The sequence below is a fragment of the Pithys albifrons genome, chromosome 6 (assembly GCF_047495875.1).
Source record: "Pithys albifrons albifrons isolate INPA30051 chromosome 6, PitAlb_v1, whole genome shotgun sequence".
NCBI classification, from domain to species: Eukaryota; Metazoa; Chordata; class Aves; order Passeriformes; family Thamnophilidae; genus Pithys; species Pithys albifrons.
In genome coordinates this window covers 57,926,806-57,998,894 of record NC_092463.1, presented here as the reverse complement: position 1 = coordinate 57,998,894, position 72,089 = coordinate 57,926,806, and the positions used below count along the sequence as shown (strand labels likewise).

The 72,089-nt window shown below is 43.9% G+C and overlaps 1 protein-coding gene and 1 long non-coding RNA gene across 7 annotated transcripts; one reads left to right on the top strand and one right to left on the bottom strand.

The window, feature by feature from the left end:
• Positions 1–27,623: 27,623 nt before the first annotated feature.
• Positions 27,624–66,439, bottom strand: WT1 (WT1 transcription factor). 6 transcript variants are annotated; one of them, XM_071559061.1, is made up of 10 exons: positions 66,293–66,439; positions 65,309–65,445; positions 58,911–59,033; positions 58,590–58,692; positions 52,603–52,680; positions 43,864–43,966; positions 42,360–42,510; positions 35,149–35,238; positions 33,378–33,470; positions 28,587–30,031 (listed from the first exon to the last, which is right to left on the bottom strand). In XM_071559061.1, the coding sequence occupies exons 2-10, from the start codon at positions 65,382–65,384 to the stop codon at positions 29,910–29,912; spliced, it is 939 nt and encodes a 312-aa protein (XP_071415162.1). In that variant the 5' UTR covers positions 65,385–65,445; positions 66,293–66,439; the 3' UTR covers positions 28,587–29,909. The 6 variants fall into 6 exon arrangements, with proteins under 6 accessions (XP_071415160.1, XP_071415161.1, XP_071415158.1 ...); XM_071559059.1 differs by lacking the exons at positions 28,587–30,031; positions 65,309–65,445; positions 66,293–66,439 and adding exons at positions 27,624–28,572; positions 63,175–63,941; XM_071559060.1 differs by lacking the exons at positions 28,587–30,031; positions 65,309–65,445; positions 66,293–66,439 and adding exons at positions 27,624–28,572; positions 63,175–63,941 and having other exon boundaries at positions 33,387–33,470.
• LOC139673426 (uncharacterized) lies at positions 64,145–65,902 on the top strand. The gene is made up of 3 exons (XR_011698110.1): positions 64,145–64,267; positions 64,871–65,069; positions 65,318–65,902. It is a non-coding gene; the product is annotated as an uncharacterized lncRNA (long non-coding RNA).
• Positions 66,440–72,089: the final 5,650 nt, after the last annotated feature.

The following is a 72,089-nucleotide window of genomic DNA, read 5'->3' as shown; positions in this document are numbered from 1 at the left end:
ATGAAAACAATCTAGTTACAGCTATTACTTTGCAGATTGTAGCCTAATGGAGACAAGCTGGAAATCTCGGTGGATGGAATTGCTCTGAGGGTTTCTCCCCAGGGCTGGGAAAGGCTCCCTCTGCGCCATGAAGGAAGGATGGCTGGAGACCAGGAGGTTCAGCAGCAGAAAAAGCAAAGTTTATTTGAGTGCCTCGTTTATATAATCTCAGGCAGGGAAGGTTCTGGAAGGGTGGGCGGTACGAGGCTTCCTATTGGTCAAGGGACATGCAAATGAGGGATCAAAAATGGACCAATAGGGTAAAGGGATGGGGCATTACAACAACCAATGATAGAACAAGGATACCAACCAATCAGAGAACAGGGATAAGAACCAATGAGGATTCAGAACTTCAACCAATGGAGAGAAATGGTGGGAAAGAAACCCCAAAGGATTATGGGAAGAAGAAACTTGGATAGGGGATGACTAAGGGAAAATACAATAAGGAAGACATGGTTGTGACACACTTTTTATTACACCACATCCTTGCAGACCCAGTGTAAAATATCATTATTAGGGGCATTGAGATTTGTAGAGTTTACATCCTCGTCGACCCAACGTTTGTAATACTCTTGCCATTTCACAAAACCTGGGTATTCTCCCACAGGAAACATGTACAACCCTACTGAAAACAAGCTGGACTCACAATTCACTGCATTTTGGGGTTATGTCATGTTTTTTAGCTTACAATATTATAAGGATTTAACTAACACAAGGCTTTAATTCATCAAACAGTTTCACTAGTCAAGCACAAAGCATGCCAAGTCACCTTCTAAAAGACTGACAGAACATGATGATTGGGAAGGTTTAGTTTACAAAAGTTTTATTACTGAATGCTACTTTGGGGGAGGCAGGAAATTGAGCTAATTATGAATTTGCAGATATTCTCTCTTTTTGCACTCTAGCCTTTTCTGCTCTTACAATTTGCCCTCTTTTCATTTGAAATTACATTAAAGTGATCTAACTTGTACTACCCATGACTGGGAAGAGGAGATATCACCAAATTCTGGAATCCTCAATGCAGAGTTTTCATAGTTTGAGATTTTTGCAGGGATTTGAGACAGGGGATGTGTGATATATGAACTCAAATCAGTAACATTTCAGTAGGCTTGCTTTATTTTCTTATTCTTTGGTTGCTTTTCCAAGTGAACACAAGAGGGCACAGCTCCTGTGAAATCTCAGGCTGTGTTTGTATCCAGTATATGCCAAATTAAAATCAGTTCTTCCTATATGCAAAGCAGCCCCCTGTGGAAAGCTCACATGCTAAAATAAGGCAAAGCAACAGTCAGGAACTCTTACACACAAGTAATTTCAGCTAGTATATGAAAACTGAAGTGCTCTAAGTAAAATAACATAAGATTACCACATGGTAAATATAAATCAGGACGTCAAAAACAATGTATAGCATGCACAGGTTAAAGTCTCTATTTTGGGAAATCTGACACTGATTCAACTAACATCTGAAGATTCTGACTATAAAGCATCCTGGAAAAGGAAATACAGAATGACTCAGGAAAAGGATCAGTCTGATAAGAATGGGGAAACAAAATGAGATTATAAGATTCTTTCTTGTACTAATCCTTTGAGACCAAGTTTATCAGTCTATTTTGGACACAATGATTATTAAAAAAAATGTCAGAAGTTGGAAGACTTACTAGTTCTGTACTCTACAATGGTTAATCAGATGTTCCACTTTAAAATAATGTTCTGTGCTCTAAGATAATCCAAAGTTGTTTAAAAAAATATTTATAAAAACTCTCTAATGGTCAATAACAGAATTAGACTTGTTAGAGTCATAGAATCATTTAGGTTGAAAAAGACCTGTAAGATCACCAAGTCCAACTGTTAACCCAGCACTGCCAAGTCCACCACTAAACCATGTCCCCAACGGGCACATCTAAATGCACAAGCAACTCTTGCTTTTTGCACATATTGACAATTCACATAAGCAATGAACTGCTGTCTCCTTGATTTACAAGCACCTGTCTTCATGGGGAAGAGAAAGCCTAAGGAAATTCACTGTGAGGTCTGCATGAAAAAGATGCAGTCTGAAAAGCAGCTCACAAGAAACATCCAAATGAAAATAGGGGCTGACATCAGCTCTGCAGTGGAAATCTGCTCTAAAAATTACTATAATATACAGGTATGATTCAATACACATGCTGCAGTTTCTAGGATACATCACAAATCTGAAAACAGCTTTAGCTATAGGATTTAAAACCTCTTTTACACTGTTGATCTTTCTCTTGAATAAATATTTTGCTTTTGCTATTAAAATTTTAAAAAGCAGGAAATGGACTGGAAGGACACTCCTGTCATGGCATTACTGCCATGGTTCAAGTCTCAACAGGACTTTAGCATGGCAATGATCAGCATCTAAATACTTTACTGCAGGTGCTCAGATATGTCTCAAACTCCACCTTCCTCCGAGGTGTGACTTCCTCACATCCCAAAAACCCATCCTACAGTTCAGATGCCCAGGTTTTCTCATTGGATGTAGATGACTGATTCACTTTGCTTTGAAAGTAAGCCCAGTGAGAACAACATGCCTTATCCAACAGCAAGCAGGGTGTCCAAAACACCTCCTTAGTGAAAAAAATTCTAAACAGCTTCCACAAAAATGCCCTAACCACTGTGCTGCGGACGGCAGCACAATGAAGGAATCTTCCACCTTTTCCAGAACAGCACCCTGACTCACACACGTTGGCATCACCAGAAGCAAAACCTAACATTTTTCTCCTCCTTTTTGGGTATCTTTTTATATCAGCAAGTGCACTGTGTGTGTTCATCCTCAGTATAAAAACATAACTGGAAAATAAAATGGTTCTTCAGCTTGGGTAAAAACGACAAGCAGCAATTCTATTATGTTCAGATCTGAGAGCAAAAGGTGAGCAAGTTCAGGAAAAGAGAACAGAACACAGAGATGAAGAAATAAACACATAATCATGATAAAAGAAAAAATTGCTCCTTCCTATTATCAGCCTTAATGTATAATTTTAATCAAAATGAAACCAATTTCAAAAAGCTCAGCCCAACAAAATACAACTTTGCTTTTGCCTACTTCAATGGTATCAAATGAATTCATCATAGAAGCAGAATTAAATTTCAATTCTTTTCAGAAGGAACCATTTCAAAAGAAGTAACAGGCTTTAAAAGAAAGCAAAGAGCACATCGGTTGACATTAGTTTCTGGCTCCATTCTCTGAAATGTTATATGTTATCGTGCACATGTTTGTTTTTATCTGTCAGTGTGGTTTATTGTTAGGGAAGTGTAGTATCAGCTGTCTCTTCCCTGCCATCAAAGCTACTTCATTAAAGTTAATAGTGTTTGACTTCCAGAGGATCTTTTTCCAAGGTAACACAAAAAACCTTCTGCTCATCATTATTTTTACAGCAGTAAAGACACAAAACGGATGCAGTACCCCCTTTACCTTTAAGAAAAGAAATCCATTGCATTAATTTGTTGAAAGCATTTAAGAATTCTATTTGTCATGTATGAAATTACTTCATCTGCAAGCAACCAGAATGTTAACCACACACCATCAGATGTTGGAACACACTGAATTAATGAGTATCTGCCTTGGTTTGTGAAAAATCACTGTACCAAGGTTCCCATGCACCTGCATTGATGTTCACTGCCTTCTGTCCAATGTTACTCCTTAATGGTTGTAATTACTTGTGTTACTGACATGAAACATTCAGCAGCACCCTGACTCCAGCCCAGATGAACACAATATGATAGTTTAATTAATATTCTCTCAATCTTCTTTAATTAAGATAAATTAATTTCTGCTTGGTTTTAACTTGATTATACTTTGAGAAGTTATGATATGCTGTATAACTTTAAAAACTTTTTCTACACTTCTAAAAACACACTCCTTTTCATGATACTGTCACTGCTTTTTAGTCTCTTTACACTTATATCCTTCCTCATATCTATTTTCTGCAAGATCTGTAACTACACCTGGTTTCAAGAATATTACAAGAACTACACCTAGTTCAAGAACTACATCTGATTTCAAGAATAACTAACTCCAAATAACTGGCATTAGGGGGAGGTGAGAGGGAACTGGCAATACTTTTTATTACTTTAACTCAGAATCACCAATTCTGATAAAATCTGTTATGCTAATAAAAAGGCTGTGGGAACAAAACAAAATTATCATCAAAGTTTATGCTGAAAACTTTATTTAAAAGCTACTTATGTAAATATAATGCCTCTGCTTTAAATAAAGATCTGTTAATTTTCATAAAACAACTTATGGACAGAGTGTATGTGTCTTAATGTAATACACATGTATCCTATCAACAGTAAACACACAAACATGACACAATAATCAGGAACTTGTTCCTGTATAAAACTAATAAAAGACAGTAATCTTCAAAAGATCAGCACAGTTTCAGATATACTAGAATGGTCTGGCATATTTACAAATATTTGTTAATTCTAACAAATATTTATCAGGTCAAATACAAGAGGACCCGAGTTCAAATCAATTTTACTCCACATAAATCATGCTCTAAAAATCTTGCACACCACAATAACCTGCAGGAAATCATAAATAGAAAGTAGTATTTTATGCACTATTAAAAGGTGTCAAATCTCTTAAAAGATATTACAATAAAATATTATAGAAAGAGAAAGGATTCATCTAACATTTACAGTGGTAGAGTAAGTGTTTTATAAGTGACATAAGTGATATATATATATATATATATATATATATATATGTGTGTGTGTGTGTGTGTGTATAACAGTAAGTTTTTCCATGCAAATGCCACTTTAAACATGAGAAGGAATTTCTTCTCAGTCATTTTCCACCTGAATAATCTCAATACCATCTTTTCCATACATACCAGTACATCAAGGCTATTGAATGTATTTGGGAATGCATGAGGGCATTTAACTGCTAAACTGGCATTGCTGAGGAACAGGACACTAGGGCAGGGTTGCACACATTCAGAGAATTGTAGCCTGCTTTTAAAAATACGGTCTGTTTCAATGTGCTCTTCATCTTAATAAATATAAACATATGTGTGTGCATATAAAACTGTCCTGTCTACCAGAAAATCGCGTCAACCGAAGTGTTACAGAACCAAAGTCCAGCAACAACATTTTGTGACGGAATCTGAGGAGCATTTACTTAACGACCCCCTCCACGTGGGGAAATTATGTGAAATTATTGATAGCAATACGATAGAAAAAATAAATAACTACGTATGTTGCGTGAATCCGCTTTAAAAGCTTAAAAGTCTTAAAGATTTCCCCAAAAAAAGCACGAAAGGACGCACCTGTGAGCACGGCCAGGGAGGTAGGTGTTCGCGCAGAGCCGGTGGCAGCGCCAGAGGGAGCAGTCGGGTCACATTAGCGAGGCTTGGGACCCTCCTGGCGGGGCTCGAGAGAGGTTACAGAACCTCAGCCTGCTGCAGAGGCTTCTCTGAAACCCCCCGACATGCCTTCAGACAAATATCTACAGAAAAATTAAAGCTGCTTTCATCCAAACCCCCGCCCCAGAGCACAGCTTTGGCAATTCCACCCCGCTGCCCCACGCGGGGTGTGCAGCTCCTCCATAGCAAGGCAAGAGGAGCAGTGACAGGGCAGTCTGGGGGCTGCTTTTCCCCTCAGTTGCGACATCCAAATGTTTGTGGGGGCGAGAGAACTTCTGTGCAACTATTTCATTCTGGTAATACAGAAACACGGCAAATCAAGTGAATTACAGAACATCGGAGAGTATCTGTGTGCTCCTGCACTTTGATTCATTTCCAAAGCTACCAGAAAATGCTCAGTGTCAGCTTTCCCTCCATCCTGATGGAATTAGAAGGTTGCGGTGCACACTGAAATACTCTGAGAGGAATTTATATGTCATTGGCGCTCAGGAACTTACTTGTTTTATTGGCTAAAGCGATCCTTTTGCAGAAATTTGGAAGACCCTCAAGACAAGTTCGTTGCCACAGTTTACTGTGATGCTCTTCCAGATCAGCACAGCTGTAGCACTTCCTGTGTTTGCTGTCTGGAAACCACCTTTGCTGACACCCAGCACTGTTCCCTCTTTAGAGACTCTAAAAGCTTCATATTTGCAAAACATAGTTTTAAACACAACCACCTTCTGTTGGTGACTGGCAATCTTTGTCACTAGGCTATTTCAAAAAGAAAAACTTGAAATATAATTACCATTGTAAAAGAAGTACCTAGATGCCTAAAGAAAACTGATTTTAAAAAAAGACAAACAAAAGCAAGCAAATACATTAGAAAAAATAGATGTGAAGTAGTGAAGCAGGCAGCCAGAGTTCACTTCTTATCCAGAGTTTCAATCAATTAACTATTTTCTATGTAACAGATAAATTTCATGTAATTAATTTACACTATTATAATATTTAAGCCTTCATAACAACTTTGAGGAAGAAAACTATAAATTACCAGATGCAAAAATTCTCCACCCAGTGATTGCTCTTACTAGCACTTATTCCACTTCACAGATAACTTTATAAAATAAATTCATAAGCACAAAACCCCACCCAAATTCCACAGAAGCCAGTGTGACTCCCTCCACAGAAGCATGTGAGAATTTCACTGACTACACTGCTCACCACACCACAGACCACAATCCATCCATTAGCATTTTGAAAGCCACTAAAACACTAAAGCTTCACACTCAGGTAGGATACTATAAAATAATAATAATAATTAAAAAAGTTTTAAAAAACCCCACCTTTTTAATTCTTACAATCAGTTTTACATAAGCTTTTTCACAGATCAAAAGGATCACCACCCCAGCCAAACCTTAAAAGTACTACTTTGCAGCACCTGCAAGCAATTTTTATCTCCAAAGAATTGCTGAAGTTAAATTTTGCCAGCTGAAAAGACCATGATCATCATTAAAGGAAATGCAACAAAATCCCTTAAGTGCAGCAGCATCTGAACTGCAGGTCCAATAAATCAGCCAGTTAGTTTAATTATAAAGAGCATATTTATAGTGGAATCACTCCAAAAACATTACAGATAGGCCAATTAGTTACAGGCTTTCCTCAGAATAAAGTGAACATAAGCTGTATTCTTACTTCTGTAGGGTACATGAAGATTTTCATCTGGAAGAAAAAATTTAGTCATTTAAATTCACATTCTCCTTTTTGTTTTTCACTTACTGCACGCTGTTGCTAACCAAAGGAAAGATTTAAGGGTTTTTAACCAAAGTATCTCTTGGAAGTTCCAAGTAAAGCCTTGACAGGGCCCAGCTTGCCAGGAACTGCTTTCTACCAGTAAGGAAGGAAATCTATCCAGCTTTTTTTCTTTCTCCAAGAAAAAAAAATATGTTTCCTTTGGAATTTATTTTCTTTTCTAGCAATTCTGTGTGCTCACTGCCCAAGGCAAACACACACCTTTCCCCAGGGACAGGGAATTCTCCAAGCTCCCCGGGGGCTGTGGTGGCAGTGGAGCCCCAGCCCGGGCAGGGGTCCCTCAGCCATGTTCCCACTGAGGATACAGCCAGTACTCCAGGGCTGGGGCTGTGCCTCCACCCATGGCACTGCTCCCTACATCACCCACGGGTTGTTTCTTGGCATTTTCTGTGAGGAAGACCCCATATTTTGTTCAGAAATACCATAGCCTCCCATGGGTATGGACCTGGTGCTAGCAGAGGGAGGGGGAGCACAGGGCTCACTGCCAGAGTGGGCTGAGGAATGGCTGGGGGTAGGGAAAAGGTCTTGACCTGTGAGTGTGTGTTTTAAGGAAATGTGCAGTCTCTTCAGGCCTTGCATTTGACCTCCTTACCTCAGGAAAATGCTACAATCTGAAGACTGCCCATTTATTTTAGAGGATAATGTGTTCTAAATACATGCATCACCAGTAAAATAGAGAAATAAAATGAGCATGTTCCAAACCATCCATGGTACAGTTTCATTTCACAGCAGCCTGGATGTTACTCTGCAGCCCTGACCACTCCATGAATCCAGCTCATGTAATGATGCTGACAGCCCTGATGTGCCTACAAAGGAAAAAGACACTTGTTTTATCTCGATTAGATGGTACAAAGGAGGATTGTCTACACGCTGTCACTTGATCCAAGACTAGTTTTAGCCAACAGCGTGAAGCAGATCTGTGGTACATGGTTATCTGGAGTTTTCTTCCCTATAAACTATATTGTATCACAGTGAAGAGTTTGTACGATCTGATGAGAAACGGGCGAGTACAACAGAGCAAGCCTGGCCTTCAGGGAAGTATTAGCCCTGGGCAGGTTATTAAAAGGGTCTCTGGAGCAGAGTCACAAAAAGAGGGGTGAATTTCAAAGGTAACTCAGCCCAACAGAGAGCAGAGCAGGAATGACTTCACGTAACTGCCAAGCAGAATATGGCTGACACTCAACAATGCGAAAAAAAAAGCAGAAACATGATAAGAATAGAAAGGATGTTCATTTTCAAGCAGAAGATAAGATATGGAATAAAGTTCATTCTCAGAATAGTGCAGAGAAAGGGTTTATGGCTACAGTAAGCCCAAATCAGAAGACTCCTTACCAAGTTGTTTAAGTAACAGGGTAAACTGAGCCGCAGTGCTCACTGTACACAGTGGGTGCTGCTGGGGGTCCTGACACATCACTGGGGATTCTGGCAGCCCCTATTCTGGTGCTGTGATAGAATTCACTTCTTATATTCTTTACAGGGCCATCTGATTTTCTCTACATGGACATTTATTCCTTCCTTTATATTCTTTTACTTTAGTCATTCTGTTTTTAAGTCTCCCTCAAGAAAAGGTAAAAACCACAGAGAGGGTGGTAACTGTGTAACCTCTTACATACAAATGATGTTAATTTTTCTTCTTTTTTTCATTACATATACATGATTTCTACTCAAGTACTTCTCAGCCTAATGTTGATCATTAGTTAATACACAGGAGAAGGAGAGCTTGAGAAGGTAGAGGTGCTGAACAAGAGCCAGCTCAAGGAGAGGACTCCTCACTGATTAGTGTGGCACTCCCTACAAAATCAAGCGGAGAAGAAGGAAAATGGCTTGCCAAGGCTTCTATGACCAGCAAAACAAGGCAGGGAAAAAGGACTGGGGACCATATTATTTAGGAAGGGACAGGCAAAGTTGTACATGGTTTTCAAGCCAAGGAAAGAAAGTTGAAGTACAATAAAAGTCTACTAGAAAAATTTGTAAAATTATATTATTTCTTACAGACCTATCTGAAAGTATACAACTTTCCAAATTGATCTAGGACTCTCCCAAAGTGTATGGAGCTTGTTATCAAACCAGGAATGGATATGAATAGCTGTAAGGAAGCTGGTATTGCAATTGCAACTTCATGGAAGCATTGCATGTTCACATACTGAGTCTCAATTTCACTACCATTTCATCTTCCTTCATGTCCTTGGGCAAATCACCTAATCTTGGCAGGTCTCTTTTGTCTACTGTAATGCAAATCTATCGGTAATATTTCCCCTTGCCTATTTTTTGTCAAAGCAGACAACAAACTCTTCTGAACAAGGACAGCCTGTTGCATAAAAGTGGTACAGTAATAAAAATAATGATTCCTGACTTTGTTTTGGAGTGCAAATTCTCTGTTAAGGAGAAATATCCAGGTTTGAAAGACTTGGTGACATTTGCTGAAGCATTATTATCTATGGGGATACACCAGAAATGACCAGAAGTTCATTAGTCACCTTTTCAGGCTGTGAAGATGTGTTTGATTAGTTACACGTGGAAAGGAACAACAGACTTTTCCAGTGCCCCTCTGTCCTACTGGTCCTTTCATATTTTTCTCCCACTCTCAGCTTTGTTTCTTTTTCCATGTTGCCTCTTATAGTTTGAATAACTTCCCATCTGCCACATGCCAAATCTCCTTTAGATCCTTCCTTAAAACCACTTCCTCCTCATAGCCTACTTATGCTGATATTTTCACCAAGACATCTCCATTCATTCCCCATCTGAACTATTGTCCCATAAATCATATTTGTCTTGCTTAGATTGTCAGCACTAAACATAAAGCATGTCCCGGACATTCTAGCAGTCATTGCTAGTCTGCTGCCACATGAATGATAGCAGGGCCTTGTATCAATTTCTGTACATTTCCCAGCAGGACAGAGAAGAAAAAATAATTCAAAGAACTTCACAACAGCCCTTAAGGCTTGTCTCTATTACACAGCTGGGAACAAACATTGCTTCCTCCTGTGAACTACAACTCACAGCATTATTAGTTAACCAAAGGTTAAATGTAAGTAACAAATGTTTGTCCCTATTACATCCGACAGTTCCTTACAGATATACAAACATCTCAGCAGATATTTGAACGTGCCTTTCCTCTTGGTTCTGGAAGTGAATGTTTCAAATTACATGGCAACTGAACCTAAATAGAAAAAATAATTAGTAATCCTTAAAAGTCAATAACAAATAAGAAGTGTTTAAAATTTGATGAGAAAATTCTGTTAAGGGTTTTCAAACCTAATTTTGTCAGGTCATATTTTGTCAACCAGCTTTCTATTTCAATTGTGGAGATTAATGTTTTTTTCCACGAAACTAATGCCAAAACTTTGACTCACTGGAAATAAAACATTAGTTTAAAGAGCTGCTCATTATCATTTGTTTTACAGCAAAAAATAAATTTCATGCATTAAGACATAAACCATTTTGTCACATAACAGTATGTTGGAGAAGACATGGAAGGTGACCTGTGCACAAATAGCTCATCCACTGTTGCCAAATTCCCAACTACTGTAACATTTGCACAGTTTACATGGAAAGAGAGAAGTTTGGTTTGCTCAGACTGTTGACTTAGGTTAGGCTTCCTCTGTAAAACAGGGATCACAGTGCATGGCTTGCAGGAGTGTGGTGATGACTGACTGTCATTTTCCTTACCCACAGTGTGCAGGACACTCCTCTAATATCAACAGATAAAATCCTTGCACAGGTCACAGAGGTTCAACAGGTTGTAACTATAAAGTAATGAGCATTTCTTGGAAGTACCTCTGCATTTTCAGCATGTATTGCTGCTGTGTGAAAGACACTAATAAATCCCAAGGTCACCTTCTTGCCTGCAAAGACTTTATTCCCACAAGAAAACAGCAAAACTTGGGACGTTCCAAGCACTTCTGGCAAATGGATAGGAATGGGTGGTGTCCAGTGTCTTGCAGGATAAATTCTTGTTCATTTGAGATCAAAATTAAAAACTACTTGAGCACTGAGAAACTATAGCTAATATCTAAATGACACAAGGAAAAAAATGGGAACAATTTGTTTAATACATAATGATATTAACTGTCAGAGTTGGAATATCAAAAAATCATACAGGGAATTCTTTCAAATTTTTTAAATACTTACCTGCAAATTCCCCTGTATTGTCCAGAATGTGCAGTGGACAGCAGTTGTTATTCTGAGGCACATTACGTTGGGTATATCTCCTTTTATACTGCATTCAAGTTTTATTCTCCTTTTTTGTTTGGTTCTTTGGTTGTTGTTTTTTCCTAGTGACACACTGTTATTGCCAATTCTACCCTCAGATCAAATTCTTTTTTCTGATATTTTTTCTCTGCAAATATTTAGACTCATTCTTAACCTACTGGAATGGTATTTTTGGCCATGGGGATGCTCTAAAATGACAAAGCTGGGAAGGCACTGGCAGATAATGCCTCTGCAAGTGGGGACAGATGTACTGCAAAGGCTGGGAAGCTCAGGAATCAGAACTCCCAAACCCCTGTGGGTTTGATGCTCCTTACTTTCTCTAAAACATCAATTCAAATGCAATGCAGAGCACATGTAAACAATATGAAACATATTTCGTAATGTTGATGCCTCCAAAGTTCCTAATGCTGGTCGTGATTTTGGTTCTACAACCTGATATAAAGATTGGGATTTTTCAGAGGACAGATGAGTAGTTTCAGATAACAATATATCTTCCTTTTAGAGAACAATACATCCTTAGTGTGTCTCTATTTGTCTACTCATAAATGGAAGCATCCAAAGTTTCTAGGTGCTATGGATGAGTTGGGCATGTCTAAACCCCCTGTGGATTCTTACACTGACTGCTTCTTGTTCCATGTCCAGAAGTGTTCAGTTTGGAAATAAGAACCTCCCCTTTCTCTGCTGCCAGCTTTCCAAGTTCACTTGGATCTTCATATTTACAGGACAGGCTTTTAATGCTTTTCAGCCTTTTCACGCTTTTCACATTATTGCAGGCAATCATTTTTCAGGTACATTTGTGAGAGCTCACCACCTTCACCATTTTCAGCCTCTCTGGTTCCAATTCAGGAATGCTCTTCAGCAAATCCATCATTTTGAAACAGAGTGTAGATTACAAACATATTCAACAATTTTGTGAATGGGAATGATTTCTTACAGACCATACAGCTGGAACCTACTAAATATGCCATGCAGCACAAGAAAGAATTATGTCCAGTCTTCCCAGGGTTAAGTGTTCTAGGAAAAAGCACACACATGCAAAACAAACACACAAACAAAACCCCAAAGCAAATACATTCTTTAGAAATAAATTTGCTGATACAACTGAAGGAACAAGTTCCTTGAACGAGCAATTTTACATTGCCATTTTTGAAAGTCAGACAGGACGTGAACAGCTGAGTGAAAAAACAGTAGTTACCTGAATGCAGACTTTACAGAACTGAGAGTGAAGAATGAATTTTAAAGAGACTGCGTCAAGGAGACAGTAAGATTTTGTTGACATTGGATGTTCTCCCACCCTGAGCAGTAGTGAGCGACATTGTTGTTAGGAACCGGCACAGGCGGACACAGGCGCAGTTAGATCCCATCTGTGCTGCCTGTGAGGGAGAGATCCAGTGCCTGGCTCCTGGAGAGGATGGTTACAATCGAGGAAGATACTGTTTACATTTCAGCAGCCTGTGTATTTTTCCAAAAATAACTATGGTCACCATCATCTGATGCCAACTGTGCAAATATGCGGTAATTCCCCCCTGAGTATAGCAAAGTGTTTTAGGATCCATGGTCCCACACCTTTAAACAGTGGCAATACTCAGAGTTCAGGATATTGTACTGAGCTCATCGTTCGTTTCTCGATTCAATCAAATCTCCTTTGCTGAAGTTACTCAACATTGTCAAAGAAATTCCAGCGTACTGGTAAAGCTCAGAGCTGTTACCCCAGCCGTCTGCTCTGGCTTGCTACATGACACAGAAAATATTTCTTGTAACTGATTAGCAATAGATTGTTTTTATAACAGTGTGTTTCTGTACACATGCCCTCCTCCAATATCCCTTCCCTATTCCCAGGACAGAGATACCAACTCAGTAGTCACAGACTTCTATATTACATCAGAGAGCCTCATTAAATCACTGCAGACACAATTATCTTTTGTATCCATCAAACCATGAAAGGTTACCTGAGTTACTAAAAAATTCCAGGCATGTCTTCCTAATAAACAACAGTATAGTGATTAATTGCTGAAAGAATCTGGTGTTTTAGGAGTAGCTTTTATTTGGAAAGTTTAACATACTCATTTACCAGACAACTGAACTCTCCACTTCTCACTTTCTCGGGTCACCTGCAAGTACTAAAGATTTATGTGAGCAAGAAATATTGTTACTTTTTAACATGGCAATGTTTTTTTAAGCAACATATTTCAGATAGAGATTTAGCTCCATGATGCATACAAAGAAAGAGACTTTGCCTTGAGAGGATTTGGTATGAACTGGGTCACAAAGGCAATTAAAAGTCGTAAACCAGATGTATTATGTCTGTTCTATCCTTTTCATTTGTGTCAACGGGTGAAATCGTAGCATGGTACGCCCTGGTTCATTTTGTCATTCTCAAGCTAGAAATGATGAAAATAAAAAAGCAGCTCTCTTTCTTAGCATTGTGAAAGACAGTAATTTTATTCCACTTAAATGAATGATAAAGCTGAAAAGGCATGGATGTTTTTACAGATTCTGATTCTATACAGTGCATTCCATAGTCTGTGTTCACTTCAATTGTGACTAATTTGTTATCTTTTTTATCCCATGGTACCTACACATAGGATGAAACATGTAAGTAAATCCCACTCTGAACACTGTGTTTTCATTCACCTGTGGAATCCTTCGTTAAAATTACTGGTTCACTTTAAGTACACACTTTGACTTTCACATGACTGAGCTGCACTTTCAATGTGCTTTCTGCTTCCATGGAAGATCAGTTAAACAGCAAAATAAGTAAATCATGTGTGTTGCTGCTCAGTACGGATTTACTCAAGTTAATTATATTTCTGTTGGTTTTGGCTAAAAACTAATGCTACAGTGTTTACTTTAATAATTTGAAGTAAGCTCCGAGCCTCTTTAAAATCACACTCTGCAGAGTGCAAAAACTGTAAACATTGCAGAACAAGGATTCCACTCAAAAATAGATTCATTGCTTATTTGCCAACCTTTCTGCAGATGGGGGAGGATTGCTGTTCTTGTGAGGTATCTTTGTACGTAAGTGCTGGTTAAACTGTGTCAATAACTTGGTGGCACCGTGCAGCTGGTGCTGTGGCATCATTCCTAATTAAATGCTGTCTTTCAGAGTCCACCCATTGTGGGAGAGTAAGAGTCTTTTTTGGCCTCTTTGCTACCTATTAAGTTCAAAAATTACCTTATATGTCTTCTTCTCTGCTTTAGTCCCACAGAGTGTCTGGCTGCTCAAGAGATCCCCAGAAATGTAGGATGTTGTGGCATAAAGATGTTGCCTTCACTCCTTCAGGTTTCCTATGTTGCCTGTGACACCAGTCCCCAAGGCAGGGCTAATCAGAATAGGGGGCAAAGATTTCCATGGCTGCACCTCAAAAGCTCACCTTCACTAACCATCTGCTTCTTCCTTCAACTTGCACTGTTTGGGTCACCCTTGTGCTCTGATCCTCACCTGGTGGACTCTCAGAGTCAAGCTTGATACAGCATTTGGTGAGGGGTGAGGGGAAATGCCAAATGTCCCTAAATAGCTTACTTTCCATAGCCAGACAGAAATGTGCCTGTAATTTACTTTATACTGCCAATACTTTTTGTAAGAGGAAATTGTTGGGGCACTGGACATTATTTATTTTCCACTATATTTTATTAGGTTATTTCCTGTTTTTCTTCCTGTTCCTTTGCTCTGTCTACTTTGGCAGATTGATTTTCTTCTTGCACTTTCCTTCCTTTTAGCTTGTTCTCCCAGTCCTACTCACCACCTACTCATCCAAATTTTCTGGACATCAGATGAATCTTAGAAAGTAGATCTGACCAAGGATTCCAACATTTAAAATATGAATAAAGCTTTTCAGCTGGTTTAAACCTTCAGGCTTGCCATTAAATTGGTGTCCAAACCTACAACACAGTCATTTTCTCAGTGATTTTTTTTTGCATATTAATTTTTCCTCTGAATTTATTTCCCCCAAAACTTATGTTATCCCCTGTTTTATCGTGCTTCTGTTCCCACTAAAGTCAGTAGGATTTGATTCTTCCACTTTCTATTTTAGGTATTAGCATGTTCCCAGAGACCCAGGAACCTTAGTAGCTTTTTGGCATTTCGTCTGGGATTGGTAGAGGGGAAAATACTGGGAAATAGCACAACATTACTGGTACCACCTGGTGAATGTTGAGCCAAACAGGACATTTTTGGACTCATGTAAGTAAGCTTAGCCAGCCTAAGACCTTTATTGCTGAACACAATCACCTTCCTCCTCAGTTAATCTCAGTAAAGTGTAATTATATTAAAAAACACTTACTTACAGAAGAATAAAATATTCAAGTCTGGCCTCCAGCTCCATCTCTGTCCCATGCTGCAGACTTTATTGTCTTGTTAAGAAGTGAAAATTGTTCATTGCATGATCAAAATTAACTGCATTTCTGTGATGGTGAATTTTCCAACCTACCAGCTCGCAAATTTCTAGTGAAATGTTTCAGGAAATGAGCCCCTCTAAACTTATGTGTCCCTCTGGACTGAGATAGGTTGAACAACATTAGATGCATCTATACCTTGGGAACAGAGATCACTAAGTTCAACTCACAGAGAAATAGCCCCAGGGGAGGTTGGGCTTATTCAGGGTAGCCAAAGGCCACAGCCAGCACTGCAAAAATTCCAAAATTTGACATATTTAAGCTATTCATTTGAATTGCCAAATAGTCTTTAGACATATTTTTAGAGCCTTGAAGTGGAATTGCTCAGCAGTTAATTTTACTCATCAGCTGCATTGACACATGTTCAAGGAAGGCAGGAGTGTCATGCTATTCTTGCAATATTTGGTTATTTCTTCCATCAGAAAAGAAACAATTGGATTAGTATTTATTTTTAGCAAAAGCATTACTTTTGTCATAGCTCTTCAAAATAAACAAAACTACCACAGCACACTATTGATTCACTTCAAGAGCACATCAAACAATTGAAGAGGCTTCCCAAAGTGTTATCACTACAAAACCCAAATGAGGAAGGCTCATTAATTTTAATTACATATTTAGCAGTAACTGTGCCCAAGCCATCAAAACTGGAGAGGGAAACTCCTCACATTGCTTTCCTAATCAGTTTCTAAAATGTTATCTAAATTTCAGCATTTGTTAACTAAGCACAAACTCGATAGCATTGAGGGGAAGCAATACACTCAAAAGAGATTACAGAGACAAGAATATGCTGATACTAAAGGCAGTGAAAAAATATTTTTTATGCCAAGAAAGAAAAAGCTTGGGGTATGACCTGGAAATTTGAACACTTGAAGAACAAGGGTTCAGCATTTTTTATTTTTCATTTTTGGCACAATCCATTCACTCCAATTTACTGCTCATGTGTTTGGACACAGATTCAACTGTCTCCTGTATCCAAGGATAATGACCCAGCACTCCAGTGATTTAGAGAACCTCAACTCTGTGCAGCCTCTCAATCAGTGATGGGCTAATCCCTTAATGGCCCTTTGTGTCTTCCCAATGCATCCTAAGGAATTCTGCAACACTGATTGTCCTGCACAGAATTATGTGCACTTCTTCCACCCTTTTTATCTTATCAGGTAGCTAATTCCCACAAATGATCATGCAGTTTCAAGTTGAAGATGAAATTGCAATTGAATCATAAATTTGTCACTCTCCAGACAGCTGCTAAGTCAGTAAAATCTTGATCAAGTGGGGATTAGTCACTGGATTGAACAATTAAGACCTGTGAGTGCATCTGGCCCTCTGTCAGAGAAATGTTTATTGATCAAAAAAATCGTTTATGCAGAGGTTTAAAATGTTATTAATTCTTAAGTGGGGTATAATCCTTTATCTACTATATTGTGACACGTAGCTAACTATCCCCCTAACATCTTGCTCTGCTCAATTGAGTATTTAAACAATATTAATCTTTTGAAATAATGATGATTGTGAGCCTTTATAAATTACCAGAGCAGAGTACAATGAGAGATGTCATTTACAAAAATTGTTTCCTTCCACGACTTTAAAAAAAAAAAAATGTAAGGGGAAATAGCCTTTCAGATCATCACTTAATTTTAATTAAAATGTTAGTATACATTAAGCAATATATATCCTAACTAAGAAAAGAAATGTTTGTTGCAGAGAACTGTCATAGCTGCATATTTCAGAGTTCTATTTGGGAAAACAAAAATAGGCACAATGGGATACTGGGGTGTTATTTTGCACTGCTTGTCACATAATGGAAACAAATAAAGGAGATAAGCACTTCCCTCAAGTTAGTGACCCCTGTCCAAAGCTTTCTTTTGTAGATACTTTTCCCATTGTACCACATGTCCATGTTTTACTGAGATCTATTTTTGTTAGTTTTATTGTAGGAAGCAGTAGATCTCCGAAATGTGAAATGCTACTGTTCCATGGCTGTAAATGTTGCACCTTTTCATATTTTGAACATTGAGATAGTTTCTTAACTACGGGTGTGTGGATTATGATTCTGGTGGCTCTTATAGTTCAGTTATGGAGTTTTCATTGTGTTGTCAACCAGAACTTGGCTATGAAGAGTCAGCACAGACTAAAAGCCTCCTCTCAGGCATATTGCTAAAAGCAGCACTTTTTGGTCGTCTTTGTTCTGACTGAGACCTCAACTAATAAATCAAAACTAAGTGATTTAAGATATAATTCACTAATGATATCATGAGTGTCTGCAGTCTTGTTACCTGACGGATTCAGTGCCTGCCAGGTCTGTAGTAGGTGCTCGTTGACCAAGCTCTTCCAGCACCGCCAGGATCAGTTTTTCTGATTTATCTGGTGTAATGAAAAAAAAACCAGCATTCCTCTATCTGTAGATAAAACTGTGATTTGCTTGCCTGGTGGAAATCTCCATGTTGCACTTGTTTGTTATGAAAATGAGTCACTGGAATTACACAAGAGAAAGGGAAAAATTGAACTTGCACTTTCTGCAGCCCAAATGCTCTCATTCCATAGTTCTGAATACAAGACTTCTTTGTTAAGCAGGGCTGTACCCTTCAATCCCTTTGCTTTTCTCACAAGATACTGAAACAAAACATTCGGTTTGGGGTTTGAGAGAAACATTTTGTTCAACTTGACATAACACTTTTCAGCATTTTATTTCTTAAAAAAAAAAAGTCCCCACAGATTAAATGCAAATGTGGCCCAATGAAATTGAAATTTGGAATGGATAGAGAATATTGGCTGCCCATCTGAAACATTAATTATACCCTTAATTACCTTAGCAATGTGCTTCATACTGCAGTGTTTCAGAGTTTGCAGCACGTCAATACCACAACAATGCATTAATCCCCCACCAGAAGATGAGAGGAATTAATGTGATGGAGCAAATTAGTATCTCCTTACAGAAACATGGAGGTGGTATTTTCCCTTGCATAGTTACACTGAGTAGCACCAAATGCAATGTCATATGTAGTAAACAATCATCATAATGTTTAGCTATATGAACTGTTAGCAGAGGTGAAAATATAATTCTGTCAGCGCAAAATTACATTCTATATCTATAAAACACTTTTTATCCATCACTTGTTAGCAAGTCCATGACTGGTACAGACTCAGTGTAGAAATGAAACAAAGTATGATTGAAAAAGTTCTTAAGGAATAGTTTAGTCACGCAGGTACTTATAAATGTATGTACACTCTAGTACAAATATTGGCTGGACTTAGCACTGGGATCTGGTGAAAAACTTCATGATTAAATTTCCTCAAGAGGGTCCCATCCATTTCACAGACATTTCTGCGGTCCATCTCACATAAGGAGGCCTCAAACTCTGATTTCAATGGCTCACTCATGCAAGCCAAAATTACACGCTCAAAAGTACCTTTTGCAGAGTCCCTGGAGTGCTCAACTTGCACTGAGCTCCAGCACAGAGGAGGGGAAGCTTTGGTCACTGTCCAGTCAAAGGTAACACCTGCAGGGTGGCTGAGCCCTCTGGGGCTGCTCCGTGCTGGGGCTTTGCTCAGTGCTTGGGGCTGAGCCACCTACACCTGCTGAAACTGGAATGTTTAAATTTGCGTCTCCATGGCCAATTCTCCTCCAGTGTCACACCCCACGTTTGCCAAATCGCAGCTGAAGGGGCCTTTGCTCTAGAAACGCAGCCCAAATTCTTGAGACAACTGTGGGAGAAGACCCAGGTTTTGTGAAATGGCAGGAGTGCTACAAACACTGGGTCGACGAGGACGTGGACTCCACAAACCCCAATGCCCCTTATGTTGATACCTCAGTAGTGTAATAAAGTGCATCACAACCATGACTTCCCTATTGCATTTTCCCTTAGTCATTCCCCACCTAAGTTTCTTCTGCCCACAATCCCCTAGGGCTTCTTTCCCACCGTTTCTTCCCATTGGTTGAAGTTCTGTATCCTCATTGGTCCTTATCCCTGTTCTCTGATTGGTTGTTATCCTCGTTCTATCATTGGTTGTTGTAACATTCCACCCCTTTACCCTATTGGTCTATTTTTGATCCCTTATTTGCATATCCCTTGACCAATAGGAAGTCTCATACCACCCACCCTTCAGAATCTTCCCTGCCTGAGATTATATAAATGAGGCCCTCAAATAAACTTTGCTTCTGACACCGAACCTCTTGGTCTTTGGTCATCCTTCCTTCGCGTGTGCAGCTCATCGGGGGCTCAGGCGGGCTGGGCGCAGAGGGAGCCTTTCCCAGCCCTGAGGAGAAACCCTCAGAGCAATTCCATTCCCCAAGAGACAACCAGGCTGAATTAGGGTGATTCCCTCCATGGATCAGACAGAACATTCCCCACACTAGGCATTGGCTTTCCATGCAGCTCAGAAGCAGAATTGTGTAAATACTCTAAAATTCTACACTCATGGGTCACAGTCATTTCATTTTGCCCTTGCCTGCGGCTGATTAATGCAAATTAAATTTCATGCTAGTTGGCTCAAGCAATCTGTGCAGTGCACAGAAATCCTGAGTCTCCACTAGAAGGCAAAATAGTTTTCCCCAGTTATTAACACTTTCAGAAAAGGTCAGGATTCTAAATGCACAGATATAAAAGAGAAGAAATAAAAAATTAAATCCAAACAATCTTTGATTTGAAATCATAGTTGAAAAATCCAGCTGCACTTATTTTTTTGTTCTTCAGTTTAGCTATATATCTTAATAAAAAGATGTAAAATCTAAAACAACAGCCTTGCCTTTAAAGATGGATCTCTGCAAAAAGAGCCAGGAATGTACTAAGATATTTCCAGCAAATGGCCAAGTTAAACAACACAAATAGACCCAATTTCCCCTGACTAAAAACAATGTTATGTACTTCATGATTAGTCACTACATTGCTTCTGAAGTGACTTCAGTTTTTGGGTCAGTATTTCAAGTGGTTCTGAAGATTAGCTCACCAATATCTTCTAAAATTAAATGCTCATTCCAGGCAGGGGAGGGACAGGTAAGAAAACCCAACAAAACCAACAAAAAAACCTGCACTAGGTTTCTCTATCACCTAAAATTTTTTTCTACTTATATAATTTAAAAGTCTTACCATGTTGAATGCAGCAACATAAATCAGAGGTTCTGGAATCCAGCTGAACTATAAAATATACAGAACATAATCCCAATATATAGATCTGCCTGTAGTCTTGCTACCAATGGGACAGAACACCCTCTAATTGTACACTCATAACTAGGTATACTAAATTTGGAATAATCAGTGAGTTTTGAATCTCAAATCAGCAGTTTTTTCTCAGGTAAAAGTCTTACTTGCATTCACTTCATGAACATGGGACATTTGTAAGGAGGCATCTAAGACTGCAACTTCAGCAGAGGCTCATACTACTAGAAGCGTATTACACTATATTACATTTATTAACAAGGGAAAAGAATGTTTTAACTGGCTGGTCTCAAAATTCATGGTTAATTGTGAAATTCAGAGCCTTGAGCATTTTTTTGTTCCCCATAGTACCCAGTTTCATTAAATACTCCAGTGCTATTACCAATTACATTGAGCAAGTGTCTATTAGGCAAAATATTTCAAGATGTGAACCCTTGAAAAAAAGCAGTATACATTTTGCTGAGGCTACCCCTCAAAAAATTGATTTGGATCACACAATTCTTTATATGATTTTGGATATCTAAGTCCATACAAAACTTTCTGTAATCTAATTATATAAAACAGAACAGCACATCAAAGGAAGAAAGGTGAAGTCTAAAGGCTCTTCAATTACGAAAAAAATCACTTTATTTCTTTGACGTTATTTAATGAATAATTTTAGTTCCCTCTGAAATGTTCACAAAAATATTTGTTCTCTAGGCAAATGTCACCTGTGTATCTATGAGGTTTAAATTGTTGTGGCTCTATAGTGAGTATTTCTCAATAGCTGAATAATATTATCAAGGTATCAGCTGCCTCATGTTTGTCACTGTGGATCTGGAATCTTCTCTTGTCAGCTGACTGCCTTTAATTCAGACCAAGCTCATAATAAAAGACTTGACTGAAGGATCAGTGGTTGATGTGAAGGGAGCCTGGGGAATTCATTTCAGCTTCTAGTGGCTGCATTCTCCACATGAACAGCCACGAAGCACAAAAGCCAAAGACTGGGAGGGCAGGAAAAGCAACCTGTTACCTCCCCACAGAGGGCAAGTCTAGGACTCTCCAAATGGATCTGAAGTGAAAAATACCTGGCTGTTGCCTGGTCTCTGTGTTGTGTAGCTAAAAGCAAGGCCCTGTCACTTGGGGCAGGAACATTTCCCCATCAGTGCGCTCACTTGTTAATAGTTAATGATTTGTTAAGGAGACAATGGAAATTTCTTCAGTGTTTGATTCAGCTTATAAAAAAAAGGAAGTTCTGAAAGACTTAACTATTAGAGCTGTGTGTGGTAGATGAGAATGAAAGGGTTAAAAAAGTACTCGTGGGCAGCTATCAAGCAGCAGAGAGTAGCAAACATACTGGACACAAACAGGTGATAAAAGGTGATAAGCAAGATGACAAAATTAAGAAAATAAAGAACACTGTTATAAAGATTTATAGATCAGCTAAAGCAGAGCAAAATAAATGATAACAAACACTGATAAAAAAGAAATGGGGCATCAGCCATATAAACACGCAGGAAACTTCAATGCTTCTGTATAGTACTATGACACTGCTCTGTTTACACCAGCATTGACCTTTTGCTCTCAAAGAAGTTTATTAACCATCTTGGTCTTCCTTTGTGTTGCTTTACTCATCAAGAGAAAGTTGTACAGGGTTGATTCTGATGAATGGCTTTTTCAGAAAGTCAAGTTATCCTTGACTAGATGCAGATGGCCTAGTAAAAAATGAATGCTGCCAGCAGACATTGTCTTTATCAGTAGTAAAAGTTCAGCAGGGACTAGACTTCCTCATCTCTGGCCAGAGAAACCCAGCCTTCTGTTTCAGCACCATATCACATATTGTCCTAATGAATTCTTGTAACACACTGCAGCCCAGATAAATATGCTTATATTAATGTTTTTTGGCAGTCTGGGGCATGGTACAGAATTGACACAAGTGTTTGGATTCTGCCTGCAGCAGACACCAGGAATTTATACAGCTTAGAAATACTGAACTGTTGTTAGGTTGTTTGTCCTGTGCAATGACCTTCAGTGTTGCAAACTGCAGCTCACCCTCCCCAGACTGGATTCACAAAAGCAAAGCCTGGAGCAAGGCACATTAAAATTCTGCAGCTCAGGGCTGATGTGGAAGCAGGTCACTCACTAAAGGGTTTCATCCACTCTACAACAGTACCAAAACTAATTTGAAATTTATATTTCAAATGGACCAGTGGATGTTCGCTAAGGCAAAATTCATTGCAGGCAATTCAAATTCTGCTGCCATGTGACCTTTCCTTTCATTGATTCTCAATTAATTCTTCCTTCTAATAACAGAAGCACACACCTCCACACTTCTGAGGTAACAAGCAGCAAGTGGTTTACAGCACACCACTCTTCTGAGCATGAAGCACATCCCAGGCAGCCTCAAGGACAGCAGGGGCTTTGGCCTTTGAAGAACACCCCAGGCACACAACCAGATTTTTGAAACTCCCTCATTCTCAATAGCTGCCCAGATTCACTGGGATAAATGCTGTAATTATAATAGCAGCACACTGCCAGACTCGGGCTATGAACTAAATTTCATGTGTTCAGCCTGAGTGCTGCTTTGAGTGCTCTGAGGGCTGTTGCAAGGTGGGAAACTCCAGCTCCAGCGGGTGGCTTGGCTGCATCCCGTTCCCAGGAAGGCAGCTGTCCCAGCAGAGCAAACCCTCTGGGCTGGGCCGTCTAGTGGCTGAGAGTGAAATCACTCTCCTGCTCTAAGCACAGGGCTCTGTTGGGCTGGAGGGACTGCCATACAGCAGATAAAAACCTCCTTATTTGCCTTTACAATGTACTTTTACTGCAAAGCAAGGCCAGTAACTTCACCTCAAAACCTCAGCGACACAGTTTGAAATGTCAGAGACCTTCCTGGGAGGAAACACTAAGCAGATGTGATTATTGTACGAGTAGAGCACATGCACAAGGACACACCATTTCCAAAGAAACTCTGGGGCAGGGTTTTTTCCAGGCAGTGAGGTTGCTTTTTTTTTTTTTGTGGCTATGTTTTTCAACATTTCATTCAAATGAATGGGAGTTCTGGGGCATGACTCAGATGAGAATGAACCATAAAAAGAAACAGCTTGAGAACAAATAGAGTTGTATTTCTCTCCTGCACCTCCATACTAAGGTGTCTCTGTGCCCTGTGTTTGCTGATAACTTTGCACTAAAAGGGCTTTTTTGATGCTGGGAAGGACAAATGGTTTTATATTGTATTTATATCATCATTCAAGCCAGGATGATCAGCCAAGACTTTCTGTTACTGCTCAGCCTATTTTTGCAGATTAGGATCTTGGTTCTGCCAGAGTTCATCAGAACATAACTGTTTATCACACACACAAAAAAGGCAATTAAATTATATGGGATAGAGATTTAGTCATCAGGAGTAGAAAAGTCCTGTATGGGACTATACTTCCTCATTCAAGATTTTCAGTGCGTTTCAACACTTGTCCTTTAAAGCCTTATCTATGGCTTGCAACCTCCTTAGGGCAGTTTTCCTGCTACTCAGTGCTTCTGGAGCACCTAGCACAAGATATGCCCATGTTACGTGTATCTTCAAGGACACTACCATCCTTCAGACCATCCTGACTGCTCCAAGCCCTTTGAGCTGTCACAGCTAACATTTTAGGAGCAGAAACTGGCATCTGTTTGGATTGCAACCTACACAGAAAACTGCACTTAACTTACTTGATGCTCTGGGTTACTTCCACTGGCTATGCTGGTCCTGGTTTGCTCTCTACCACTGTTTAACAAATTCACTGTGCTGGTGGAACTACACTTGCTTGTCAGCACAGAGATGGCCAAGCTGAGCCATTAAAGTGGCTTTAAGATGAGCCTTAAAACCAGGCTTCACCATGTTGCTATGTGAAGCCACAGAAGTTCTGCCAGCTTTTTTATGGGAATCGAAGGCTGTGCTACTGGCATGAAAGTATGCAAACCTTCATACAAACAGAGAAAAACATAACCTCTCTGTTTTGTCTTTGCCTCATTTGAATCATATTCTAGTCCCACCTGATCTTTCCTATATTACAAGTAGTCTTTTGTGAAAAATGAAAAGAAAAAAAAGGAGGGGGGAGGTTTCTTTCTGGTTTTTTGTTGTTTTTTCTTTCTTTTGGCATCTCTCTCTGTGCTTTGCATTGGCAACTTGCAAGTAGACAAACTTCTTGGGTAGGATTTCTTCAAAAACCTGCTTTTTAGCAGGTTTGTCAGGGCATCTCACCAGTGAAACCAAGGGCAGCACTTAGGATCAGGGCACTGGGAGCACATCCATTGAAAGCACACCCATTGCAGTCTGCCAGGCTCATCCTCCTCTCACACTGCCCTGGTGGTTTCCCTTCATCCCCACAGGACGCTGCTGACAGCCCTGGTAAGTCTCCCTGGAATGGCAAAAGCTGCTCTGCATCTCTGCTGAGCAACTGAGGCTCTGAGCACTCTCTCAGGCTATTGGCCCACCACTGTCCTCTGGGTTTATCTCAACTCTACCCCCTGTTTTGTCACTGTATCCTTCAATCCCCTCTCTCCCCATAAAAGTGTCTAGCTGTCTCTTAAACTCACTTTACCATTTGCTTCTTTGACCTCACTTGGCAACTTATCCCTGTGTTTATTATTTGAGGTGGAATAGTTCTGGCTACATTCCTGGTTTTACTCTTAATTGTCTAATTTTTAGAATGGTGTCAGTGGGGTTGGGATTTGGGGTTGGGCTTTTTTTAACTCATCACTCTTGTGACCAGGTCTTCTGTTTCACTAGGCTCCTTTGTGTCATCAGGACTTCCAATAACTCAAAGAATCCTAATGAATCTTTTATTGGATCTTCCCAAATATTGCAGCTGGGCTTTCTTGTCCATTAGTGCCACTCTAACCTGCATACACTGCCTTTAATTACTTTTTGGTTAATTGGAGGGGAATGAGGATTTTCCTCAAGCAAGGAAAAGCTGAGTGATTCTCCCTGCCTGCACTTGCCCCAAGGGGAAGGTACAAAAGGGCAAGAGGAGGACTGAGCAGTAGAACCTTTTCATGTCTCTGACAGCATACTTGGCCTTTATGTACCCACCTCATGATAGGAGGCAGATACAGGACCTTCCTGGAGCCCCTCAATCCACTCCAGAGTTTTTTGTTGGGCTTTTAGACAAGGTGCAGGGAGCAGCTTGCTTACCACATTGGATTTGCTGTCAGGTCACAGTGATTGCAGAAACAGGCTGCACATGACAGGGTTTTCTCAGTGCCTGTCTGGGGAAAGGGAAGGAGGAAGAAACACTGGCTTAAGGCACCTACCTGCATCTTCAGGAATTGTTCCCAGTTGCTGTAAGATTTGCTGTTGGAGAAGTGAAATGTATCCTACTGACAGCCTGAAACAGATAGGCCTGGTTGGAGTAGGTTCTGAAATTAAAAACCTGCTTAACCCACCAGGGAAAGAGAAGAAAAGAGCTACTTATATACAAGTACCCCCTTACCTTACAGGAATCACCTGTCTGAAGGATGGATTGACTTCAGGTGGGCTGTCTATTTGAGGCAAGGTAATATCACCTTTGTACCTCCTGTTTGGCCAGTACAATCCATACCCATGAAGACTATGACATGCACCAGAAGAACATCATGTGGTTACAACCCAGGCATGTTACAACACTCTCATGTTTTCCTAAAGCAGGCAGAAACTTTGCTGGATTCGCCTACCTTGAAAATATTGGTCCATGTCAACCCTTGAATTTCAGCTGACATCATCAGAGAGGGAAGAGATGACATTCCCTTTTCTACTTAACATATTGTACCTCATGAAGTGTCAAGGAAAAGTAGAAGTGTTATCTGTATAATTAACATCAACTATTGGGGGGGGCGGGGAGCTATGGAAGCCTCTGGACAGAACAGTGTGCCAACACCAGTAAGATATTAACCATCAGCCAAAATAACATCAGCCACTATTTTCAGTTTAAGAACAGAGGGCAGAGGCATAAAAGATTTGCTCAATTAATCGTGGGATTGAAAATTTTCCAAAGAGCTAAAGATACTTGTAAGATATAATAGAGCACAGCCCCCACATCTTTCATATGGAGGTCAAGCTCACAGAAACAGCCTGCTGAGAAGTCTCTGCTTGTCCCAAAATGAGGAATTGCATGTTGCAAGAGCCAGCATCTGGGGGCTGCTTCCGAGAAATTCATGTAGTAAAGCACTTCCACAAAGGTGCCTTACCTTGCTGATAGAATCCTGAAAACAGGGAAATGAAAAGGAGAGATATAAAATGTCTCTCATGACAAAGACTGTAAAATAACTAGGAATAAAAGTTTTAACAATCTTGTAAAAATTTACCATTGTCCTCACTGTGCTTGGCAGTTTGGGGGACATAATGGTCATCAAGCAGCAGAGTGGCAGCGAGTCTTTCATTGAAAAAGTGGTGACAGCAAAAGCAAAAGGACACACTCTGTCACTCATCAACCCACGCTTCATTTTTTGTAGCCATCTACCATTATTATTGGCCATGTGATTCCCCGAGCAGCAAACCAAGGCTGTAGTTATTTACAGGTCACTGGAAGTCTGGCCTGTGCTGCAGTGGAGTTTTGGTTGTATTTCACAAAAGATAGTTTTATTTATGTTTGACTAATGCAGGCATAACTGGAGGCTGATTTTTCTTTTCTTGGCTTTCAGTATAAACACTCATGGCAGCTCTTTATTTTGGGTGCCGACTGAAAAACAGATTGTTTTGTAGTTGCAGGAGACTGCTGGGTAAATCACAGGACATTGTTATTGCAGCTGAAGTTTTCTTTCAAGAAAGCAGGAGGAGTTGCTTTATTTTTTAATTCTGTGCGGTTTTATGTACACCGTTCGCTCCAAATATTTGATGTTTGCCACACTTGTTATGAGTTTCTCCAGAGAGATGCTGTCTTTTGACAGCAAAAGATAAAGCTGACTGATATAAATGAGTCACAGTACCCCAACAGTAATTAACAGTGATGCAATACCCATGTGAAAAAGAGGACTTGAAGAATTAACTGTTGAGTTTTCTTGACGATGCAGCTGCACTTTGAGAGAGAAAGCTCAACCCATCATAGAACTCCATTGTGTACATTAGAGAAAAAAGCTTGGCAAGATACATTAAAGATTTTTGCTAAAAAGATACAAATATTTTGCAAGGGCAAAGGGCGCTGAGGCAGGCTGTACTTACTTCCAAAGGAAAGTAGGCAGTATGACAAAGAAACAGTAATATTTTTTTATCTTCATTTTCACACTTCATCATCTAAGAAAGACTGTCTTTTTCAACCTGCTGAACTGATTTAAGCCACCCCAACTCTAAATTAACTTTTACTTAAAAGTCAGTCTATGACATTCTAATCTAAGAAGTTATCTGTGCTTATGGTTTCAGCCCAGTTCTACAGAAGGCCAGTGCTGCTATTTATAAATGGGATTTTACTGTTCTATAAAGTTCTTATACAAATCTCACGGGTCGAAAGAGAAGGAATAGTTGGGTAAGAAGACGAATGATTGAAGCAACTGGTTTATAGCACAATATGAAACTTGACACTGTTTTCTGCTGCCAGTATGATTCCCAAGTGAGATGGATAAATTGTGGTCAAGACCTGGACAGGTTAACTAGTGGTCATCAGTGCTGGTGGTACCTTTATATACAAAAAAAAAAAAAAAAAGAAAAAAAAAGGATACTATTGGACAGGGCATTTGAAATTTAATACCAGACATGAAGCAAGACATCTGTTGGACTCTCATTTGTTTCTCTTTGAATGGGCTTTAATTGAAAGCTCAGTGAAAAATGCAGGTTACATTCTTAGTGTTATCCATAGTTTTTAACAGCAACAACATCAGAACAGTGATGCTTCTAATATTTATACACTTTCTAATTGGAGATGTCTAAGAGCAATACATTATCAGATATATATATATACACACAATTTCAAGCAATTAAAAGTAAATAATAAACCCCTCCTCCCAAAACCCTGAAATAATATATTTCCTTACACTAATAATGTCTTTTTCACATATACTTGACAAAGAGTCATTTTAAGTTACTTATCTTAAGAGTTATCTGTTAATGGAGATCCTGGACCAGCCCCATTAAAAGTTCAGTTTTAAGTTTATACAGCTTGTGAGCCACATAACCAGTGTGGCTTTACATTGTAAACAAGTCCCAAATGTCTACAATGATTGGAATTAGTTTTGTGTAAAAGAGATCTGTGATAGAATAAATTTAAACCAATACATTAAAAAGAGAGAGAGAAAGGGAAAGAATTAATAGACAAACAAAACAGTTTTGAGAGATCAATTATGTGATTATTTAAAAAACAAGTTAACTTAATGGTAAGATTCTTATTTTCTGTACAGAAAAGCTCCGGTTCATCCAGCTTTAGCTGCTCTAGAAAGACATCCTTTTAAAAAAGGGTTGATTTGTGAAATTCAAAAGCAGAGCTTCCAACTTTAAAAGCCTGCCCTTTGGCAGTATAAGTACAAAGTTTACCAAAAGTTTTTCATGTGACTGTTCCCGTCTTGTTTTGTTAGGATAGATGTACTAGCATTTGGAAACCTCAGCATGTGCACAGATGATGTAAGCACAGAACTAATCTTCAGCAGGGAGGAATCACCCTACCCGCTGCAGGACTTAAAAAGGTACAAAAATTTGTACCTGGAAAAGTTCAAGTGAGAATAACACAAAAAAACTGGAGACAGAGGTGAAGCTAAGAACAGTTTATGGTAATCTTGAAACTGCTGCAATCTTGCTTACTTTTTAACAAAACCACAAATAAAAATCTCTTGAACTTATTGAGTAGGAACTGGTGTAACTCCAAATGGAAGACAAGGCTGAGCAGAATCCTACGGTTTAGTTAACTTGTGTCAAATGGGATGCGAAGGCAGCTGCAGCTCTGACAGAGGTGATCGAAGATGGCTGACAAAGTTTGCAGTAGCTCATAATGTCCCATCTGGTTTATTCACTTGTTTGAACTGTCTAAAGGGCCAACTGCAGTTTAGTCATGTTCCTCTGGTGCATGTTGTGATGACGAACTAATTCATCAGACCTGGCAAATTTTTTTTGACAGCTGGGCCACCGGCAGCTGAAAGGCTTTTCACCTGTTAACAAAACACCCTGTTATTAACTGAGCGTACAGCTCGTCTGAGACACTGCTACGTTTGTTCTTTCTGCAGGGTTGTGAGGAGCTGGGCAGAGCCCCTGGCAGGAGGAAAGGCACCCTGGGCTGTCCTGAGAGGGTGTGGGACTGCCTCAAATTCCGCTCTCTGCTTTCCTGCATCTCCCTCAGCTGATGTTTACTACCAGCCTTTTCAGGTGACGTAGGACACCTTGCAGTGGTTCATTCCTGAAGAGAGGCCCTTGCTGGACAGTGTGTTGCCATGTCTGGGCTACTCTCAGCTCTCAAATGAACTAGTTTAAAAGTCTCTCTGGCACTTGCACAAGCTTCAGTCAGTCACACCTCGGGCTGTGGTGCAGACATTCTGTTACTCACAGCAAAAACTGTCAGTGACTGTTTAGAGCTTGACCTACAATCAAGGAGAGTTTTTTCCACCTAATTCAATGAGTTTGGGCTGAAGTGCTTTGAAACTGGTGAGTGTAAGTGAATATGGTAGAAGCAACAGAGTTCAGCATAAAGTCTGCTGAGCCAGACTCGAAGTTTTCCACTACTGTCTAAATAAAGTGGATTCACATCTATGAGAGATGTTAAAAGCTCAAAATAGTATTTTCTAATATTTCATTACAAATGAATCCAAACAAAGCACATTCAAATTTAACAAGAAATGCTATCTCTTTTTAGCAGTTTAATCTGGTCTCTTGATTTTCTGTAATGTTTAAGTGGAATTTGAGGCTGTGTTTCTGATGCCACAGGAATGCTGATGGAATGCTTTCATTAGCTCAGAGCAGTGCCCAGTGACTCATGCCTCTTTTTTGCATTTTCGTTTTTTTTCCCCCTCAAAATAAATGCAATATTTTAAAGTAGTTTCAGCTCTGGTGCTGGGCTCTTCAGTGCTGTCTGCACACCTCACACTGTCCAACACACTCAAGACACACTGGGGTGGTACAAACTCACCCAGACATCTCTTCTTATTTGCCCTCACACTTTATGCATTTTGCAAACATCTACATTCAGGCAAAAGGGGATCTGGGATTGGCATAAATGTGTATTTCTGTTCGCAAACTAACTCCCATACAATATATTTTAGGTGGGAGAGAGATGCCTGAAATCTGCTTTATCCGCTTAACACCCATGCTGGCAAAAGCAACAACTATCTCACATGAGTGCATAAAACAGTATGGGACAAAATTGATCTGCTCAGAGCTACTGTTAAAAGTCACAGATTGTATCAACTGGTCTTCTTTCATCCAAGCAGCATTAGCAAAAATATCCTGTGAACTGATGGGAGTTATCTATTACTGGCCAGTTTTCACGGAACTACCACAGTAAGGGCACCACAGTTTTGCTGTTCCACAGGCAGCTCTGGTTGTCCTCTCTATTGATCCCATGCTGGGCACAAATTACTCTGTGCAGCTTCATGGGATACCAGAAGTCACATTTCCATTGCTAAACATGTATATGGCTGTATAGGGCTTTCCATTAGTTCATTTGTTTTGCTTCCTACAGCAAAACAAATTTTACTGTGTCACAGTAAAATTGCTTGTGGAGAAAAAAACCCCTAAATTTGTAGCTGAACAAACAGTTTGGCAGTTGACCTAAAATTAGGCTGGAATTAGATGGAAGATACCTGTGCTTTGCTTCATCAAGATTTAACATGGAGCAAGCCAACTTGAGCTTGGTGCTGTTGCAAAATTTAGGGTGTTCAAGAAAGACAGAGGAATGAAGCTACAGGTCAAGATGGATATGAAAAATCCCCACCCACCACTCTGGCTCATTCCCCTCAGGACATGTATAATTACAGTCAAAGGAGCATGACACATCCCAGTGTGGAGAGGAGCACCCAGCTGGGCTGCACAGACCCTGCAGGCAGCAAACCCACACAGAATTCTGTGCTCTGAGCCTGCCAGTGCTCAAAGGAGCAGCTTCCAGCAACGTGGGCCTGGATCACGTGGAGCAAGGAGGAACTACAACAGGGAGATGAGTTTCACTAGGGAAAAAAAGAGAGCAAGTTCCTCACTTTAGCTAATCTGGGGTAAAAAATCACTGGAGTCATGCAAGTCCTGAACTGGCAGATCAGTTAGCAATGAAATGTGGGGGGGACTGTGGTTCATCCCAGCTTGCTGGCACGTGACAACCACTTGCCATTTTGTCTCTCCCAGAACGTTACCTCTTGCTGGTTAAGAAAACATCTTTCTTCATGCAAATGAAGAGCCCCAGGCCCTGCAGCTCAGCAGGAGACTATGGGGAGAGCCCAGGAACACAGCCGTGCCCTCTACCATGTGCGGAGTGCAAGTGTAGATGTGGCCAGTGCGGGAAGCTTTTATTTGGCCAGTGCCACAGAAAATGCCATTGTTCTCAGGTGAATCATTTCCTTTATTAAAATTTCTCTTTTATTTTTGAAATATGTGTTTTTATGGTCCGGAAGAGAAAAAAGAATTCTTAGCAGGGAGAAAAAGATTTTCAGGCTCCTTGTCCATCTGTACAGAGACTGAATTTAAAAGGTTAACACCAGTATAGAAAGTCTAATAACATGCCAAAAGTGCTCAGTAAACAATTACTTGGTAAAAACACTGCATACATAGTGGAAGGAACAGAAAATGTCAGTTCATAAGAATAATTCTAAAACTTAAAACTAAAATAGAGGTTTCTGCAGTTGCTCCTTAATGGTGTTTACATTTGTGTGAGGGCAGAGGAGACTAAAATGGCCTCCTTTTTCCCCCCCTGTATTTATATGAAATACTATGGTTTCTACAAAAAAGGCCCTTGAATATTTGAGTAAGCTTTTACTTTAGTGTCTGTCAGTGTGAGTTTGCAAAAGGCACTCCTTTTATCTTCTGGAGAGATTACAGAACAAGCAGCAAGAACAAGAGCTTTGCTGTGCTATCCTGCATTAGGCTCAACTGACACTTAGGAGAAGCATGAGTAGGCATGAATACTTTAGATTACAGACCTTTGGCTGGAGCTAGAATTAAAATTTCTATCTTGTAGGGTTTTTTCAGTAAAGGCAGTAGATCAACTTGACATTTGTGGGCTGAGACCATGACGTTCACTTCATAATAGCTGACAAAATTTATTTTGCCAAGCTGAAATTTCTTTAAACATGAAGGAAGAAAGCATAGTTTCCCAAATCACCTAAATCCCTCTGTGAAAAGTGACTATCACATTTGGGGAATACAGTCACACTGAAAAATCAGCATACTCTGAAATTCTTTCTGTTATTTTGAATATTTCACTCCTGGTTAAGAGACTTTCTAATCACATCATTTACAACAACATTGATTTAAAATTTTAAAATAATGAAATATAAATGTGAAGAAAAGTTTACGCACTTGTTTTACCTGTATGAGTCCTGGTATGAGTCTTCAGATGATCAGACCTGGAGAACTTTCTCTGACAGGTTTTACACTGGAAGGGCTTCACACCTAAGTGACAAAAAATTAAAAAAATTTATTCTTATATCTCAACACCTTTTGGAAGAGTGAATGAAATCATATATTTCTGAAATTTCAAAAGCCTGGATTTTTTTTTTTTTACTAGTTACTGTAACTGCTCCTCCCAGCTCCATGCCTACACATTACAGAAAGTTAGTCATTAATCAGGCTACTATCCCTTTGTAACCTCATATTCCACATCTTCCAGTGTCTGGGTCTGAAGCATCTGACCATCATAAACAAACACCCACTTACACTGTTGGACAAAGGAGGATCTGCAAATGTTGCTCTGATCCTGTGGTTTGGTACTATTGGTATCGTGTATGAGCAAATATGATGTAAGAAGAACTGAGGTGCAGAAGGATATTTTTATATGCTCCCAATATGTTTAACTGACTTCACACTCCCACTTCACACATGGCACATAGGGCTTCAGCACTGTTTCCCCCAGGTATGTTCTAGCATGCAGTTGCTAAAAATCTATCATGCCAGTAAGTACTTTTACCACCAGCTTTCAGAGACACTTCCTATCTCTCAATAACACTTTTTAAGTGAAACAGAACATCTTTTGTAGGCAGAAATCCACCTGTGAAGAACTACTCCTCACTGAAGAACAGTGAGTAAACCAATGGCCAGTCCCTGAAATACGGGAGACCCAGAGGCAATTTCTTGCTGTGGCTCAGTCAGAACACTCTGAACCCCTTTCTCATGTTCCATGCAGTGCACTCATGGTTACACTCCAAGCTAGAAGGCTGGAGTCATCACAATCTCCCCTCTTGTGACTTTGAGAAGAGCAGCTGCCTCCCCTGTCCACCAAAGACCTCCAAGAACTCCTGAAATGACCTGTCTTATCAGTTTCCAGAAAGTGGTGTATGTGCAAAAAAGAACATATCGAATTTGGACTGGACTCACAAGTAGTTTTGGTTGTCTTGGAATATTTTCCACCTTAAATGATTCACTGAGAAAGAGACACAAGTCTAGCTTGGATCTGGACCCATCCATGACTGCTGCTGCCCTTCTGCTGGTTGTGAACTGCCACACACTTTCCAGGTTGTTTTTACAACTCAACCAGACAGGTCTTTGATGTTTCTCTCCTTGCTGCTCCTAGAATCCTTCTTTGGTTGGCAGAATTCAACAGAGCCTTAAATCTAAGCCTAAAATGCTGAATTGGGACCTTAAGCATTATAGTTGGTGTGATTTTTCCTTCTCCACTTCTGTTTTCCACCTCTAAGCACAGGGCAATACCACAGGCCTTTCAGGCTGTGCATATGCAGCATTCATCTGCCAGAATTGCCACCTGAACATCAGCACACCAACAGAAACATGTCAGGTTACACACTGCCAACTTCTCCTTACAGAACTGTTTAGTTTTTTAAAATTATATATTCCCTATATAGGGTGTATACTATGGAGCAGTTTCATTAAGAAAACTGTTTCAAAAGATGGTTGTAGAATGTCAAAGTCACCTATACAACCACGGTAGTGCTGAAAGGCTAATTAAAAAGCCCAGCCACAGCCCTTTCCTAAAACTAAATCCAAGAATTTGGCACTATGGGTATTGTGTATGAGCAGACAACATCAGAAAAATAGAAGTTCAGAAGTGTACTTTGAGGTCAACATTCACATACAAACATGAACTCCACTTAACAGAGAAGTCTTGTGAACAAACCTGTGTGCCGTCTTTGGTGCCGTTTGAGTTGGTCTGAACGAGAAAATCTTCGTTCACAGTCCTTAAAATCACACTGATAAGGTTTTTCACCTGTAAAGGAAAAACAGTGTATCAGAAAATGTGGCTAATTGAAGGAACACATCAATTAGAATCAGAAGATGCAATATGTTACTCTGTCTGAAAGACTTTTCTCTGGTCTAAAGCAGTCTAGTGGTACACCAGGACTCATTTGCTATAAAACCATACACAGCCTGTTGGAAAGACTGGCATAATTCTGCTGCATTGACACTGATACTAAATCTGCTCATTCTGAGAAAATAGTCTATTAAGTTAAAGCTACAAAAAATTTCGGGCTGTGTGGGTTTTTACCTTTTTTTTCTACTGGAAAAGAACAGAAATCTCTTGGTTTATATTTCTGTAAAAAACACATTAATTCCTTTCCACTTTTCTCATTTATATGTCATTTGTACAAAAGATCAACTTGCAGTTTGCTCTAAATTGGATTTAAAGAAAAAAACTAAATAAATTACACCCATGTAAGTGACATTTTTAACCACACTAAATTAATTAAACTGAGCAAAATTCAACCACAGAAAAACCCATATTCTTCCCCAAAACACAAATTAACTTTCTCTATAAAGTACCGTTACACAGAATTTCTCACATAGCTTCACAGCTCCCACAGGCAAGGCTTTGAATTATTGCAAAGCCTCATGTAAACATAAATTTTCCCTTCCTCCCATCCAGTTCAGCAGAGATCCTCAGGGTGGGGTTTCTCTGGGATGAAAAGCAGGATTCTGAATTTTTTAGAAAAAGAAATCCCTATAAGATAGAGTCAAATGAACACAGTGTTCAATGTGAAGGACTTCACCAACCACATAAACATGCAAAAAGAAATGCAGCAAAAAGGAGTTGGAGGGAAAAGGGAAATAGTGCCAGAGAGTAGCAGAGCACAGAGTGGTGAAATTTGGCCAGCACAAACCAAAGCAACCCTTATGCTGTTACACGAGGAGCTGCATGATCTTTCAGATCTGATGCACATCTAAGACTAAGGTCCCTTTACACAACACTGGAATCTGCCGAAGCCTCAGCTACAGTTACATTAATACCCACAAAAAGCCTGGTTACAGTGCCACAGCACAGGGGCCTCAGCACAAGCAGGAGTGAAACAGCTCTCACTGCAAAGCTGGGAGGATCCTGGGCTTTATCTGGAAGGCACACACAAGTGCAGCTGCAACCTGCTTTGTCTGCTGTGGGACTCTGAGATGTAAACCAAAGATTCCCTAGGAAGGACCTACAGAAAAACATCAGCTGAAGTAGGCATGGGTTTAATAGCTCTCTGTATAATTTTAAAAACATGTCACTGATAAATCTTCATTGCAAATGTCTACATTTCTGATCCTACTATGATGAGGAACTATATTCTGGTTTCATTGGTATTCTGAGATATCAAAGCAAAGCAGTTTAGTTTAAGGCAGATGCCTTCCAAGCCAGATGACACAGGATAAGGAGCATATTAAGGAGAGCATTCCAAATTCATACTGGTGTAGCTAAAATCAAAATTTTACAAAAGCAACTACATCTGCAAGGACAAGCTAACTTCCTGTGACAGTCACCCAAAGGAGTTTGCTGATTCTCAAAACTAGGTGTGGACAATTTCCATGTCTGCTGTGCTTAATTTATTAGCATAAGAGATTAAAGTTGCCACAGGTGTTTGAAATAGTTCCATACACTTTGACCACAAGGACTCCCTTGGGGGTGCCTGCTTTTCAGAAACCACTTACTTCCAAGGAATTCAGCCCTTTGGCAGATTTAAGAGGGGGAATGTCAGCAGAGCAGAATGCAGTGACAGGATGATTGTCTGCTAATTGCAATATAAATGCAAAAGATGGTTAAGGAGGGATCTAAACAAAACAGCGTAGCGGGTCTGATGGCATGCAAATAAAAGTATTTCTTTAAATACTTTGAAAAATAGTCTTGATCAAATTAAAGACAAGTTTAACCAATGCATATATTGAAGGAATCAATCCAAAATTTTTACATAGGGATGTGATGCCACTGCGACTAAACAAATAAACAAACTGAGACAAGGAAATAAACGGAAAGAGGCACAATATTTGGGCAGAAATCCTTTAGTTATGAAAATATCTGTTAATGATGTCACCTTTTGATGTGGCCACATACAATTTCAAAACAAAACAGGAGATGCAGATGAAGCTTCAGCAGCCCTTCCCTCTGGGAGTGGAAGGTTTCTGTGACTGCTTACATTACTGAAAGGGGGCACACTAAAGAAAGGCTAAACTTGGTGCATCATGAAATAGCAAAGATCAGAGAAGATAGAGGGAATGGCAGATCTTTAATATTTAGCAAAATAGTTAGAAAAAAATAAAGCCCAACAATGGCAGAACAAGTGTGAATCAGCCTCTGCATGTATTGCAATAAATGCTTTTAATAAACTGATTTGCTCAAAAATAGTTAACCTGAACTGGAGGAAGAATCCACCTTTTCTCTGGAGCAAGTTCATTTGCTCAAATGCATGTGAAAACAAAAAATCCTAGTGCTGTAACAGTTGCATAAAGTATTCATATTGCATTTGATTAAGGAGTTCTGCAAAAGCCAAAGCCTGTCACTAACAAGAAACCATTAGGAGAGGAGGCTGATTTTGAACCCAGAGACTGACTGCATTTGTGAAAGAGAATCTGAAGGTTGGTCTATACTCCCTTCACTGATTTAAGCCCCTTTCTTAAATAATTATACCCAGTTATTCAAACAAATACAATCTGACAATCACAATTTTGCCTTGGTAATAAAACATCTTTCTATTCAATAGAATTTGCTTTAGTAAACTCAGATAAAATGTATGTTTATGTGTTTACTAGGGAGCCCTTATAGATAACATTTTCTGTCATCCTCAAGCCATAGTTCATCTGTGACATGTCACTGCTGTGTTGAAGCTAATCTTGTATTTTAAATTCAAAAGTATTCTTATTTTATCCTGTAGAAATGACAGCCTAAAAGCAATCCATGCTGGGTAAGGCCAAAGGCCATCCAGTCCAGCAGTCTCCCACCTTGGCTCACTGAAAATGCATGCAGGAGAGCCAAAAATAGCAAGGATGTGACAGTGCTTTCCCTGGACACTGTCCTAGATTCCAGCACTCTATGAGTGAGCAACTTGCTAAGCCAAAGATGGCTTTCTGTTTAATACTTGCTCATGGAGTTTCTTTCCAATAATTTGTCTAGTTGTTTCTTAAACGTGGGTAAGCTTTCAGCTTCCATGGTATCCTACAGGATAGTATTCCATGGCTTTAGGTGTGAAGGTCAGTATTTCAAAGTACCATCAATGAAGCAGTACTACCCTAGAAGTTGCTGCTCTAGATTCCTAAGAGTCTCCAGACTCTGAGAGTCCCAAGGATACCAATTTCTCAGTCCACCATCTCCGTGTACAGGGGACACAGCTCTGTCTTTCCAAGGTGTTGCAATGATGAACTGCACTAATGACTATAAAGCATTTAGCACCACAGTGGCACACACACCATAGTAAAGGAATATTTGCTTTTGTCCAAGCAAAGAAATCATTGTTAGATGAGTAAGATAAAAGTCATTACTAGACCTCACTCCTTACACCTCCCAGAGCCTCAGAAATTCACTACTCAGGCCTGAGTCCCACTCCACATAAAGGCCAACCTTCCTGACCTCCAGATTCTCACACTCCACCGTAGAAGCTCAGACCTGCAGCTGAGCTTACTTAGGCCGAAGAATATCTCTGGCAGAAGACATTTCCTCTGCAAAGATGCTCAGCTTTGTGTTAGGAGAAACCCAGTTTTCCAGTGAGTGGAACTGAACTCAAAGGGTCTCTGGCAAGAATGCTGATGTTTCCACAATAAGTGAAATTTATGGAGGTCTAGACATCAAATTGTTCCTGCAAGGAAATGTCTGAAGTCTGTCACAAAATGACAATTCACATTATTTGATGTACTGTTGAAAAGTTAGATGTATTTTTGCATTTCCTTTCAGAGGCCTATCTGCTGAAGCAAAATACACCAAGATAAGAAAAAAGCTTTTTTGGCTGTATGTGTTTCAATAAAGGCATTGTTAAGAATGAATAAGCAGTCTTGAAGGATACAAAATGTTAACATCTTTTCAATTAAGGTTGTTTGAAACACTGGTAAAAACTGATTACAGAATTCCACTTTGTGTTTCAGGGCCTTGTTTGGTTTTGCAATGCTGCAACTGGTGAAGAATGGAAGATCTGATGAGCCAGTCCTATTACAGGAAGAAAAAAGATAACCTAGAGCCGACATTATTCTGCAAAGATGGTATCTGTTGGTTTGATATTAGATGTATGTAACAACTTATTTTCAAATCATATATTCATAATTTAAAACATTGACCTACCATTAGACTAAGACACTGTAAGGTGGAAGAGCTTCAAATCCATGAATGAATCCAGGACCACCTTACAGGAGGACTAGTTAAATTTTATGTTGGCTGAGGAGAGGTACACCAAATACAGCCAAATTATCCTCTACTTAGCTGACTTTTGACAGCTTTCCTGGTTTTAAACTGGCTCATCAGGACTCCTCCCCATTGAAACAATTGAAACAGAAGAGGAAGAGACACATCCCTTTTTTGTTAAGAATATTAGGTGGTATGTTTGCCAACTGCTGTCTCTCTAACATGCTAACTCCACCAAGACCAATTCCTTTACCTAGTGGAGAATTTCAGAACTGGGGTTTGGAGTTCATTGGGTTACAAACAGAAGGATGATCAGAGAGCCCAGGAGACACCCACATAATTATCAACATAAACCAACAGCCTCACTGGAGTCACATTGGCCCCTTAAGGTAGCCCCTAACATACAGAAACTGCAGATGGAGAAAAGAAAGAAGGTGCAGAGAAGTGTGAACTGTATCTACCGTAACTGTTACCAACATGACACATTCCTCATAGTGATGATTGATCTGCCCTCAGAGAAAACTACTTTCCAAATTTTGTTTTTGACATGCAGGAGACACAAATCAGGGTTAGACAAAAACAAGAAATTACAAAGGAAACTGGAAATGGATTTGCATCATAACTGTCAGTTCAACTGCCCTGAAGAACATGGGAATGAAAATGACCACTACAGCCACTAAATCCAGACCATCCACACACCAAGCAGCCAAGAAACTGTGTTAACTTGGAAGTGTTTGCAGCCTACCCACCCCAGATGCTCCCACACAGCACAGTTCACCAAACATTCCCAAAAAGTGGGACTAAGACCACAGCAGGAGGAAGAAAATGAAAAGCATCGTATTCTAAGCCCTTACAGCAGCCAGGAATTCGGTAAGTAAAATTTCCAGATCATAGTAACAGGAAATGTCATGGGCCCATACAACAGGCTGAGGACCTGCCAGCTGATAATGGGGGAAACTCCCTTCTGATGCTAAATCCGAATGCATCAGCCAGGCAAGTAACCCAAGCCATTTTCATACCAGCAGTGCACCATCCCTTGCTTCCTCTCTTCAGCTGCAATGAGAGCTTGCACAGCAATGTTTGCATCACCAAATACAAGCTTAGCTAATCAGATTGGCCTCTTACAGAAAGTAACTTGAAAAGATTTGAGAAATAAGTAAGTTCTGCGGTCAACGTATCAAAATGTGTGGGCGGGAAGATCTGGGTCCATCTGTACAGAAAAGATGTCTGAGGGGGAAAAAGGTTTTTCCTCTACCCTGTTCCACTACAGCATAAACACAATGAGGGGCATATATGGCCTCAAAGACAATGGAAGAAGCATTTCCAGGGGTGTCAGACATCCACAGGCCTATTCCCCATGTCTTTTGGGGCTTGTGTGACTCTACAAGCCTAGATTATATGTGGTATAACTCTGAAGTCCTTCAACAGCTAAGGAAAAAAGTAAAAATATATAAGCTGAAGTCCTTGTGATTCATCCAGAAATAACATTGTGAAAGCCAAGCAACTAAATGGAATAAAATACAGGACCAGGACAAACAAATAATGATTGTTAAAATACAGAGTAAATCAATTTAGGAATGAAAGAAATAGAGATTTTGAGAAAAATTTAGAGCTGTTGAGGCATACTGCAGAAAAATACTGAATGGACTCCAAAACATCCCTAAATTTTCTTGTTTCCAATTTATTTCCAGAAAATAGAATAGGCTTTCTGTAGATCTCCATCTCTAAACCCTAATTCTTATTCTGAGCAATGTTGAAGATGGGTATCTGGATATTTTGTCACTTTCCCATTCAGAAATTAGAAGCTCTTTGTGTTCATTTCTCACCTATAAGCATTTTATGCAATTAATGAACTACATGATCCCCAAAAGGAAAAGTTTGCAACTATCTTTTATGAAATATTAGAGCATCTGTTAGGTCCCCACAGCATGCACTGTCTTCCTGTTCTCTCTTTCATCCCTTTGACCTTCTGTCTTATCAGTGACATCCAAATTAACAGATTTTATCCACAGATTTGTAGATAACCACAGAAAGAACTGTCTAAATAAAAATATGATAGACAACTCAAAAAAATGCATAAGGAGCACACCTAAAGATATATCATAATTTTACATATCCAACAGTATAAATCTTACTTACAATAGGGGAAATAACTCTGTTTGCTCTTTGGCAAGGTGCAGCAGAGCATTGGATTTCCACATTTTAAGTTGTAAATTTTATTGCCTGAACTCAGAGAGAACCCAGACCTTAGCCTACAAATGCCTGGCTTCAGGCTCAATTCTTCACAGAAAGATCCCATAGCAAGGAAGCTATTTGGCAATCCCAGCCTTCAGCCCCAACCACAAAAGGCTTACACAGGAGAACAGAGGATGCTAAATGTCTAGATTCTTCTTGTAGAGGGAACTTCTCAATAGTTAACATTAGGTAAGATTTGGAGCAAGATTCAGGGCTCCCAAATGAGGAGGGAAAGAAGGAAAAAAAATTAAAAGGGAAAACACAGCCCTAAGTGATGGTCTGTAACAGTAAGGGAGGGAGGTGATCTACTCACTGTCAGTGCTGCTCTGTGTTTTTCTCCACTAGATTCAGAGAGTCTGCTGCACCCAAAAGAGGGATTGCCCAGATGAGAGAGGACATAGGCTCTTATCTGACAGATTCTCACAGTCCCTGACCTGGCAGGTCTTTTCTTGCCCCTCATGTTCTTTTCAAGTTCCCCTGCCCACTCTGCTGTGCAGTGTTGTACCAAGATGTATACCCACCAGTGTGCTTTCTGCTGTGCATCTGCAGGTGGGACAGCTTGAAGTATCTCTTGTTGCAGCCAGGGTAGGCACACATGAAGGGACGCTTCTCGTTTGTCTCACTCGCCGATCGGACGATAGTGGGAGCGACTCCCGGCACTCGTCGCACATCCTACAACAACAGAGACCTGCTCATGCAACCTGTGTGTTTCCCAGCTCTTACTCAACATGTTCAAAGGCAAACAATCAGAGGCACTTGCCCAGGACAAAGAGACTTTTAAACAGATCACACTGTAAACAGGCAGTTTTATTTGATTCTACATTAATGATCTGCAACCTTAGCATACCTTAATCTGTTCTTTGCAGAGTATTAAAATTATTTGAAGGTGAAATACAGTGAACTCTGCTTAGTGAATTCTCTCACCAATACTTATATGTAAGATTAAATGGCCCACACGGACCTCCTGTATAACCACACAACCCTGGCAGAGCTCTTACTGGCATAGGAAATAGTTTTAAGCTTATACCAGTGTAAGAGATAAGAGCATGAGCCAGAATATTATTATCCTTTTTATTTTAAATACTCATATGAAGTTAAAGGACTTGGAAATTAATTTCTTGGATTAATACAACCTGATTAAAACCAAAACAAAAACAACTGTCTAGGTGGAGCTGATGAATAGTTCAGCCTTAATGCATTTTGGCCACTGTCACAATGTTCCATCAAAGATGATCTCCTCCTTCTGGGACAATTAAAGCTTCCTTAAACAATGTCAACCACTTACTTCTATTCACTCAACAAAAAGCTGGCTCAGGAACCTGTTTCTGAGAGCTTGCCACTGAATAATGACTTGCTAAACTATACAGAAGAGAAAAGATGCTATATCTAAAAACACTGATGTATGTTGGCAACACAGAGCAACACAAAAGAGACAGATATTCTGTAATGACTTTGCCATCAGTTTTAAGAAGGTATATCTTTTACAGTGGTATTTATTAATGATATGACTGCCTCAGAAAGGGAGGAAATTAACTCCCATGAATGGTAAGTTCCTTCCAAATATTCTCTAATTGCTTGGTCATTAGGAAACAATCACATTATATTTTAAGGTAATACATTTAAATTAGTGACATTTCAGAAATACATAAAAGTAAAATGTCACCTGACACTTTCATATATATAATTATCAGACATAGTCCATCATAACCACAGAAGCTTCACATGGCCAGGGTGATGATTGGAGCTGGAAGTTGGGAACCAGATCACATGTTTTGGACTATCCTGAGAACAATGCAAGGAGTATTGTCTTGCAGACATACTTTAGAAGAAATAAGCAATTTTAAATTACTGCATCAGAAAGAAATCTTAAGTTATAGTTCAATGGCTTCAGTGAAGTCAGGAGACTTACATAAAGCTTTTGTTAATAACATAGGGCAAACCACAAATCAAGGATGGATTTGTAAATTAACATTATAAACAGGCAGGAATTTTAGTTCCCAATGGAGAATGTCCTACTATACTCACTTGTATGCCTCTAAAAACTCCATGGGTGTGTATTCTGTATTGGGCCCCACAGCTGTATAACATGGGAGCACTGTGGTTCTCATTTTCATATCCTGCTGTATGGCTGTAAATAAAGAGGGGAATAATGGAAAAATTAAGTATTTTTCAATATTTGGCTCCACGTGAGAGGTTTTGTTTCTTAAACCAGTGATAACTTATGCAGCATTCACTTTTATAGTCATAATATCCAAGTTCCACTGAAATTCACCAAAGGAAACCTGCTCTGCCTTCAGATGGATTTGCTCCTGCTGGCACAAGGCACTGCCTCCATACATATATCTATTAGTACCCATTAAGACAGTCCAGTAAAAAAAAAAAAAAAAATTTGTCATGATTTGAACGCCGATGTATTTCCACGAAGACTTTAGGTAAGAGGGAAAAATTCACATAGCAGCATAACAGTGTCATGTGCACATGTACACATTATTTATCAGTTAAATGTGGGACTGGCTATTGCTAACATCTTTTGGAATGAGCAAAATGCCTCAGGTTTCACATTAAGTGCAGTGGATTTTTGTCAGCACCTCATGACTCAGATATTACCAGATACTACCAAGAAAGTGATGACATTTATAAGAATAGCAGTCATGTACTCATAAACAGAGATTACAAATCAGTGTCCAAACTATTTATCCCACATATCAGCTTGCAGGATGCACTACAAATTAACCCTTTATAAAAAGAAAATAAAAAACCAAAACCAGTCTAATCCTACTAGGTATAAATTTTCAAGATTCCTCATGCAACACATTCATTTTAACCATTTGTAACTTCTGCTGTGTTTTGAGTGTGTCACAGCCATATGTTTTGTCTAATGATGTTCCTCAAAATCCTATGTTCTCCTGTCCAGAATGTTGGAACATTGCTGTGTTTCCTGCTTGCATCCTTCTTAAGGTCAAAATTACTCAAACATATTTTAGGTTTTACTTTTGAGTGAGGATATTACATTAATAGTCTGTGATTCTGTGACTGAGAACAAAGGTTACAAGGACAATTAATGTGTACATTATCACACGTAGAAATACACCCTGGCAATGGGAAGTGTGCATGTTTTACATGACACTAGAAATTAGCACGGAACAAAGCCCAAGGGCACACAGCTAGGGACAAAGATGGATACGTAGGATGTTATCCCAGCCTTTGCCAAATGCTTGCAATAGCAATTTGAAGGAGTCCCTGAGGCCCAGACTCTCATTTCACTGGTCCTTTCTTTCTCTTCACTCAAAGTTCACGTGCAGAGTAGAATTACAAGGAATTTTTAAGCCTCTGAAGTGATTTGCAGAGCAGGCAGTGGAACTGGAACATGGGGCGTGTCTAAAGTGTCTGTGAAGCTCGGTAAAGAGGAGGGAGCGGTGCCTGTGAGCAGCTCTCACTGCACAGGGTGGGGGACACTCCTCAGCACTGGTTCCCACAGGGACCCACAGGCTGCCACCTGCAGGTGTGCTCTCTGAGGTCAATTCTTTGCTGCTTCACAGCCCCAGCTTCAAATCCTGGCTCCACCTGAATATTCAAGGCAAAGGCTACACCTTTTGGGAAGGTATGCTCTGTTTATTTCAATTTTTAGTAGCAAACAGGTGACCACAATGACATAAGTTATGGAGTGGTGGCAAGAAAATATCTCTGACCTGTAGTAATGTCTGTAACAACAGATAAAGAAAATACCATTATCAGATTTAAATGGATTAAACTCTTCTGTGGATATGCACCAGATCCAAATAAATAGGGTGTCCTCTCTGCCCAGAGCCCAGATGTGACTTTTTGCTCCCTAATACAAGTCACAAATTACCATTTGCTGTTACCATTTGATCAGTTCAGGTTCCCCACCACCACCAAATTTCCTACCCTTTTTAAAGGCACCAAGTCTGTACATGTTAAAAAAAGAGGGGGGAGGGAGAGTGTTGAAGTCACTCAACCCATGGTGTACCCATGTTGATCAGAAATTACACAGAAATGAAATGAGAACTACCATGGATAAGGAGGAAGGTCTGCAGTAGAAGCTGTTGCTGGACTGTAATCCAGCAGTAATCAAAGTAAATGTGAACTTCAGCACTGGTCACCCTGAGTAACCACGTAACCTCAAAAATTCACACATGTCCTAACAACCTTAAACACCACAATAAACAACAGGCACAAAGACTGATAAGAAGAATTCCCAGGACAGAAACTTTTGAAGGAGAAGCAGGAATGTGCAGTAAAATCTTACACCATAAAACACATTCCCACTTTCTCTCAAAATTCTCATGGTTTTCACCTTTCAGTGACAGCCTTTTTTGTAAAGGCCAGTCAGTTCTGAAATAATTCCTCACAGGTATAAGAAGCAGAACAAAGACCCCCTCTGTGCCCTAAGGAATGGCTCTATGAATGAGAGGTATCATCCAGATGACCTCCATCTCAATTTTTATTGTACAGTTGGGAAGCCTTCCTCGACATTCAGCCTTTTATATATTTCCTCACATTACTTCTAGTTATACTTCACTAAAACTGTACATCCAACTGCAAAGCTGTGAAGATTAAAACCTGTTTTCTGAGTCTCTTGACTTGTAATATACTAAGTCCTTAACCAGCTCCCTGGGAGACATACTTTAATAATCAGGAGCCCTAGTTCCCATTTTATATTGGGCACATTTCCATCAGCTTTGGCTGGTACTCAGCGTAGCCATATGGATGATGACAGCAAAATGGATCACGAGAGATTTCTTGGTTAAAATACTATTTATTCATTATGAAGCACTGTGGGATAATCCAACCTTTGGGGAGATAGAAACTAACAGGTGGATATTCTTCCCAGTCAGTGGGAAACTGGAACACTGAAGGAGTAGTTTTCACAAACAGTCCCTATACCCCTGCTCTCTTCAACTTCAGCCTTCACTTTGCTTCGATAGTAACCTCATGTGAAAGACAATTTTTTTGTTCCAGCCTCTTTACTCCAGGCATCCATGATGTATGCCACAAAATGTGCACCACAGTTGGCTTGTTTCATATGGCTGCAATTTATATACTATAATTAAAACAGTGATAGAAGAGCTGATATAAATCTAAATACATTATTAAACTCAAACACCCACTTTATTGAATACAAGTGATAATGAGCAGAGGCAACATCACATATATGAGCGATACAAGTAACCAATGAATTTATATCTGCAGTACATTAACTAAATGGAAATCTCCAGAGGGTAGGACATTTCTTAACTTTAATGTTTTCTAGGCAGGCTCTCTGTCTTTAACTAGAGAGACAATGCCTTATATGCTTAGGGCACCAATTCTACACATATAATAGTGAAAAATCATCCCAATACAGTCTGAGGACTACAGGATTTGGCTTCATGTTCCAGTTCTGCCCTACTTGTAAATATACAACTCCCTTTGACTTCAATGGGAACTGCACAAAAGCAGAACTGGACTATAAATATTTACAGTCCAGGTTAGCTGGTGAAAAAAAGGACTCAGTGTATTTTATTCTCTGGATCGAGACAGCCAGAAACTGACCTGGAAACACAGCCATAAAATGTAATTCCAGATAACTGGAAACAAAGGCTGATACTTACACACCACGGAACACTAAGGAAGGGCTCTGTGTTGTACAGTACCATTAGCACAGCAAATCCTTAACACTCGGAGAGTAGCTCTTTTAAAATGATTAATCTCGAAGTTGTACAGATTGTACAAAGATTAATAAAACTGAAGGTTTTACAGATGAGAATGTGTGATGAAAAACAGAGCAGCTTTAGAGAGTTGTATCAATCTAAGTGGTTATAAAAAAAAACCTCATAAAAGATGACATTCTAATCTGAATATTTTAAAAAATAATCAAGCTGCTATTTCTCTCTCACACCATTTTTACTTTGTTAAACTGAAATTGCCTGTCTAATGTATAAAGCAGTTACAACTTAATCTGAAGAGTTAAGCTTTTTATTATTATTTCATAAACCAAAAAAGGGAAGCTTTAGGGCACACTGAGGAGAGTTAGAAAATTTCAGATGAAATGTGAATACACATTGATTCATGAGATTCAGACTTGGAAGAATAAAAAAAGCCAGAAAGCAAGATTACATAAAACAGGCACTACATTAAGCCTCAATTTAATTGTGTTTCAATGCAGGAACAGGAATTTTAGGGTTTAGAAACAGAGCCAAAAATGAGGCAAAGTGAGGGTGTGGGCTAGTCCCGTTGATAACAGAACATAAAGGAAGAGAAGTAGAGTTAATTCCCTCTGCTAAAATATTTACCATCCTAGCACCCTGGGAAAAATACATATGGAGACAGCAAAAATATTCTGATTAGTTATATAGAAGATCTTGTTTCTGCCTGGTTTTTGTCTAATACTATTACAGAGGGTGGAGTATGAAACTGCATTTTTATCTGTACTTTCCAAGGCAAAGGAATATTAAAAGAACATGATTTCACAGACCAGAGCCCTTCTGCCATCTTCAATGAGAGAACCAGCTGGCTGATGAAGGGAAGGCTCTGGATTTGCAGGGGACCCTGGTATTTCTGATTTCAGTAGCCCTTCCTTGATTTGGGGTTTTTTACCATTGGCCTGAGTGGAATCAGGATTTCACCCAACACTTCCCTTCAAAATGAGACCCTGATCTATCAAAGGGAAAGGATAACTTCAGTTTTAAAGACAGTTCATCTTGATTGCAGTTCATCTTGATTGCAGAACTAAACCCAAGCAGGAAGTTTTGCACCTTCAAATTTTACTAATAATACCACCAAAGCTAAAGAAAAAAAGCTTTACAATTACCTCCTAAACAAAACTGTCTTGTATTAGATGCAATTTTAGTAGTGTTCTATAGTAATCATACCTAAATTCCTTCCAGTGAGCCTGAGAAAACAGAAAAAATAGCAATTTCCATGGAACATGCTGAGTATTTAACACTCAAGCAAAATCAAAAGAGGAAGACCAAAATTTTGTCTCGTTATATACTCAATTTCAGCTGACTTGGAAACAGGGATCAAAGCTTTTTACTCATGCAGCTGAAGAGACAATTTTAACTGTTGCTGTTGGGAATGTAGCTACACTTGTTACCTTGCCATGTAATTTCCTTCTTGGTCTCAGTTATTTCCATGTCACTTTTATACAGAACTCCTCAAAATACCAAGGAGGGGTTTATAGTCATGAGGTCTACCTTCACAACAACATTGCAAGGAAGTAGTGGTTTTCACATTGGATAAACAAAAAAGCAACACAAAATCATTTAAGAACAGAAATGAGTGGAAAAGGTGTCCTCTTATGTGGGACATGCATTTTGAGATGTCTTGGACCTGAGTTCTCAAGGTCATAAGCAAAGGACCCATCGATTTTCCTGCAACAGTATAACTGATCTCAGCTGCTCCAAACAAAATACCACAAAATTAGGAACAAATCATCAGCAAACAGTCTGAGGAGATAAAATCCAGTTCATCGGGGTGGTGATTGCCTTAACAATGAAGCTTTCCTTTCAGATTCTTGCAGCTGCCAGCTTGTGTGACAGCTCACAGACAACAACCCCACCTTCCCTCTTGTCTACCCAAGTTCAGAAGGTGACAAGAGAGGTGCCTGGACAAACAAGCAACACAATCAGCATACCAGTTCACAAGGCATTGTTCTTCTCTCACATGAGTTATAAGAACAACTTGACCTCAATCAGAGCTCAATCAAGTTGGCACTGAGAACCTAAATGAAAACCTAAAATGCCAGTTCAAGTCACTTGAACTATAAGGTAGAGACAGTGGGTTGTCTTCTTCTCCAGGGACAAATCCTTGCAGAGAGATGCTTATCTTGGGCCATCAGATGTTCTTTTGGTTTGCCAGCAAGTAGGAACATCTAGAACTCATGGCTGCAGCCTTTTCTACCTGCTTCCCCATTTACACCTCTCCCCTTCTCCTGCCAGTCTATCATGTTGCTGTACTCTGCCGGAAGACAACATCTCACCTCACTTTAGATGTCTCTCTTCACCACTTGGCAATGGCTGGCCAGGAACTCTATTCTGTACCTCTAACTGCCCACCTCTGCTTGTCTCTCAGGCCATGCACATCAGGCCTCCCAGGTATTCATAATGCTTACATCTACCAAAAGCACTCAAAGACTAAACTCCACTGAGACAAAGAAACTTCTCACCTTCAGTTCCAATATCCAATATGAAAGTATCCATGGAGGAAATATCATTCAGAAAAAACAGTTTTCTATAGCCTAAAAGCCATAGGCTGAAGCAGGCTCTGAGCAGATAAAATCATTCAGTAGTTTAGATGTCAAGCTCTTGATTCTGATCACATACAAAGAGGACTGTTCATAAGCTTGCAGCTCAATGGAATGATTTTCACAGTGACTGAAAAGGACACAGCTTTGGACACCTGACAGTATTCCTTGCACAATATCAAACTTTTAATCTGGGGTGAGGAGGTTCTGGAGCTGATGGCTTAAATATTAGCAAGAATGTAAAGAGCTCAAACCAAAATGCTCTCAGATAAACTGCTAGATAACTTCAGCACAGAAACTGCTAACTAACTCTACCTGAAATGCACAGCAACAGCTTCATTTTGGTGTGTTAAAGTTGTGCTGAACATGAACCCAGAAAGCAAGCTACTGACCTGGTCTGCTGTCAAGTATAAAGTGTATGACCCATAAGTTTTATACAATTGTAGAGTTCTCTAACTGTTTGCAGAACTTACTGGCAACGTTTTCTTCCTTCTTATAATGTGCAAAAGTCTTAGTGAAGCCAGGAAGCTGGGGAGAACTGAAGGCAAGGAGCTAAACAGGGACTGTCATCTTTGGACAGAATCTAGAAGCTCCATATTTCAACAGAAAGATTGATTCCAAAATTCTTAAATTACAACTACAAGATTGAGAAAAGCATCTGAAATACTAAACGCCTGGGAATCACTTATGAACAGTTCATATATTTTAAAGATGTAAATCTGAGGAAGAATACCTTATGTTCATGGCAACTGAGATTGGAGGTACTGTGTATTGTAACTCTCAGCCAGAAAAGACAGATAACTATTTTGGCTCATATTACCAGTGATGAGGCTATGTCTAGCACTGATTTTCCACAGATTCTACAATCTTGGCCTATACCAAAACTTTCAGCTTTCTTTTACCATAGATCATTCATCTTGATTTTTTTCCTCCTTTTCATGCATCCTAGGTCACATACTTTACACTGGTAACAGTCTGACTCCTGGACAAGTAAGAAGCCATTTATTTTGTTCAGTACTCCTTTAATATCCCTATTGTGACTTTCTTTTTCACTGAGTTCCCCAAAGAATAACGTCTTCCTTGCTTTAATAACTTGGACCTCAGTCAAGGTTGATGTGTTTCTCCATTTTGCAGGATATTTTCTTCAGAAGAGACAAAACAGTGTCTAATACTGAATTGACTGATCTTTAAAGACTACAGTTTAATGAGGAAATCAAAAACACTTATGGAAAAAAAAGTAGGAAATAACCTTTAAAAAGAGGGGATCAGCAGCAAAGGCAGTGAACTATACACAGCTGTGGGACTTTGGGATCTTCTCTAACTACAAGAGAGCTCTTTGACAGATCTCTTCAGGCTCAATTCTCTCGTTCACCTCAATACAGATAGTTTACTATGTTACTATCTTCTCCCTCTAACCTTCAAAACACCATTTGTGAATGAGCTAGAAGCAGACTCATAACATTTTTTTCCTCTATCATGCCACAGCACTGTTCACAAAGTTCATCTTAAACATGACTCACATTTATGGACAACTGCATGAAAGCACAGATCTATGCGAGGCTTCCTTCGGCCTCTTCCGTTGTTCATTTGAGCCTGCACACACCTGGACACTGAGAACATCTCAAAGCTGGCGATACCTGCCTTCGGTGAGGCAGTTTTCACAGCCAGTTATGTGCTCAGAGCAGTGAATTATCTACTCTGAGCAAAGCAGGCGCTCTGTAGCTTTCTCCCGGTTAAGACCGAAGGATGGCTCTTTCACTCTTGGTGGCGATGGCAGATCAAACAAGGTGAGGACACGGTTGTGCACCAGTGTCACGGGTCTCGGTTCTGCCTCCCGCGGCCGAGGATCACTAACCCTGGCAGGGCTGATGGAGGCACCGGGCACAGGCACCGGAGCCTGACCCCCTCCACGGGCCGCCACCCCGGCGGGGCCCCGCGGCGCCTCGGAGCCTTCCTGCCCGCCCAGCCGCAGGAAGCCCCGCGGGGGAGGCGGGCCGGAGCCTCTTCCCGGCAGGTGGGAGGGCGACAATGGCCGGGAGGAAGGAAGCCGGGAGGCGGCCGGGCCGGGACACAGGACGCAGGGCCTGGCGAAGGCAGGGAAGGGGAAGAGGGATGGTAGGAAGAGGCGACAGCTCAAGGAGGAGAGCGCTAAGGGGCCGCGGCTGCCCCTCTGGGACGGACCCAAGGACGCGGAGCTGGCACAGCCCATCCCTTCCCTGCCTTGTCCTGCCCTGCCCGGGGACTCCGGCCCGGACCCGGCGGGACAGGATGGCTGCGCTGCCGCCGAAGCGCTTCGCCTCTGAAACACCCAGGGCTGGGCTCCATGGGCGCGGTATCCCAGCCCGCAGCTGGAGTATCAAAACCACATCAAGCTACAGCCAGATGATGAGCCACTCTTAGGACCGGACAATGTTTTTTCGTGCAAGTGACTGGATTCAAGTCATAAAATACAACGTAAAGTTAGCTCAGTGATACAGCTGCACTAGAGTAATAGGTTAGAAGATAACAAAGCACCTTACCCCTTCAGTGTGGATCCCAAGTTCATTTGATTCCATGTCATGCATTCAAGCTGCGAGGTCATTTGGTATAAATTGTCACTGTTGTGAAAACATGTAGAATTAGAACTAAAATTACAGCTATCAAACCAAAACAGTACATCAAGATATCAACAAATTCTTTGTTACTGGGTTTAAATATAACTATATAACAGTAGAAAGTAAATTCATTTTATATAATCCCTTTTATCGATGTGTTACAGGGTGTTTTTTTTTTAAAAATAAAAGGAAGTAAAATAAAATAAAGTCTGTGGATCGAAAATTCCCTTTGAATCTGCAAGCCTGACGATTTTTAACCAGCTAGAAATGGAGACATAAAACTTTTTCCTTATGGAAAAATAATATCCGATATTGACACATTGAAATGAGTGAAACGAATATAGGCAGCCGGGCAGACTAACGTGGTCGATTATTTGTTTCGAAAAGGCAAATCTGTTAACTGTTTTAACCAGGAGTGTGAGAGACCACGTGGGTAATGGAGTGAAACAGCTATCGTGACTCATGATGGATGTTACTACATAGAGGGGCTTGACAAGCAGGAGAAAAATGGAGTGGCTGAGCGATAAACGAAGCTCACCGCTGGAACAGGCTCTTTCCCCGCCGGTACACACCGAAGGCAGCCCGGCGGCGGCTGCAACCCGAGGTTTCCCCGCCACCGGAGCGGCAAACCCGGGCAGCGGGGCCACGGTGAGGGGCGGTGGGAGCCGGACACGGGAACGCTCTCCCGGCCGGGCTGAGGAGGTGCCGCCGCCCGGGACAGGCTTCCCCTGGGACCGGCGGGGCTTCCGCGCTTCGGGCTGTCCCCGCAGCGCAGCTCCCCGCAGAGCTGGGGAGGGGACGGGGCAGGAGCCCCCGGACCTTCAGCCGGGCAGTGTGATTGATGCCAGGGAACAGCCGCTCACAATAAACGCAAGTCTCCCCGTTGATTAATCACACCTAAAGTCGCTGGACTTAGGCGGTGAATTTATCTCATTCTGTTATTAGAAGAAGGGGGTTTTTTCTTCTTTTTTTTTTTTTTTTTTTTTTTTTTACTTCGTGGCAGGTAGAAGCGACCTATAAAAGCCAGATTCCAGTGGGAAGCTTTTGCATATAAAAACAAATTAAGTGACTTCAATCTCGAAGTATGCGTAATATCATTTGTCAGTATCACTGGACACTATTATTCATTAGCATGTCTGAAGTGCTATTATGCTACTACAATGTCCTGCATATCAGCTCAGGAATTGTTAAACTCTCCTGCAGTTTCCCCATTTGCAATAGCAGTCCGTGCTGGTCTGTGCCAACTACGTTTTGCAATTCCACGAATTCTTCCTGTAATGCTGCTGTAATTAATTCCTCCAGGACCCTGATTTTTATTAGAAGTGCCCGCCCGATGCATTTACAGCAGGAGATTTCCCTTTAACTTTCTTCGCTTGACAGTTCATTTATAAGAGCCTCCCCCACAATATCCACTTTTTCCCCTCCTTTGCTTTTTCATAAAGCAATACGCTTATTCATCTTGTCACAGCTCGCAGCCACTGTATTCCATGCCGCCTTTGGGTGACAGTGTCCAAAACAAACCGCTCCGCGCCCAGCGCAGCGCCCGCACCCAGGGGACGCTGCAGTCCCCTCGGGCAAACCTCCCTCCCGGCCCCTCCCCGCGCTACGGCCGCGCTTCGCCCCTGGCCACAGCTGAACGGCGGAACCTGAGCAGGCTTCAGCCTCCGAAGGGAGGCAGGAGCAGCTTCCAGGCAGGCTGAGAGCCTTGGGAAGCTCTGGGAGAGAGAGGGCTAGCGGAACTCGTCTGCTTTAGCTAAACCCCGCTCTGCCACTCCGAATCGGGACAGCCCCAGGAGAGACCCGCAGCCCTCGCACCGCTTGTTCTCCTACTGCGGAGGGGCAGGGGCTGGGGAGAATGAGTGCGGGGGGAGCGGGTACCCAGGCACGGACCCCACGCCGGCCCGGCCCGGCGAGGGCGCATTTCAGCTGCGCGGATTGAACAGAAAGTTTGACTTGAGGCCCCGGGAGCGGATTCCCGCGGGATGCGCTGAGGGGTCCCGGCACGCTTCCGGTGTAGAATGCCTCGGGACAGGGATGCCCACGGCCTGCAGAGGTGATGTACGCGACCTCTGCTGCTGGCAGTGGTTAAGGGGAGAAATTCTTTTTCTGTGCTGAGCCACGGCCCTGCGACGTTTCCATCTCGAACAAACCGGAATTGTCCGAGCTTTGGCTAAATCGAGGTAATCGGCCCAGAGCGGGAGGCAGGTGGGCACCGCCGGGTTTAGCGCCTCTTAAACCCGGGGGCAGGAACGGCCGCGTCGGGGGGCACCGGACACAGAGTCGGACTAAAATATCTCACATCTGACATGAGAGAGAACAGGGCATCCCTTACGCCATTTACGCCTCGCCATAGTTTGTTATTGACAGTACCGTGAGGTGATCTCATGGAATTAACAGGTCTGCTCAAAATCTCGGCTTCGGATGAGGTTTGAATAATGAGGAGGAAAGCGAGGTCTCCAGGGATATGCCTGTGCCGATTCCAATCTGAATCCTTGGCCCTTCCAACGGCCACAAGAAGACACTAAAAATAACTTATTTTCATTACAGAGATGCTTTTAAAGAGAAACGAGAGGAAGGGGGGGACATTTCTACAACGGGGATTAATGTAAGTTGGAGTGAAATAAAAGGAAGTCAACACTGAGCAAAAAAGGAACTTAAAAGGAAACCAGTAGTAGATCATATAGAGTTTGTTTTGGCCTGCACTGCAGTATTACCGAGTTCTTGACCTCTGCACAGAAAGAGCTATAATCTGAACCGAGACTCCTCCACTTTTAGAGTCTTTGCAAGTGTGACTCACAGTAAATTTTCAACATCGAGCATGTTTACTACATTAAACAGCGCGAGGTAGAAAAGTTCACATCACCATTTTAATGGACTCACAAATGCACACTCGCGGTGTGCGCGGGTTTGTCATCCGTGTCCAGCTACCAACCACAGGCGTAAGGGTTCCTTGGCAGCAGAGCGGGCCGCGCTATGAACAGAGAGCAAGCAGTTGCCGAGGCGAGAGATTTCAGAGACAGTTCTGCTTCCAGTGTAAGAATTACGATCTTTTAACCTTTTCCTTCAAGCTGCTGCCTTCCCGAGTGCTTTGCCTCGGTACGGGAGCGACGAGACTCCCTCCCTCAGTGACTCCGCACTGCAGACGGGCTGGCACCAGCCGGGCCGGGAGCTCTCCTGGCCGAGGAACCCTCCTGCCCACGACCACTCGCGACCCTGTGCAGCTCTCGCGGGGGACAGGGAAGCCGAGAGCGGTCCCTTGCACCCAGCGGGGGAGATGGTGAGCAGGGGAAGAAGAGAGTATTGGATGGAGGTGGCTCCCTCTGCATCTCCTCGCGGTGCTCTCTCGCTCCACCTCTGCCGGCCGAAGCATCACCCTTGGGTCTTGTTCGACACGACGGATCCGGGACGGCTCTGACAGGACTATGCAAGGCGGAGCGGACCCGAAACCTCGACTGGGGGTGGGCGAGGGACCACAAAGAACGCCCGAGCGCAACTCCAGCCTCCCAGAGAGGAGGTGGTGCAGGGCAAACACCGACCGTCGCATCCTACCGGAGAGAGAGGCAACACCTCCCGCCCCCGACCTGATCTCCTCCGTCACATCGCCCCCTCTCCAGTGCTAAAGGCGAATGGTAGCCCCTACTGTCCCCAGCCCGTTCGAAGAAGCACTAACCCCCCAACTCCGGGGTTGAGCACCCATCACGGCCGGCCCCGGCGCTCGGATGCGGCGACTGAGCAATCACTTGCCAAAGCAAAGCTGTCAAACTTGACCTAAACTGCGAAAAGTGAAAGAAATGTTCGCAAAGGAGGTGTGGAATAAATACAGTCTTGAAAACAAAATTCACCATTTCGTCAAATCAATATAAATATTGATAAGGACAGTGTGGTTGTCTTCAGGGAGTTGGTGATGTGGCGAGTCCCCTCTGTTTCTATACCACATCTACTCATATACGGGAAGAACACCCATGTGTTAGGAAGACTGGTTTTTTTCCAAGCGTTTTTGAGCGTGTTCTGTAGGGGAACACTTACTCATCCCCTTTATTAAGGAAAGGCCGCACCGAGCTCACTCACCTGTGTGGGCCTTGATGCGGGAGCAGGCTTTGTACAGCTCGGTCTACCCCTCGACGTGGAATAAGTTCTGCCTGACTTACACCCCCACACATCAGTATTGGCTCCTGTGAGGTTTAAGGGCTTAAATCCTTATCCTATCTGAGTAACCTATAAACCTCCCAGGGAGCAGGGCAGGATCAAGGCTGAGGTCGTGAGGAAATCCGACCTCAGGTGCGAGTCTCGAAACGCTGGGCGGGAGGTGGCCGCGTTAGGGCGGTGACAACACTGTGCTCACCCTCCTGCCCGACGCTGCCTCGGCGGAGGCACAAGGAGGAGAGAGCTCTTGACACTATCAGCGGTTTCCTATCGGAATCACACCTCCCAGGCACTACCCCTTCCAGGAGCGGGGCGATGGCGAGACCCGGGGCCCGGTGGGACTGGGAAGAACGGGGCCTGCCCGCAGCCGCTCGGATCTGCCCTCCCCGAGCCCCCCTACGAACCATATTTATAGATTTCCCTACGCGCCGAGCAATCTCTGTCACTTCAGTGCAGGAGTTCGCCCCGCCAATTATTCTGCAAGCTAATCTCTCTGGATAGGCTTCTTTCCTTCCTTCATTACCTCATTCCCTCCTTCCCTTGACGTCAACTCACGTTCATTAAGCGAAGTGGCTTCTGGAAGTGACAGAATTTTGTTGTCTCACGTCCAGTGTTGATTAATCAGAGATGATATAACCGGCCTACAGGAGGAGCCGCTCGCGGCTTCCTTCGCAGAGGCACATTGTTTTGTGTGCGAGAGTTACTTAGCAACTCCAAGATACGGGGCTAGCTCTAAGTTCACAAAAAGTTGAAGAATAAATTTTGGGAAACTTCTTTTACTCACTAAACACGTTGTAAAACTCCAACGCCCGGCCCCCATGTCAGACCGAAAAAAACAAACGGGAAGCCGCCCCTGCCACAGGCCCGTCTGTTGGCAAAGAGATTTCGTTGCTTGCAGCAAAGCTCCAGATGCACCTTTCTCCCAGCAAGGAAATCCGATAGGTTTATTGCCCCGATTTCAATAAATAACCTCCCTGCAGGCCAGTTCCCATCACTCCTGGGAGACATTGGAAGGGCTCTTGCCCTGGAAGATGAAGCCCTTGGACGGAGCTGAGACTTAATTTCATGTAACACGCTCTGCCCATCGCTGCTACTCCCCAGCTAGTGCTCCCACACCTTCCTGGCCTTCGGGAAGAGCTCCGGGGCTACGGGGAGAGAGGCCCTGCAGCCCTGGGGCTCAGCTGGATTGTCCCGGTCTCTTCCCACCGACGCGGTTAAGGGCAAATAGCAAACTCTTCGCACTAGCGGGCTACGGGACAGGCGTCCACCAAAAAGGACAAGCAGCCCGGCTCCCTTCTCTCAGAGGCGGCCGGCACCTGTCGCCGGAGAGTGGCTCCCCCGAGCCCGCCCGGGATGCTCTGCCAGCGCCGAGCGGCACCACCACACCCGCGAACCCCGGCCCGGGTGGACGAGACGACACGGGAAAGCTGCGAGTCATGGCAGAGCCCGGATGGAAGGCGCGGTGTCTTTTTTTCGTTTTATGTGGTTTGGGATATTGTTTTGTTTGGAGGTTTGACGTTTGGTTTGGTGTGGGGATTTTTGTTTGTTTGTTTGTTTTGGTTGGTTGGGTTGGATTCGTTTGTTTTCTTTGGTATGGTTTGTTTTTTACGCATGAATCTTTTTTTTTTTTCCTTTTGAGAAGGGAAAAAATAAATCTGTTCCCTTATATAAAGGAGAAGCTGTTTAAACGGCACACGGGGGAGAGACAGAGTCCCAGCAACAACCCGCACGAACGGAGGGGAGGCAAAACTCCCTGCCGGCGGAGGTACCTGTTGTAAGGGGTCCGGAGGAGCAGGGCCTGGCTGCCCGTGCAGCTGTCGGTGGGAGTGTGACAGCCGTACACCGGGGGAGGCACCGAGTACTGCTGGTCCCCTGTGGAGAAAGCGGCAAAGAATTAACCCCTGCGGCGACCGGCCACCCCTCCGCTTGCCCCGTGGGCAGACGGGGCTCCGTGGCCTCGTCCACCAGCACTGGGGCATCTGTGCCAGCCTGAAGGGGGTTGGGGCAGCGGTGCGACTCCAGAGCCACTCTGGATTGCCAAACGGGCGGCAAAGCCCTTCGACAGGGGCTCCCGAGGAGGCTGAAATTACCTAGGGAGGGCTGCTGACTGATGGGGTCCTCGTGTTTGAAGGAGTGGTTCGTAAACTGAGCGGCGGGGTGAGACGGCGTGTGGCCATAGCTGGGGGTCCCATCAAACGCCACGGTGCTGTAACCTGCCGAAGAGACCACAGCGGGGTTAGCGAGCCCCTCCCGCCACACCCCTCCGAGCAGGCGTCGAGCGAGAGGAGTCCACGCCCGGCCGCTCTGAAATACTTCGCGACTATCGCACCACGGCTGCCCACGCTGAGGAAAAGGACAGCGCCCGACTGTCGCCCTTCATTCACTCTCCCAGCACACGCACTTCGCAAGGCTGCGGGGAGAGCAGAGCCGGGCTGCCGGCTCCGAGGGGCCGAAAGTCGGAAGTCTTGTTCGTGTCTAAAGAGAACAGATCGGCTTCGGTAATAAAAAGGATGTTTTCAGTAATTGTTGCTCATATTAAAGAGGAAGATTCTCATCTGCTCAGTGTATTCATCTGGCGTTTCCAATTTAAAAGTTACCCTTTAATCTTGCCTTTTTTTTTCTTTATTTTTTTTCAGAGCCGCTTTCTGAAGAGTCTGCAATAAAGAGGCGGAATGTTACATGCAAAAATAAAACTCCTCCTTTCAGTGAAAATTGCACTCCAAAATAATAAACAGCCTATTTTGTTTCCTACACCGAGCAGATTCAGATGGAAAGAGACCACCTCTGCTGACCCCGAGCCGACACGGAATCGTAAATCAGGTGCTTGGACACCAACTTTCATTAATGACTTGGAGCTGGCTAAACAACTTCAGCTAAAAAAGTAATTACAAAGTAATATTATCTCAGAGGCTTCTCGGCTCATCAGCATTTACCCCGAGAACCACGCTCCTCTGAGAGTCACTCTTAAAAAAAATAAAACCAAAACAAAACCCCAACAAAACAAAACAAAAAGTCCGTCGCGGGCTGGGGAAAGAAACCAAAGGGACTACGAGTGCTTCCTCCCTCATACTCCACTCCCTTAACGCGCTTATTCCAGCACGGGCATCCTCCACAGACCCGTCTGGATGGGCTGCGTGGCTGGAGAGTGATTTTGATAGTCGAGAGGGAGCACTCGGGACTGTTTTCAGGTGCCTCTCTCCGTTCCGCGGGTGCTCGGCGCAGGGTAGGTCTCTGCTTCACCACCGCCGATGGGTAATCACGGCGGGTTTCAGAGAGAATAAAATGCAGAGGCAGCAAAGGGATCCGAATGTTGCGTCTCCATTTTATTCTCCCTACAGACAGGACTTCATTTACCTGCGCGGCTGAGGGGGAGAAATGAAGGGACCAAAGAGGAGGGAGAAAAATAATCCAGAAGGCTTTGAAACCTTCACCTTCGCGATGATTTTAGGTCGGCCCTGAGACTGCAGGGCTGGGATAGGAGTGGGACTGCCTTGTCCCCGGCCACATGTCTCTCACATCCCCCTGACCCTCAGAGCAGAGCTCCTGTCGCGGCGACGCGAGCTGCGTTGACAGGCCGGTACCTTACGGACTCCCATCCCACAGCTGTTTCTCGCTCCTTATCTCCTCCCTCAGCCCTCAGGGTGGAGGCTCAACCTTCAACTCCCTTTTCCCCATTTCCCTCTGCCTCTTTTTTAGCTTTCAGAAAACACTGACACTTTCTACGCTACTTTTGGCCCGCCACAAAGTTTCAGTGACCTTCAAAACTCAGTTCAGAGCAGAACAAGGTTTTGGCCGCATTTTCCGGTGTTGCCTGACCCAAAGCTTCAGGAATGTGATAAGAAAGTTGAGTTCTGAACTGAGCTGCCGATAGTGAGGTCCCTTTAATTAGGGTGTTATCAGAACTAGACCTGATTAAAATGTGCTGAAAATAATTGAAAGTTGTACATCTGCTGGAGAACGGGGCCCGTTGGAGGCATCCAGTTGTTGGAGGAGCCCAGCTGGATGAAAGGCGAACGAGAAAAGGAAAACTGGGCAGAGATTTCAAAGCCTTAGTTTCCTAACCCCCACCCCATCCCAGACTTGGCAGAAATGTCATCTCAGAGCCAAGGTAGCATCTTTCCCACGGTCGGAGGAACCGTCTTAAAAGAAAAAAAAAAAAGAGGGGGGAGTTCAACCTTGAGGAGAGCCAAAGCAAGAACATTTTATCCATCCACAAAAAAGGGAAAAAAAAAAAAGCAAACACCCTTTGCCGAATTTCTCCTTGCCGAAGGAGGTCTCTGCGTGTCGCCGAAAATAGTTGTGGCTAAGCCGCAGCGCTGCACGTGCGGGGAGAAGGCCCGAGCCGAGGGGACCCCCTCGCCCCGCGGCGAGGCAGCTTGGCCCGGTGGAGCACGGGAGGGAGGGGAGAGAGAGGGAACCGGGACACGGTCCTTGCTCCCCGCCACGGCGCCTTGCCCAGGTCCCTGCAGGGCCTCGATCTACGCAGCCGGGTCTGGGAGGTACGGAGGTGTCAGTCCCTCTGCCCCGGCTCTCCGGGCACGCACAGGTGCGGGAGTGTGCGGGGCTAGTGGTGCCGCAGGCCGAGCACCGCCCGCAGGGCGCCGGGTCCAAGTAAAGCCCAGCATGGGCTCCGTGTGTTGGTGTGTTAAAGGCTCCGTTTCTCTTCGGGGTGGTTAAACCCGGACGACGATGGCGCGGGGTCGCAGCTGTTTTGTCCCTCGCTAACCCAGGGCTGAATTTATTTCCCTCATCCCTTTCTAGACCCTCCCGTTGCTGTTTCGGCCCAGCATTACAAATCCTTTCCGATATCTAAAATACTTTCATTCAGATGTCTTTCAAAACTCCGCGCCACAGCCCCTGTACTGGCGGGCTCTGTACCGCTCCATTCCCGTCGCGCAGCTGGAGCCTGGAATCCCCGGGGGCAAGCAGCGGCTCCGAGGCCTCGGCCAGGCCGCGATTCTCCCCAGCTCCAGGGATGCTGCCAAGCCGGGATCGGCAGCAGGGCCCTGGCGGCCGCTTCTGCGGTTTCCGACGCTGGATCTCGGCGCCGGGCGGATCTCGGTGCGGGCAGGGGCCGGGAGTTGAAGACAGCAGCGCGGTGGCACTGGGACTGCGACTCGGCACTGCCGAACAACACCTTCTCCTCGGCCGCCACCGCCTGCCTTCACTGCAAACATCTCCCCTGACCGACTCGCCAGCCCCGAGCGCGTCCGCCTCGGCCTTTGCTCTGCCCCTTGCCCTGCCGCCAGCGAGCGGGGACAGCCCGAATCGCCGGGCCCTCCCGGCACGGTCGGTCTCAGCCTCCCTCCGTGGGTACGCGGTTGACCCCGCGGCGCACAGCAAGCCCGAGCTGAGGGCTGGGCGCGGGGGACCAGCGAGACCCCGGCGACTCATCCCGCTCCAGCCAGGCCACGCACACTCCGCCGACCTCCTGTCCCCCGACTCTCGGGACCTCCATGGCCTCACTCCCCTCGGTCAGATTTCCGCGGCGCCTCTCCCGGGGACGGAGAGTGCGGGGCAATTCGCGGCATCCCGCGACTCTGGGGGCAGCTGAAGAAGGGGGAACAAGACTCAAAATGTCTCAGGCAAGCTCTACACACGCTAGCCCCCTTTCCCTTCATCCTCCCGTTTGCATCCGCAGATGTTTGTACTGCAGTCACTGGAAGAAAAACGATTAGATGCTGATCCCGGTGGCACAGATGACCCATCGCCCGGCCGTTCAGCTCACGGGAGTTTCCCAGGGCGGTGCAAACACTGGGGACCGCGGAGAGCTACAGTGCAGCAGGTCCTGGCCACGGAGATGCTGACAAGAAATGACGAGGCGCCCCTATTTGTGCACACCGGCCCGGGGACATTCAACCCTCCCGAGGTTAATTCGACAAAGGACTTGAAAACACTAACGTGCGGACAGAGCTTTTCTGATTTAGGAGGTTTGGAGGTACAGTATCCCCCAACACCATCACCCTCAAGATATGTAGAGGGAATTCTCTCGGGCCACCGGCCCCACCTCCATTCCAGGACTTACTCTGTCTCCAGCCCGAACAAACCTTTGCGAAGGCGAGAGGCAGGTCCTGCCCGGGCAGGAGGCCGGGGGGCTCCAGCCCGCCTGGTAGAGCCATCCGCTGCCCCACAGAAGGGGTAAGGGGAGCAAATCGCGGCTCCTAAATCTCCCCGGAGCGACGTGGCTGCCGCCCAGGGAGGGAAGGGAGGCACGGGGAGGCTGTCTCGCCTAACCCGGCTCTGCTGCCACGAAGATGGACTTGGTGTTTACATCAGGCACGGCCCGGCCAGGCAGAGCGGGCTTCACCGGGGGCCGCCCCCCGAGCCCGGGGCGCCCGGTATCGCGGCCCTTACCCTGGTTGCGGATCGCTTGCTGGCTCTCCAAGCAGTTGGGCAGGTAGGGCCCGTTGGGGAACATCCGAGCCTGGCCCGAGGGCGGCTGGCTGGGCGGCGGGGCGCCGAAGGGCCCGTAGCGGCAAGCCCCGGCCGTGCCCGTGAACTGGCCGGAGAAGTGCACGGTGAAGGCGCTCAGGTATTGCTCCTCGTGCGGGTCCGATCCGTTCCAGCTCGGCTCCTGCTTGATGAAGGAGTGCGGCCCCAGCGAGCCGTAGGAGGCCCCTGGGGGGAAGTCCAGGACGGGCGCCCACTGCGCCGCGCTGCTCACCGGCATGGTGCAGTTGCTGTTGCCCGGCAGAGAGGGCACGGAGGGCAGCAGCGCGTTGAGGTCTCGGACGTCGGAGCCCATCTGGTCGCAGACCTTCTGCCTGCCGCCGGGCAGCCAGTCTGCCCCCGGGCCGCACTTGTTCCAGGACACCTGGCTCCTGCCCGCCAAGCCGGAGGCCGGCTCCGGCTGCAGGCACCAGGCTGGCGAGCTCAGCCCTTTGGGAGAAGTTTGCTCCGCGACGCAGCTCCCCGGGTCCAGCCCTGCGGGAGCCGGCAGCAGCGATAGGGAAAGGTTGTTCTCCAGGATCGCCTCCGGGGTTGCACCCGCTCGCAGCGCAGGGCAGGGCAGGGTGGGGTGTGCCTGTGTCTGTGTGTCCGCGTGTGTGCGTGTCTGTCTGTGCGTGTGTCCGCCTGTCCGTGCTGGGGGGGCACAGCCGCCTCGCACGCCTCACCTCGGATGCCTGCTCACCCTCAACTTTCCAAAGCTCAAATAGAGGCGCTTGCAGGGGAGGAGGAGTCAGCCACGCCGATCCTCCATTCACACAACCTCCGCCGAGGGGCTGCCCACAGCCCGCTGTGCTGAACCCAGCCGGACCAGACACGCGGGGGGAGGGGGGAGACGAGGAGAGCCGGGGATGGAGGGGGAGAGGTGACTGTGGGAGAATATATCTCCCCTACACATCACTCCCACCCTTCTTCTGGTGCAAGAGCCACTAAATCTCGTCCTAACGCCCCTTCGCTTTAGGAGAGACTTGCAAGACTGTTGGAGGGATCCAGGTGGCCAGTAAGTACGTGCTGGATGACTTCCCCGCCAGCTCCGTGCATGTCCGTGGGGACTCTCGAGGGCAGTGGGGTCGCAGGCCCCGGGGACCGCCCGGAGAAGCCTCCGCCCTTGCGGGAGCCAAGGGAAGTGACACAGCCCGGGGCGGGCGAACCACGTTCCTGTAAGAGGAAAGTGTCTTTCCAGGTGCCTCTCCCGCTACGGGAGGGACCTGCGCCTCCATGAGCTCCCGCGGGGTCCGGGCTGCTTGCCCGGGGCCCCGCCCCGCGCACCGGGCTCTCTCTGTCCCTGAAGGCGCAGGGCCACGGCACGTCCCTTGGCAAGGCACTTGGGCCGGCGTGTGCCCGGTCCTGGCCCTGTCCCTTCGACCTGTCAGTATGTCAGAGGGAAGGAAGCGGCTCAGTAGGCGGGGGAGGATGGCAGCACTGTGAGTAACCTGCTTTTCAGAGATCCACCTGGCACTGCTCCTGGGAAGTCCCGGAGTGTCTCTTTCCTCCCCAGCCTCCTGGACAGCAGCTCCTTAGCGCGCATTCCGGGGCAGCGGCGGAGGGGGGAGGGACCCCGAAGGCACTTTACACGTTATCCCCAGACGGTCCTTCCTCCCAGGAGACACGGCGGGTTTCGGGTCGGCCCTGGCAGCGAGGGGTGCCATGATTCTGGCGGCGAGGGAGCCCGCCTAGAGCGACTGACACGGCAGGCAGCCCCCGGGTGGGCAGCAGAGCCCCGCGGGACGTGAGGCAGGGGCGAACCCGCAGCCGTGCTCTCTCCCAAGGGACACGCTCTTACGAAAGAGCAGGAAGAAGAGGTATCCTGCCGCCTCCCTTTAGAAGTACGAATTCATTGTCAGCCGGGGTGAGGGGTGTTGCTTCTACGAGCATACGTGGGCTCCCGAGGGCTGCCCCCAGCGCAGGGTACTCGCAAAGTACCGGGCCCACCGCAGATGCTGCAGGGGCCACGCTCGGCCCCTCCCGCACAACTGCGCCCTGCCCGCACCTCACCCCCTTTGGCAGCGAAAATAGTGACAGAGACTCCATGAACGTTTACCTGCCACAGGACAGACCGAGCTCCTCGTCTTCCTCTTGACAATGTGCACGTCAGTGTTTCCTTCCCGCCGCGGCATCAAAAGTTACCGCACGCATCTCCAGTTCTGAAGTGATCTTCTAAGGTTCAAAGCGTAAATTCTACAGCAAAAGAAATCGAAACAGGTTGTTATTGGTGTGGCCAAGTATAATTGCATTTTCGCTTAAAACTCATTAACCATAGCAGTGGGATTCTGTTATTCGTGAAATTACTTTATTTTTCACAAGCTATGTTCAGGTAATTTTCCTTTAAAATTCTCTCTTTCGATGCATAAATCTGCTTATTACAGAAACCTACGTGTACAGTAAGTGCGAAAGATTCGTTTATTTATCTTTGCCGATAGTAAATATTCTCTAAGTTTACAGAATCTGCCTCTTCTTGGGAGTCTATGGCAAACTAAAGCACCCTCGGACAGCACTTGTGAAGGCAGACCATGCCCGTGCGGGAGAATTGCGCTGCCCCCGCTGACACTGCCGGCCTCGGCACTTGCTCCCGCTCTGGCCGCACCGGGGCTCCCGCACATCGCGGTCATCCCCTGCCCGATGCCCGCAGGGGCCTTGCGGGGCTGCGGGGAGGTGTGGAATTGGGAGCGGGGCTGCTGCGGGGTTTGCTCGTTTTGGTGACGGACCGAGACATGAGGTTGGTTCGACTCGACAGCTTAAAGGTCTTTTGCAACCTAAACGATTCTAAGACTGATTCTATGAACTTCGGCTCTACGATGGGCAACGCACACATAGAAATAGATGTCTTAGGCTAGCCTAAGTGGAATGTATAATTTCCCATGAAAACTAGACCTCTCTTGGTAAAAACAGAAAAAGTCTTTCCCGCAGTGGGCTATTTTTTCGACTAGTGTGGGGTTTTTCCTCTTTTCTTGAAATAAACTAGCTTGATAAATCTTCTTGAGAGGGAAAAACGTTTTCTTGATCGCTTAGGTCTGCGTTATCCCACCTGGGAGGAAGAATGGCCGAAGTCTTTCCAAACCTTCTCCTCTCTCTCATTTCCCAGTGGCGAAACAAGATGACCCCTTGTCCATCAGCGCATCGTCGCTGCCAGCAGCCCCAGCGAGAGTGGGAAAAGCAGCGCACGGCCGGGGGACTGTGGGTCTGCCAGCTCAGCTCAGCCCAGCCCTGCACTGCGCCCTGTGCCGGCACCTGCGCCCGCCTGTGCCGGCTCAGCTGTGCGGGCAAAGGAGCGGGAGCGCCCCGGCGTGTCCCGGGAGAAATCCTCAGTGGTGGAGCCTGAGGAGGGGGAGGAAAGCCCGGACCCTTCTACCCTGGGACGGGCTGGGGGCTTTTGGGAAACGGCCAGCGCCGCTTTCCGCAGCCGTTCCTTTCTAGCCAGCACCAGGGAGAGTGAAAAATCTCCTGCTCCGCTGCAAAGCGGCGACACTCCTTTAGCCCAGGCTGGGACCACTGGCAGCGGGTCCCCTCGGGGGCGCCCCGGAATGCCGAAAGGAGCTGCTCCCCTCTGGCAGGGGACACCTGTCTGCCTCTTCCCCAGAGATCCCAACCCCGATTTCAATCACAGCCGACGTAAATCACTCCAAGACTCTCATGCCGGGAAAGCCCAGTTGAAAGCAATGGCTGGAGAGGTGGCAGTACAGGGACAGCATCTCCTTTGTCCATGTCCAAATCCAGGAGGTCCGGAACATTTTGCTGTCTCCTCTCCAAACACAGCCCAATCCCAATTTCTGGCAGGCAGCTATTAGGCTGTATCGTGTTGCCCGCTGTTCCACAGCTATGGTAATTCCAAATAATGCTCAAACTTCGATTGCGCTCGAAGGCACACTCTGTAAGATTAAACACAGATATTTACTGGAGTAGCATTATTCCATTGAGAGTCCCACTTGATCACGGGGAAAAACGGGCTCGGGAACCTGCTCCAAGCTGAGCAGCGCTGAAGCACCTCCCCAGCCGATGTTTTCCCGCTCCGCTTCCCTCCGCCATACTAACCAATTAAGGGACTGGTAATTCTTACTACACTTTTGCTAAACTCGTAAATGATCCCCTCGTGGCTCGGAGGTGGGGGAGACTTACTTAAACAGAGATAAATCCCCAGCCCCTCCACTCCTGCTCACGCCGCTCCCAGCATGCAGGGGGATCTGTCTGCTTTCACTCAGGGAGCTGATCAGAGTTTGATTATTTAAGTGCCAAGAGCAGGAGATACAAAGCTGCGAAGCATCTCCAGAGCGCAGAAGGGCAGGAACTCATCACGGTGGGCCCGATCCCGCATTCCTCGCTGCCGTGCATCACGGGAGCCGGGATCCGCCGGCAAGGCGGGACCGGCCTTCCCTGTCCGGGCTGACGGGGGCACTGGAACGCTTTCGAGCCGGATAGAGGACATTGTTTATCCGGTGAGGGAAAACGTGTGGGATTTTTTTGTTGTTGTTGTTTTTTGTTGGTGTTTTGTGTTTTTTTTTTTTTTTTTTAATGCACATAGATGGAAAGATGCGCAATCTCTCCCCATCTCTCCTCAGGCGGGTCGGGCGCTGCGGTCCCTCCGAGGCGGAACCCCAGCCCAGTGCGGGGGCGGGTGAGCAGGGATGGGGAACAGCGGCGCGGGGGCTGCGCGGTGGAGAGTCCCAGCCCCCCGAGGGGTGCCGTGCATCCCCGGCTCCTGCCCCCGCTGGCCTCGAAGGGAGAGGCGGCGGCGGCACAGGGGGCGAGCGCACGGCCCGCGGGCCGCCCCCCCAGCGTCCTGCAGCGGCGGCGGGGTTCGGGCCATTATTGTCCCGTAAATCTTGGGAACGCTGGAACTAATTACGGAGAGGATATGTCTCAATTTGTTCCGCATTAGTGCCGCCCCGGGACGCAGGCACCGAGCACGGGAAATTGATGAGCCCGGCCCGGCCCCGCCGGGACGTCGGCCCTGACCCCGCGTTCAACCCGGGGGGCGGCCCCGCTCCGCCTCCCGCACCTGCGGGGCCCCGCCGGCCGCCCCCTCCCCGGGCGGTGCCCGCAGCAGCGCCGAGCGCTGCGAGATGGGGCTTCAGTGAGGAACGAGGTACCACGCGGGCTCCGAGAAATTTATTAGTGTGCTGCTAGGACGAGGCTCAGTATAAATCACGGGACTGTATAGGGCCATAAAGCATCCCTGTGTATCCTGCCCTCGCCGGGGTTCTGGTGAATAGGAGTTCATGGAAGGCTGGGTATCGGTAACATCTTTCAGATCTGGTGAATGTGACGTTTTTAAAGTCTTAGATATACAATGGGATACACTTATGAAGCAGCTAAAACTATCACATAGGATTTTTATAGGTATTTGGTGCTTACATACAAAAGAACTTTTGGGGGAAAAAGACTGTAAGGTAATATGCTCAGTTCCTGGCATTACCTTTAATGGCTTTGAAAGTAATAAAATTATTATTTTGGCAGAGGAAAATAAAAATATTCTAAAGCTTAGTACATTATAAATGGATGCATGGTGAGTGAGACCTAAGGAATTAATTTCTCCCTGGTTGTAGAATGCAGATCCTACTGTAAAGGCACACTGAACTCTAAATGCAATAATAAAGAAACAAATCCATAACAATACCTTTCATGGACACCAATTCAAAGAACTCATTCAACACCACCTTTGAACATGGGTACACACCAGAAATATAAACCAAACATTTATACATTCAAAAGAGTTAGAAAGGCTTCAGCTCAAGTGGACCTGCTGTCCCTGGCCACACACTGCAGTACCTTTGGTACCTCCTGGGTATGGAAAGGCAGCAGCAGCCTCAGATCTCACTAACTTGGGTATTACAGGAAAGGGGCAGCAGATGAATTGTCCTTTACCAGTTTCTTCAGCAGACTGGCCATAAACATGTTTTCCTAAACACTAACCAGCCATGCCTGTATCTTCCAATTTCATTCTTGAAACAACACGCTTCACTTTTTTCTTGTGAAGTCCTTTTGCAGCCCTGTACAAAGATATTCTCTTGACCAGTCTTCCTCAGTGGGAAACTAGGGTGTTCCAGCAGGCTAATCTGTCCTAGATGAGGACCTAAACCCCTTTTCACTGGGTTTTGTTCTCATCCTACCCACCTCAAAGAAATGAATCCCTGAAAGTCCTTGACTAAGGGTGCTGTGGAGCAAGAGTTGTCCCCCTGAAATTAGTGCTTAAGGATGTCAGTCCATCAGGACTTGTACCAGGCAGTGGGGAAAGCCAAGCGGGTCCTCTACCTACAGATGTTCAGTGTAGAAGAAAAGCAGTGGGGACAATGTGCCTAATACCTAAAGTAGAAGAGAAACAAAAGCTCCTGTGTTCTGTTCAATATGTTCTGCATGCTCCAGAGAAATGGAAGAGGTGACAAGAGTTTTGCAAGAACAATGGGAGACTCCAGCAGTATTTGTGGAGTGCTTGGACATCTTGAGTAAGAAAAGAAATGCAGGTGGCTGCATTATGCAGCACAGCTCTGTGTGATGTGTCAGTGACGTGACCTGTGAGGGGGTGGCAGGGCTGGAGCTGGAGAGCTATTGCAACACAGCACATCCCTCCTCCCAGCCCCATCAGCGCAGCACCAACACCCACGGCTCTGTCACAGCCTGGGCAGAGATTCCATGCTCTCAGTCCCCCAGCACAGCCCTTTAGTTTCCTTAGTAACCGAGCAAACCCTGTCCTTCATTTAACTACAGCTACATTAAGGTACATGTCTCTTTTCTCCCTCTGGACTGCATGTACTGATATGTGTGCATTGCAACAATACACAAAAGGCAAACAAGCTCATTTCTCTCATCCAGTGGGCTGGAAGCAACAGGCAGCAAAAACGCAGCTCCAACTGAAACAAGAGGTTCCCCAGTTCTTAATTCTGAGGCTTCTCACTCCGTATGTTTTCTTTTTCAAAACCAAAGCATTACAACCACTCTCCCTTGTGTAGGTATCACATGCTGTTGCATGGGATGTCTGGTCTGGCCACGAGCATAAACGACCATCTGAAAAGTCCATGGCTTCAGGCCATCAGCCCAAGAGAGATTTGCTGCAAGCAGGGACAAAAGCCCTGGTGTCCTCCACAGAATCAAGTACAATGCAACTGGCCTGCATGGTTCTCATCAGCATGTCACTGCAGGACGAGGCTGTTCTCACATTTGTGACCATCACCTGCAGCCTCCACTGGCCCTGCTGCCACCAACAGACGTGTCTCACAAGGCTCATGCTGAGAGTGGGCTATGCAGGAACAGAGACAAAGCTTGCAGGAAGAGGTGAGGGAAGAAAGAAGAGGAGGGAGGAAGCCCACATGTTGAACTTGCCTTAGAAGTCAAATTTCTTCTTCATGAGACACAAGACATTCTTTTCTCTTCAGATTTTATTTATGTTTGATTGCACTAAATTCATCCGAGTACTGCTGTGACACAGGAGTTGAAAGCACTGAGAGTTTGCTGTAGCTATTGAGTCATGGATGCAGACTGACCAAATCTACTGCTTGTTTTTCCTTCCTATTATGTGAAAGCAGAGTTCAATAAAGTTCAACGGTACTAAGACTTACTTTTGTGATGTCTTTACAAACCTTTCTTGAAATATTTAACATGTTAGTTGGAAAGAAAGAAGCACAAAGAAACCCTGTCATCTAGTTATTTATGTTTTTTAAATGAAATAGTGAAAGGAACAAGTAAGTAAGTGTGATTCCTTTCTCTAGATTGCAGTATCATAGATTAATAGCTCTATGAACAGATTTGCAAGTAGCACCATCATGCTAGTCAAGATATTAAAAAAGTTTATGAGCAGTTGCTTAGGAAAAACAAGATAAAGCCTATGGAAATCTGATACTGGTCAATGGTGCATTTATTCAAAACATAATACTCACTTCAAGTCCCCATAAATCCTTTGCAAATGAAACTTCCATTGTGATCACTGTTCCAGATCTAAATGATTTATTTTTTTCCTTTGGTAGACATTAGATATATCTCAAAATGTACAAGTTATGTACCTACTGATACGACGTTAATCATGCACCCATGAGATAATAAATATTATATTCAAATAAGACATTTCAAAGAAGGAATACCTTTATAAGAACTTTTAAAAAAATATTAGTGGATTAATTTACATGAAAAATCTCGCATTTCTGTGTGATTTGTTTCAACATTCAGGGCTTCCAACAGTTCCAAGCAGTTCGTTCTTGGGAACAGAGCAGACACTGGATTGTGAGCAGTTTCAAAACTGAGTTCTTAGCAATATTTAGAATCATAGAATGCTTTGAGTTGGAAATGACCACAAAGATTGTCTAGTTCCTACCCCACTGCCATGGACAGGGACATCTTCCACTAGACCAGGTTGCTCAAAGCCCAATCCAACCTGACCTTGAACATTTCTAGGGGTGGGGCAGCCTGTTCTGGTCAAGCTGTTCCAGTGCCTCACCACTCTCCTAGTAAAGAATTTCTTCCTGATATCCAACTCTGTCCTTTTTCAGTTTAAAGCCACTCCCCTATGTCTGTTAAAAAGTCCCTCTCCAGCTCCCATGTAACCCTCTTTAGGTGCTGGAAGGCTGCAGGAAGCTTTCCCCAGAGTCTTCTCTTTTCCAGGATTAACAGTCCAAACTCTCCCAGCCTGTCTCCATAGCAGAGAGGCTCATTCCTCTGATCATCTTTGTGGCCTCCTCTGGACTTGATCCAGCAGTCTGAGCCCTTTTTATGTTGGTGGCCCCAGAGCTGGGTGCAGTGCTCCAGGTGGGGTCTCACCAGGGCAGAGCAGAGGGGCAGAATCCCCTCCCTTGCCCTGCTGCCCACCCTGCTCTGGCTGCAACACAGGGTGTGTTTGGCTT

Bases quoted from the DNA above. Each gene is read 5' to 3' on its own strand.
- WT1 (XM_071559057.1), bottom strand. From the start codon at position 63,565: ATGGGCTCCGACGTCCGAGACCTCAACGCGCTGCTGCCCTCCGTGCCC. The intron at 58,693-58,910 runs GTAATTTCAGCC...CTTTCTCCACAG, and splicing joins CAGTCAGCAGCCCTCCCTAG to GGGACCAGCAGTACTCGGTG. The intron at 43,967-52,602 runs GTAAGGTGCTTT...CTTTATTTACAG, and splicing joins TTGGGATCCACACTGAAGGG to CCATACAGCAGGATATGAAA.